The 71,644-nt window shown below is 44.7% G+C and overlaps 1 protein-coding gene across 4 annotated transcripts; it reads left to right on the forward strand.

The window, feature by feature from the left end:
- Positions 1-1,040: 1,040 nt before the first annotated feature.
- On the forward strand, positions 1,041-56,100 carry Sema6d (semaphorin 6D). 4 transcript variants are annotated; one of them, XM_042687700.1, is made up of 19 exons: positions 1,041-1,113; positions 41,769-41,932; positions 42,353-42,464; positions 43,104-43,164; positions 43,277-43,339; positions 43,425-43,526; positions 43,742-43,832; positions 44,265-44,384; positions 45,036-45,124; positions 45,852-46,069; positions 46,193-46,324; positions 46,654-46,809; positions 46,901-47,074; positions 47,996-48,136; positions 48,222-48,299; positions 48,693-48,754; positions 49,143-49,199; positions 50,528-50,695; positions 52,372-56,100. In XM_042687700.1, exons 2-19 carry the CDS (start codon positions 41,824-41,826, stop codon positions 53,658-53,660), a joined length of 3,222 nt encoding a protein of 1,073 aa, XP_042543634.1. In that variant the 5' UTR covers positions 1,041-1,113; positions 41,769-41,823; the 3' UTR covers positions 53,661-56,100. The 4 variants fall into 4 exon arrangements, with proteins under 4 accessions (XP_042543634.1, XP_042543633.1, XP_042543635.1 ...); XM_042687699.1 differs by lacking the exon at positions 1,041-1,113 and having other exon boundaries at positions 40,867-41,932; XM_042687701.1 differs by lacking the exons at positions 1,041-1,113; positions 50,528-50,695 and having other exon boundaries at positions 40,867-41,932.
- The last annotated feature ends 15,544 nt before the right edge of the window (positions 56,101-71,644 follow it).

Genomic DNA, 71,644 nt, shown 5'->3' on the forward strand with positions numbered 1-71,644 from the left:
GCGCGGGGCCCGCGGGGGCCGCGGCGGGGTCGGCGGGGCCGCGGCGCCGCGGGGGTGCGGGGCGGGGAGCGGCGCGGGGCGGCGCGCCGGGCGGGCCCCGCGTCGTGAGCGGCGGCGGCGGGCGCGGGAGCCGCGCGCTCCCCGCGGCCTGACGCGGAGATGGATCGGATTTCACCATTTGCCCGGCGCGCGTCAGTTTGTTTTGCTCGCGCTGCTGCGTCCCGCGGCTCCTCCCGCAGGACCGGCGGCGGCGGCGGCGGGCCGCGACTTTGGGGGTCTCTCCGGGAACCCCGGAGCTGAGGCGACCGGGGGCTGGCGTGCGCGCCGTCCGCACCCCCCCCCCCCCGATCGCGGGGACCCGCTGGTCCGGGCTCAGCCTCCGCCTCCCGGCCTCCCTCCATGAGGTAAGGTCGGGCTGGGGCTCTGCTGCTGCTGCTTCTTGACAGTTCGCTGCGGAGCTGGGGGTTCGGAGCCCGAGCCGGGGCGATGGCCGCGCGGACCCCCGCTCCCCGCCGCCCCCCCCCTCGGGCATCAGGTGAAAACCCCAGCCCCGGCCGGGCGAGGGGAGCCAGGAAAAGTTTGCTGCCAGCCTGCGCTCCCCGCGCGCGGCGGGGCGGCCGGGGTGGCGGCGGCGCCGCGCGCGCCCCGAAGCCGACAGAGCCCCGCGCGCGCGCGCGCGCTCCAGGCCGGGACTAGAACCCTAGGCGGCGGCGGCGGCGGCGGCGCTGTCACTGCTCGGGGCGGGGGGGGGGGGGGGGCAGGGGCGGGGCCGCGCCCGGGGCGGGGCGCGGAGGGGCGGGGCCGGGCCGCCCCCTTCCCGCCTCCCCCTGAGCCCCGGGGCCGGGCGACCGGCAGCCCCGCTGCCCACCGCCCCTTCCCACCCGCGCGCCGCCCCGCGCCCCGCTGCCCCTCCCGGGCCCCCTCTGCCCCGCAACTTTGCCCGCTTTGTTCTGCGGCTGGAGACGCGCGAGGGGAGGCCGGGGTCCCCGCCGCCGGGCGGCCGGGGCTGCGCGCGGGAGACGCTGGAGACCGGGAAGGACGAGTCGGCCCCGCACGAGCCCCGCGCCGGCCCGGAGCCGCGGGCCGCCCCGCAGGGCCACGCTGACGACCCAGGTAGGGAAACTTTTATCCCCCCCCCCCCCGTCCCCACCTCCGGCTGGCGGGGGGCGCTGGTGGTGCCCGGCCCCGGGTCTGCGCCCCGCAGGACGCGGGCGGTGGGGGACCCGAGACCCGGGGGCAGCGCCCGCCCCTGGGCCCCGCACCACCGGCGCCCGCCGCGGGTTGGAACCGCTGAACTTGATACTAAGTGTCATGGGGGGGGGGGCTGGGCAGCGATGACAGCCAGGGATGGGGAGCCCTCCCCCCCACGCCCCGCACCCCGCCGCCCCGGGCGCCCGCACCCCGCCGCCCCGGGCGCCCGCACCCCGCCGCGCCCCGGGCGGGCGCCCGCACCCCGCCGCTGACCCTGGGACGCCCCGCACCCCGCCGCGCCCAGCTCCCTCGCGAGGGAGCCCCGGCCGTCCCCGTCCCCGTCCCCGGCGCAGGCGGCCCTTGGACCTTGGCTTTCCGCCGCCACTGCGGCCCCTGCACCCCAAAAACAAGACGGAGCCGGGCATTTCCGGTTACTTGGGTGGGAAAATACAATACATCTGCGGGGTGATTGATTTCCCCCTCGCCCCGCAAAACTTTTGGCCACTCGGGATTGTCAGTGGAACGCAGTGCGGTCTATGGTGATGCCCCTCCGCCCCCCATCTGTCTGTCTGTCTGTCTGATAAAGTGGAATCTTTTCGGTTCCTTTCAAGGCTGGCTTTCCGTCCCTGTTCCTCAGAGTAGGAGAAAGACTGAAGGGAGAAAAAAAAATGCCAAGGTTTCTCTCTTGTGCTGTGGTGAAATCTGCTCCCAGCCAGGGGTGGGGAGGGAGGGTTCACTGTCCTTTTGGAGGTGTAAGACAGTCGGTGCTGATGGGGGATTATTCACACACACGCACACCCCTCTTCTGAGGTATCTAAGTTGGGACATGGAGTCGTGTGTAGTGTGTTCCAGGCAGTGAGCGAGCGGCAGGCCCCCAGGCTTCACACAAACATTTACTCTGACTTAGATAAATAGAAATTGCCAGATAAGCTCTAAGATTTGGGTCCAGCATCTCAAGGAACGTAAACATGTTACCATCAACAAATGATAGCTCAGCCTTAGCTGAGTGTTGGTTTTTGTTTTGCTAGTCAGTATCTGTGTTTTTGGTTGGGTGTCTAGAATCTGCTCCCAGAAAGACAAGTTGCATTGCTTGCCCACCCGAGTGTGTGGTGTAGCAGAGCCGCATCTTCCACGGGTGCATACGTGGTAAGAGCCTCCAGCGTGGTCTCACGTCTCGCAGGAATCACTACGTAAATAACTTTTGGGGGTTTTTGTTTTGTTTTGAGAAACACGTATGTGCCAGGAGTATTGTAAATTTTCTCATCACCAGACAGCTGGTTGACTTGAGTTTGATTTAGATCTATGGGCACTGTGCCCACTTTTTTTTTTTGGTACCCTCTAATAATACCATCTGGTGATATCACCCCTGGTTTGGTGGATTGGAACTATGGCTGTGACATGAGCCTGTCAGACCTTCCAGTGAAGGCAACTCAGAAACCCCAGAGGACTTCAGTTCATGCGCTCGGTTGTGCAAGAAGGCTCTCTCTAGTAAGTGGGGGAAGCCAGCCTCTTCCTCCTGTGTGGGGTTTCTTTGCATCCCTTGAAAAGACCACAGGCAAGCGACCAGGAATCAGAGCTTGGATTTGCAAAGCTGCCTGTCACTGTTCCGGACAGTTATGAATCCACAGAGTGCACAGAAGGATAAGTTTTCACTTCTGGCTGCTCCATCATAATGAACCATGGTAATTAGCTTAGTCATTGTTCTTGTGTTTGAGTTTCACCAAGATAGAAAGAGTGAAAAATGCATCTGAAACAGGGTCATTTTTCACCCATCTGATGCCGTTATGCAGCACTAAGAGCCTGGCTGAATGCCTAACCATTATTAGTATAACCGTAGGAGGTAAGCCCCTTCTGTAGCATATTGCTGGATAAAATATTGTCTTTTATCTCGATTAATAGACTTTAAGACTGTATATTCCACATTCATTTTTACAGGAAGCAAGAGGCAGTAGGGGTAAGGCCAAACAGTGTTTACTGAGTGTTTGTCATTTGCAAAAAGCTGATCTATCAGGAGACATGTTCCTGTTCATGCAACTTTAGCAAAAATAAAAAGAGCCTGGTTCTCGTGGCTCACGCCTGTAATCCTAGCTACTCTGGAGGCTGAGATCTAGACCTCCAGGTTCAAAAGCCATTGCAAGTCCTGTGAAGGAAGTCCCTTAGGACTCTTACAGTTTTAACCACCAAAAATCTGGAAGTGAAGGTGTGACTCAAGTGATAGAGCACTAGCCTTGAGGGGAAAAAAAATAAGGGACAGGACCCAGGGCTTGAGTTCAAGCCTCAGTACAGCACACACATATACAAGAAAAGAAAGGAAGGAAGGGAGAAAAGAGAGGGAAAAAAAGAGAAGAAGGAATGTAAATATGTGCCTTTCTTTTTGAGCATGTTCTTTTAGCCTAAAGATTTTAAAGCAAGATTGTCTACATCAAATACTGGCAGGGGTTGGGCCTTAACATAAATGAGCAATATAATGTTCTCTTACTATAGGCCACGTATGTATCAGATCTGTCAATACCGGGGGAGACGGCATCATCTGTGGCTTAGGTGAATAGAGACTTAGTGTTAAATGTTCTAGGACGCAGATTATTTTGTGAACATCATCTAGTTGGGAGGGGAAAAGGATGTTTTTGGTTTAGTCCTGAACCACATAGAGAAAATAAGATTGCATAACTATATTAAGTAGACCATGACACTTTTCATTTGAGGGGCTGTCAACTGAGTACAGCTTTCCTCGTTAGACGCTGGAGACAGTGACAGCCACGTGGATCATGAAAGCTGTTTCCATTTCTCCCACCAGGAAAACAACCAAAGTTTCTCACTTTGAAAAAACAGCTGTAAAGTTAACCAAGGCCATGGGTCCCGTCAGTCAGCACTCCGCAAAGATACCCCATGACACGTACTTACTTCAGAAACTTTTCCTTCAGGCCTTTGTTAACTCACCCAGATTAGCATTTTAACAACCCTGAAGTGAACTTCTGCCATTCTCTCCACTTGGACCTAGTATGTAGACCATCCATCATCCTGTCCTTGGCTACAACAGGCTGCTGGCTCCGTCACCATTTGGAGCTACACAGAATCCATCCGACTGTGAACAGCACAGCTGGCTACAGCAGTTTTTTCTTCCACACCACTGGCAGCATTGTCTGGCTGTGGTAACTAAAGTTAACACCCAGAACGGGAAGTTTCCATTGTTTTTCAACCGGTGCCAGGCCCCTTCCCTGTCCATCTCTAGAAGGGCACTGGCCTTCAAGCCCTGCTGGCTTATAAAGGCGTCTTCCACTTCACAGAGTTTGCCCCAACCATACATGATCACAGCAAAGGTTCTTTAGGCTTGAGAAGATGCAACTGCCAGAGTTACAGAATGAACCCGAGCCATTCACACCCCGCTCCTATCTATTGAGTTCATTGTTTGAAAAAGGAAGAAAGGAAGTAGCTTTTACTCTAGGCTCTCAAGTAAGGCAGAAGGTGACCAGTGTAGTTTATTGGTGAACTGATTGTGTTTCTGCTTCATCCGTTTTTCACAAAGAATGGACACACCTAAATCTTAAATAAGGATGGTTGTTTCCCGTTGCTTCCAAGCGAGATGCCCATTTGCAAAGAACCGTTGCTCGTGAAAAAGAGTTAGGTGGATGCCTTTCCCTTTTGTGTGTCTAACTTGAAATACTGACAAATTCTTTGACATGCAAAAGGGAGGAAACTGTGTCATGTCTGGGAGTTTCCTAACATTTGTGAATGCAGTCAGTTCCAAAACATGTGGGAGGAAGAGGGAAGAGCAGGGTGATGATGGTGGAGAAAGCCGAGGAGAGAGGAGGGAGAGGAAATACCACCAAGTGTACATCCTCACAGCAAGTATAGTGGGCTTCTGAAATTATACACGCCGTAATACAGTGTTTTTCATTATTTATATCATCAACCCCCAAACATCCACACGAAGTAGGCTCTGTTATTGTTACTATTGCCTTACCAAAAAAAGAAACAGAGGACCAAATCCTTGCCATTTTCTTCCAGTTCACGTAATGAGGAGGTAACGGAGTCAGATAATTTGAACTCAGATCCCCCAGCATCTCAGCCCACGTTTTGATCACTCGGGTGAATTGCTTCTGTGAACAAAGACCACGATGCAATCTTCTATGCCTGTGATATTCCTGACATTTCTTTTTCAATATAAGAGTCACATTTTTAGGGGAAATTTTTATACTGAAAGAAATATTGCCAGTGTGGATCTACTCTTCCATCAGAACCTTTCTTTCAACACGAAATCACACGGTCGTTTTTCTTGCATTTTTATTCCTATTGAGTGAATAATTATGACATGTCCTTCTTGTCAAATGTCTTTGCAAATGTATCTTCTCCCACTCTTTTTCTCCATGTTAAGCTTTCCTAAGAATATTCCAGCATAGGACAAATGGCAGTATCGGTCACTCGCCTCCAAAAAGTGCTCCTGTGTCTACGGGATTGATACTCGTTTCCCTGATGTTAGCCTGTGAGGATCCATTATGTTTCTGTCTCATTTCCCAGGAGTACTTAGGGTTACAAAGGCAAAGTTACAACGGTTGGAGCACTTAGCAGCCCCAGGGTGGAAGATGTATGCCCGAGGTGTATTTACCCACATGATTCCTGCAGATGGCTGCAGAAGAGTCATTTTACCTGTCTGATCCGTCATATTGTTGAGTAATTCTCACCCATGCATTAACTTATTGTGTGTGTGTGTTGTTATGCTTTTTATTTGTTTTTTTTTTAATTCAGGATTTCTATGGGAAGGAGGGGAAAAAAAGAAAACTAAATACACATCACCGCTACACATAATGCTGAAATTTTAGGTTTTCAACATATAGTTACAGGGAGGAAATATGGGTTTTAAAAGTTCAGTATGTCAGTGTGTGTATAATAAGACCTTAGGAAGGCCTGCAATTACTTAGCCTATTACTGGAGTCTGTACTTAAAATAGTCAAGACTTGGCCAAGCCCTACCGTATAGGAATACTAGTAGTCTGCAGCAAGCTGGGAACTCTGTGCTCTGACCTGGGTCTCATACCTCACTTGTTAGTAAAAGCAGCACTGGAAGCTGTTCTTGGTCTGTACAGCTGTCTTCATTGATCATCTATCATTCATACGTTCCCACACCTCCCCCTGGGAAAATTGGTGGATCAAGAAAAAGATAGCTTTGAAAGATATAGAAGGAAAAGAAGGAAGATGAGAGAATTGTCATTTCTGTTCTTACCATTGCTGGCACACACATTTATTCGGTCCACTGCTTCTGAGTAGCTCCTCTTACTGGCAGGAAGGGCTGAGAGAGGACCATGAGCCAGTGTCAGCGCTGGAGAGTCTCACTGAGTGATAAAGGGAAGATGAAATAAACAAAGAGCCACAATAACACTGCCCATGCTTTAAGTGCCAGAGGAGATACCACCCAGATTGTTGGAAACCGAGAGGAGTGAGAGGTTATTTCTGGCCAGGGTGGGCAGGGGGAGGCTTTGTGGAGCTGCTGACACTTGAGCTGGTCCTTGAACTAGGTAGGATTTGGACAGGTGGACAGAGAAGGGTGGTGGGGGGGGGGGGGCGGGGAGGCATTCCAGGCATAGAGAACAGCTTAGGCAAAGGCCCTGTGGCGTTGGGGGTGTGGGTAGATCAGTTATCTACGAGGAGTCTGTACCTACCACACAGAGTCGCATTTCAGGTAGGCCAAAGCAGTTTGCTATGCAATCTGCAGAGAAGGATGGAGCGTCTCGGCTGCCGTCCTTAGCCATTCAGCAGATGGCCCCACAGCTTAAGCCATCAGAATGAAGGGGATCAATCTTGTGGCAATTCAGTAGATTGCTCCGTGATCAGAGCTAAAACCTCCTACATCAGCTGCCGACCATGGTTTGCCTGAAATCACCCTGTCTGCAAGACCATTCTCCCACAGAATCCAGTAGCAGAGCCTCCCTGGGAGGTTGTGACGTCATTGGCTTCTTCTTTTCTTTCTTCTCTGACTGGAAAAGATTGCAGATAGAGACTGTGTCAAAACGCATAACTTAAGGGGGTGGTGGGCGTGGAGCTGGGAAGAGGGAAGGAGCGCGGTGGGGGATACTGCGACGGCAGCGGCCCTGAGCTGTCGCTCAGGTCCTTGAAAGTGGGCAGAGGAATTTGCCCATAGTACGTAAACGTGCAGCATATTATTGAATAAGCGTGTTAACCGAGTTACTTTTTATTATGCTGCAAGCGTACGTAGCCAATCATGGCTAGTGAGTTGCAATGGGTTGGGACTCTTTTCCTAACAGAGGGAAAACGACTTCGAAAACGCTCTTGGAAAACTCCATCCCTGAAGATCCTTCTTGTGGTCCTGAGATTTCAGGATAAACTCATCTATCATGATCAGCTTCCAATGTTTCTGATTTCCACAATGCTCTCCTCTTCCTCTCCCCTCCCCCTTCCCCCACTACCTATGCTCAGCTCCTGTAAAGGAAGTGTTTCCTAGCCAGCATTAACCCTTTGGTTAACTTAACAGTATAATCAACACACAGTTTAGTCATGGAGGGAGTAAACTTCTGAAAGTCCAGAAGTTCCACCATGGAGGTGTGCTTATTAGAAAACATAGTAAAGGGAAAAGTAAAACGAAAACAGTCGAATTAGGGAACGGTTAAGTCAGTTGCTTTGCCAAGACTTGCTTGGATGGTTCAGTTTTCCGTGGTGTATTGAATGAAGTCTTGTATAAGTTAATGGTTATCAGACAGGCCAGTCTTACAGAAGAATGTTCCGTCAGAAATATCACTTCCAATTAAAGATCAATCAGAAACTACAGGTCAATAGGGAAAAAGAACGAAGCATTAAACACATTCAATCCAGAGAACTTTTCAGGAATATTCCGGTGGCAGAAAACAGAGAACCTGTTTAGTCTAGTAATTGGTCTGGCTTCTACCCAGTGGCTTGTTGACGTGAAGGGCAAGCTGCCTTCCCCTGTGAAGAGAGTGCCGTGGCCTGCAGACGGGACCTAAAATAAACTGGCCTGGCTCAGCTAGACTAATAATAACAGCTAGCACTTACCGTGTGCTTACCGTGTGGCACTGTGCCTAGCACTTTAAATATGTCATCTAATTTAATCCTTATTCCACCCTGGAGAATGTTAAGACTACTCGCTGCTGAAAGCTAGCGCAATGAAGAGGCCTTACTGTGTGCCCGGACACTCTGTAAGTCAATGTATTAAATCCTTTGATCAGCATTCTTGGAGAAGGGTGCCGCTATTGAGTAATATATTCATTTTACACAGAAGGAAACTGAGGCACGAGAGAGGATAATTTTCCCAGGATCAACAAGCCTAGTGAGTAGTGGAACCCAGGGACTGGAATCCCTGAGAGGTGGTTAAGAACAGTGAACATAAAACCTGGGGCCGGTGGGCTCACATCTGTAATTTGAGCTACTCAGGAGGCTGAGATCTGAGTGTCATGGTTCGAAGCCAGCCCAGGCAGGGAAGTCTGTGACGTTCTTATCACCAATTAACCACCAAAAAAAAAAAAAAGCCAGAAGTGGATCTGTGGCTCAAGTGGTAGAGCGCCAGCCTTAAGTGAAAAAGCAAACAGATAGTGCCCAGGCCCTGAGTTCAAGCCCCAGTATCAACACAAACACAAAAGCAAGACCACAAACTGTGCAAACGCTTTTGAATCCTAGCCACCTGACTAGTAAGCGGCGTGATCTTCAGCAAATGATTTAACTTTTCTGAGCCTGTTTTACCTTGTAAACGGAGGACAGTGGCAGTCGTACCCCATCTCCAAGAGAGGTTGTGAGACATAAATGAATTAATATTTGAAGAGCACTTACAATATGCTTGGCATACGACGAGTGTTATAAATACATGGCTCACTGTCTGTTAAGTAAAAATAAATGCAGCTGGGCTCCAGAGCCCAGGCTTTCAGCCCTTCTTCCGTGCTGACCTTCCACGTGTGGTCTGATCACTTTACCTTCACTGATTTCATAGACCCCGCAGCCGGGTCCCTGGCAGCTGCCTCCTCGCTCAGCCGAGGCGTGGTGGCTGCAGGTTCCCCGTGCTGGAGAAGGGAATGCGGTGGGAGGTCTGGATGAGCCTGGGATTGGCAGCCCCGGCCTCAGGGCTCAGAGGAGGATTCCCACCAGCCCAGATATCAGCTGTTGGAGAATGATGTCAGATACCTGGCTCCCCGTTCTCTATTGGGTTCCAGGAGGCAACCTGGATTGGTAAAACTTAAAAGAGTGCCATGGGAAAGTCACTTCTAAACCCCCCATCTCCCACCTCTCTGGTCTCTACCAGCGGTCCCCAGAGAGTTCCAGTTCATCCCAGTCTGTTCAAGTGCAGATTCTCAGAACCCTACCACCAGGGGTCCAGGGAACACGCGTCCCTTGTCCATCCTGCCCTCTTCCCCCCCTTGGTGTGTAGCAGAGCACCAGGCACAGCAGTGAGCCCACAGGCTGCCGGCCTCACCCTGTCTAAACGCAGATTCCCATCAAGCACAGTGTCAGATGAGACACGAAGGCCGGCCGGCCGCCCGTGCGCACCTGAGACCCTCTTGCCTGCAGCTCAGAGAGAGGTATTCTGAGCCCAAGAGGCCTCAGCTAGCTCAGAGAAGAGCTAAAGAGGTCTTAACACCGTTTGCAGAAGCTCTCCCTAGTGAACAGAAATGACAAAGGAAAAGGGCGCTCGCGTATTTCTGCCGACTGGCCTGTATTCTTTCCTACATGGAGACCTAGGCCAGTATTCATATCAACAGTTATTATTATTTTTTTGATGTAATGATAAACTGAGATAAGGGGAATCAGACGTCACGCTTGAGGGCCTAAGGTGATTGCCTGCTTCTGGTCAGGATGGAATGCTCCCCCTATGCGTTGCACAACTGATCAGCCGTATTAGAGAGAGTATTGGGGCCACACGTGGAAGGGTGGGAGCTTGGGGGTCCAGGCAGCAAGTTCCCCGGCAGCTTCCACGTACCTTGCGTGCGCTTCCACGTACCGTGTGTGCGCTTCCACGTAGCACAGCGAGACCGGGAGCGGTCTCACTGTGGAAGCGGTCCAGCCACGGCCAGCCGACAGGGACCCAGGACCACCAACGGCCCCCACCTGCAGCTGCCCCGCTCCACCCGCGCAACCATCATGAGCAGCAAATAAGGCGATGAACGAAAGTGCTTCATAAACGCCAGCTAAGTGCGGCTCCAGCGTAAGGTATTATTATGGCATAATGAAGTATACTTTATGGAATCACTGTTTATTGTAATCAGCGGTATATAAATTTATGCTCTATGTGATGATAACCTGTGCGTAATGACTGAGCCTTTATTGAATTCTTAATCTGCGTCACGCAGCGAAGCAGTTTGCTTACATTCCCTTGTACAATGCTCCCTCCTGAATTGATCTTTGCTGGGGGGGGGGGGGCACATTTGGCTTTTTAATTCCCATTTTCTAGGAAAGGACACATAAGTAGGGGGTATGTGTTATAGCAAGATGACTATTACATTTAGTAACCCGAAACAGTTCAGCTGTATTACTTTGCAGTTCTAGAAGCCACAAGTCCAGAAATCTTTCTGGGGGTAATACCAGAGAATTCTCTACCCTCTCTCCTTTCCACCTTCTAGAAGCTGTCTTTGCTTCTCTCTCCCAAACCAGCCATCTCCTAACTCCAACCTGTGCTTTTTAAATTATGTCTTCTTTGACTCTTCTGCCTCCTGCTTCCATAGTGAAGGATCTTTGTGAGGACTCGAGGCTCACCTCATTCAAGGCTTTTTATTTCATGTCACAGGCATCTCCGATGTCATCATAGGTGATAGATCTATCCACAGGTTCCAGGGGTTTGGCATGAACGCCTTGGGTTTAGGCATGTCACTCTGCCTATCCCCGTACTTGCTAGAAGCATATGGTAACTGAGTCAGAGTTCATGCATGCCCACGCCTGACCTCAAGTCCCTGATCTCAACCACACAACATAACACCTATGCAATTTAATCTGCAAAGGAAACAATAAAACCATAGGAGGTAGTTGGAGAGGGGAATTCTGTTGCTTTTGGAATGATAAGCTGGGTGATTTTAGGAATAATCGAGGTAGCAGCAATACAGATATTACCCCTGTTGATCTTCATGTCTTGCTCTGTGCTAAGCACACTACACACACATCCATTCGGTTTCCCCACGGGTAGATCATATCTACCTGATTCCGCACGATTCCGTAAGCCCGTCTGGCTTTCTGTGGGGTCTCAATGAACAAGGAGCATTTTGAGAACCAGAGTGCCACTTCTAGAGTTCTGATACACTGTCAGTTCAGCAAAGAGGGACTAAACAAAGCTGGTACAGGATACTGTCCCTGCATTTGCTGCTTCTGGCACCGTCTCTTGACCAGTTGGAATAGGTTTCCTGAGCATGTGCTGCTGGCCCAGATGTCTGCAGCTAGCGAGGCTCCAATGTCCTCGGGGGTCAGGGACTATCTCAGGACCTTCATTCTGCTAGGTCTCCAAAAGAATGGTAGAAAGTTATCAGAGGCCTCTCCTTCCCCATTCCCCATTTCTCTGTCCCTCTCTGCTCTCCAGTACAGACTGGGCTAGTATCAGAGGTTAATAGGAGTTTGAAGTTCAAAATGTGTACTTGTCATCAAAAAGCCTGTCAAGGGAAATTTGTTGGGAGTGTGAAAATGTAGCCGTCCTCAGCATGCGTAGACAGACCAGGGCCTTGGTGGTTCTGGTATTATCTTTGGCATGAAGTGAGCTCAGCATGGGCTGCAGAGAGAATCCGCACTACCTCCAAGGTTCTTGTAATAAGATTATTTATGTATTTATTTTTACTTGTTGCCAGGCCTGGGGCTTGAACCCGGGGCCTGGGCACAGACTCTGAGCTTCTTTTGTTCAAGGCTAGTGCTCTATCACTTGAGTCACAGCACCACTTCTGTCTTTTTCTCAATGGTTTATTGGAGATAAGAGTCTCATGGACTTTCCTGCCCAGGCTGGCTTTGAACCAGCAAAAAAAAAAAAAGAGAATCTACACCACACATGTGGATGTAGCCATCTCCCGCCGTACAACGGAACAGACATGCAGATTTTCCAACGTCTCAAATGTATGATGACTACCACTTGCCTTTTACAATACTTTGCCCTTTTCTTTCGGGATCACTTAAACTTCATTGCTGCTAATATAGTTGTGAGACTCAATTTTCAGAAATACATAGATAATATTTTCACTTTGCAGTAATTGCACGTGGCACAGCTCTGAGGAGCTGATGTGTTCCTACTGCACAATCTCGGCGGCTTTCAGCCGTGTCCCTGCAGAGCCATCCCCCATTGAGCACGGAGCGCCGGAAGGACAGAGGAGTTTCAGAAGACAGAGCCAAATGGAACTTACTGGTCGTGGCTGTTGGAGCTTGTCTTGCAGAAATCTGTAGGCTTGCGTCCAAAGTCAGGAAGAAAAAAAGGATGCCTTTATCGACGTGCAAAATCTTCTCTGAAAAACGGAGGGTGTGTGGTAGGCCCCACAAAACAAATTTACCATCTTGCTTGAGTACAGTAGACCCTGGATAAGAATTTGCTCCAAACTCTGCAGTGGATATCTGATGTTTCAGAGAACAAAGAAGTCAATAGAAATTGTGTATTTGCTATGCGCAAATCTCTACAGTGATGCTTAATTTCCAAATTAGAACACAAGAGATTTAACAAAAGTGATAACGAAATAGAGCCATTATAACATATACTGTAAAAAGGGAATACAGATGTGGTCTTTCCCAAGTACCTTCTTGTATTGTACTTTTACCATTTCACTTAAAGATGGCACTTTTTGCTTTCGCTTTGGTATATCTGAATTGCTGACATTACTCTTCCTATACCTTGGGCCATTCTTCAGTAAAAGACAGAGCTTCTTACACACGAGCACCGTGATACTGCCTCAGTTGTCAGGAAATTGAGATGCCTACTAAGTGACGGATAGTGGGGGAAGTGGACAGCACGGGTCCTTGGACAAATAGATGATTCACAACCCAGAGACACGGGACGACACGGGTCAGAATGGCGTGAGATTTTACCATTCTACGAAGCACCGTGCTTGACTAGAACTTACAGGTCATTCGTTCTGAGAAACTTCCAGTTCATATTTTCAGACACATCTCTCTTATAACACCCTTAGTAGGCCTGGCTCCTGTACGTGTTGATAAGTATTTAATGCGCACGCCACCTGTAGTTACCAGCTAGCTATAGGAACTAAGCTGGACTATCACACTCATGATGAGTAAAGAGAACTACGCTCACAGCAGGAGCTAATGCTGATTGGTTGATTTGTTGATTGATTTGGTTGCAAAAAAAAAAAAAGATCAGTGCTTATACTACATAGATAGCACCTTCCCATCGGTCAGTGTGTACACTTGCAAAGCTCGTGAAAATATAGGACTCACACTCACATAGAGTCTTTGAAGTCAGACTTAGGTTAGAATCCTGTGCTTTCTTCTTAATGGATGTGAGAAGTGAGATACTCCACTGGTTTCTCTGAGACTTCGCCGCCTCTTCTGTAAAATGGAGAGTGTATTCTCAAAGAGATGTAAAATCAATTGGAGATAATGCATGGGAATTGGCCTCCTCAGTTCCCAGAACACTATGCGGTGCTCAGTCACATTGGGTTTTCTGTCGTTGGGAAGTTTTAGACTGAAAATAATGGAAAGACCCATTCAAAATTGTTAAGACAATTAAGACCCTGTTAAATCAGATACACTGTCTCCAAGGTTGATTGATTATTTGGCTCAACAAAGTCATCAAAGCCTTGAATATTTTCCATGGTCTTTTCTGCCTTTTGGTCTCGCCCTGAGGTAGTATATTTGAGGTAGTATATTCATGTTTCTAATAAAACTAATACTCAACCTGGTGATAATCTACCAGATCTTCAGACCAGCCCTCCCCTGCCCCCCTGAAAGACTTCCCTTCATCTTTTTCAATAGGATAATGTCATCTGATGTAGTCTGGAGTGTGACGTGGTGTTAGGCATGGAACAGAACCACTTGAGTTGTCCTAGATGGGAGTGGGAGGTGGGCAGTTGACTTATTTGTGGATGCATGAACAAAGTTAGCATTCTGTTCAAAGCATTTATATTTTTTTTTTTGGTCTAGTCCTGGGGCCTGAATTCTGGGCCCCTCAGCTCTTCAGCTCAAGACTAGCACTCTACCACTTGAGCCACAGCACCACTTCCAGTTTTTTTTTCTTTTTGCTTATGTGGTGCTGAGGAATCGAACCCAGGGCCTCATGCATGCAAGGCAGGCATTCTACCACTGAGCCACCTTCCCAGCCCCTCGTATTTTAAACATTGTTCTATGTGAATATAATATATATTACACAAACCTACTTGTAGATAGATACACACAAACTTTTAACAAATTATAAAAGTTTGATATCTGGCCAAACTTTGACATCAAAGGAAAATGCTACCACAAATTAGATACACTTCCATCTTTTATTTTGTCAATTCTTTAAAATAGGAAAGTAAGATACTCCTACCAGAACAACACTTGGAAACATCATAGTAAATAAACACAACCCATAATTATGAAGGTGATTTTATCTGTTGGGAGGCAGAGAGAGAAACAATAAGATTCTCTTTAAATCTGAGACATTTCCTAATTCTAAATCCACATTTTCTTGTGGTTCTTACTTAATGAAAGAAAACCATTAAAGTTCTGAATTTTAAGTTCCTTGTGTTTCAATTACGTATGATAAATCCTATATGATTGAAGAAAGTTACCACTTTTTAACTTTTTTCTTGTCCCTTAATGGAATATCTTCCAGGTTACCTAAGTAGAAATCTTAGCCTGGCTGAGTCTTGCTGCACATTGTACTGTTTAACCTCTTTTTCCTGGAACAGTAAAACAATAAATCAGGTCTAAGGCCCCATAAAGTGTGGGTGACGAGCTCCTCCTTTGCCGTTCTTTGTACAGCTGATCTGCCCTTGCATGAAGCTATAAAAATTAACTGCCTAGATTTTCAATATCTGACATTTCTACTCTTAATGTTTTATAGTTGCATTTTTTTCCACCAAGGTGAAACATCACATAGGCTTTATTAAATACGTCTTGTTTCTTAAAGGCCTATAATAGTTCTTCTTCCATTGTTCTTTTCCAACTGTTGTTCCTGATGAATTTAAATGATCCTGAGTTCAAGTTCTGGTTCTCATAGCAATCTTTTATCCCCTCTGGATAGTTAGCATCTTCTTTCTTTTTTTTTTTTTTATTGTGAAAATACCATACAGAGGGGTTACAATTACATGGGCAAGGTAATGAGTACATTTCTTATCAAGCATTGTTGCCTCCTCCTTTGTTTCCCCTTCCCATCCCCCCGCCAAAGTTGTAAAGTTCGTTTTTCGACATAATGTCTTGTAAATTTCATTGTTGCATTGAGTCCACCTGTATCCCTATTTAAACAATTTGTTTTTTCCCTTACCCTCCACAAATTATACCAACATCAATTACAGTGAAAACAGGGGTTATACCATGGGGGAGGGACATACAAAGCAACAAAGAAATCAAGTTATAAATATGTTAGAAACAATGGCAAGAAAGAAAAAAAACATTTGAATCCTTATCTTGGGGTTCATTTCGCCTAACATCAACTTATCTGACTGTTTCTGCTTGTCTCAGACATGCACTAGTTATTGTAAATAAGGGAAACATGGAACCTATGTTTCTTTGGGCTTGGCTTACTTCACTTAATATAATTTTTTCCAAGTCTTTCCATTTCCTAACAAATGGGGGCAATGCCATTCTTTCTGATGGAGGCATAGAACTCCATTGTGTATATATACCACATTTTCTTGATCCATTCATCTACTGAGGGTTGGTTCCGTATCTTAGCTATGGTAAATAATGCTTCAGTAAACATAGTTGTGCAGGTAGCTGTAGTATGTCTTGTTTGTGATCATTTGGGTAAATGCCCAAATGTGGGATTGCTTGGTCATAGGAGAGCTCTATTTGGACTCTTTTGAGGAACCTCCATACTGCTTTCCAAAGTGATTGAACAAGTTTACACTCCCACCAACAATGCAGTAAGGTTCCCTTCTGTCCACATCCCCTCCAGCATCTGTTGTTGTTAGAGTTCTTGATTTTTGCTGTTCTAACTGGAGTGAGGTGGTATCTCAATGTTGTTTTGATTTGCATTTCTTTTATGGCTAGGGAGGTTGAGCATTTCTTCATGTGTCTATTGGCCATCCTTCTTTCCTCTTCAGAGAAGTTTCTCTTTAAGTCTTTAGCCTTCTTATTTATTGGGCAGTTGTTCCTTTGAGGATTTGTTGTTGGGGGATTTAATTTTTTGAGTTCCAGGTATATTTTAGATATGAGACCCTTGTCCATTGTATGGCTAGTGAAGATCTTCTCCCAATCCGTGGGCTTTCTATTGATCTTGCTAGCTATGTCCTTTGCCATGCAGAAGCTCTGCAATTTCATACAATCCCATTTGTCCAACCTTTCTTTGATTTGTTGTTTCTGGGTCTCTTTTAAGAAAATTTCAGCCTGTGCCAAGGAGACCTAGTGTTCCTCCTATTCCATCCTGTAATGTTTTCAGAGTGTCTGCTTTGACTCCAAGGACTTTGATCCATTTGGAGTTGATTCTGGTGCAGGGTGATATATATAGCTTTAATTTTCTTTTTTTTTTCTTTTTTTATTGTGAAAATACTGTACAGAGGAGTAACAATTACATGGGCAAGATAATGAGTACATTTCTTATCAAACATAGTAGCCTCCTCCTTTGTTTCCCCTTCCCATCCCTTCCTATCCTCCCCCCCCCCCCATCTTCCCACCCAATACTCCCGCCCCTCTCCCCCCCCACAAAGTTGTGAAGTTCGTTTTCAACATAACAACTTGTACATCTCATTGTTGCAATGGGTCCACCTGTATCCCTATTTAAATGATTTGTTTTTCCCCTTCCCCTCCACAAATTATACCGACATCAAATACAGTGAAAGCAGGGGTTATACTGTGGGGGAGAGACATACAAAGCAACAAAGAAATAATCTTATAAATGTGTTAGAAACAATTGCATGAAAGAAAAAAAAAACATTTGAATACATATCTTAGGGTTCATTTCCCTAACATCACCTTATCTGACCTTTTCTGCTTGACTCAGACATATACTAGATATTGCAAATAAGGGAAACCATGGGACCTATGTTTCTTTGGGCCTGGCTTACTTCACTTAATATAATTTTTTCCAAGTCTTTCCATTTCCTAACAAATGGGGCAATGTCATTCTTTCTGATGGAGGCAGAGAATTCCATTGTGTATATATATATCACATTTTCTTGACCCATTCATCTACTGAGGGGCATCTGGGTTGGCTCCATATCTTAGCTATAGTAAATAATGCTGCAGTAAACATAGTGGTGCTGGTAGCTTTAGTGTGGTCTTGTTTGTAAACATTTGGGTAAATGCCCAAAAGTGGGATTGCTGGGTCATAGGCCAGCTCTATGTAGAGTCTTTTGAGGAACCTCCATACTGCTTTCCAAAGTGGTTGAACAAATTTACACTCCCACCAACAATGCAGTGAGGTTCCTTTCTGTCCACATCCCCTCCAGCATCTGTCGTTTTTAGAGTTTGCATGGCAAAGGACATAGCTAGCAAGATCAATAGAAAGCCCACGGATTGGGAGAAGATCTTCACTAGCCATACAACGGACAAGGGTCTCATATCTAAAATATACCTGGAACTCAAAAAATTAAATCCCCCAACAACAAATCCTCAAAGGAACAACTGCCCAATAAATAAGTGGGCTAAAGACTTAAAGAGAAACTTCTCTGAAGAGGAAAGAAGGATGGCCAATAGACATATGAAGAAATGCTCAACCTCCCTAGCCATAAAAGAAATGCAAATCAAAACAACATTGAGATACCACCTCACTCCAGTTAGAATGGCTAAAATCAAGAACTCTAATAGCTTTAGTTTTCTACAAGTGATTAATCAATTTTGCCTGCACCATTTACTGAAGAGGCTGTCTTTCTTCCATTCTATTTTTTTTTTTAGCTCCCTTATCGAAGATTAGATGGCTATAGGTCTGTAGCTTCATTTCTGGGTTTTCAAGTCTATTCCTTTAGTCCTGAGGTCTGTTCTTGTGCCAGTACCAAGCTGTTTTGACTACTATGGCTTTGTAGTAGTGTTTGAAATTTGGTATTGATATTCCTCCAGCACTGTTCTTTCTGTTAAGGATCATTTTTGCTATTTGGGGTCTTTTATTGTTCCATATGAATTTTTAGATTGCCTCTTCTCTTTCCTTGAAGAATGAGGTATCACATGGAATTTGTAGATAGCCTTGGGAAGTATTTAGCATCCTGTTTCTACCTCACAGAGACATCATAAGGTCTTTGGGAAGAGAGAAATGCAAAGTCCTTAGCCTGGAATCTGAGAGGATAAGACTCCATAAATTATCATAGGTTTGTTATTACTCTTGTTTTAAAATCAATTATGACTGGTGGGTGCCAGTGGCTCACGTCTGTAATCCTAGCTACTTAGGAGGCTGAGATCTGAGGATTGCATTTCAAAGCCAGCTGGGACAGGAAAGTCCATGAGACTCTCATTACCAATAAACCACTCAGAAATCCAGAAGTGGCCCTGTGGCTCAGACGGTAGAGCCCTGGCCTTGAGCTGAAAAGCTGAAGGACAGTGCACAGGCCCGGAAATCAAGCCCCACGACCGACAAAAAAAGAAAAAGAAATATCCATATATAAAAGACTTGTAGAGTTTGTGCATGGATCGGTTCCAAAAGAATATAATCGGATAGCCACCTTATGATGCATAGGATTAGACAAAGGCTGAGAGTGGTTCAGGTAAGAATTTAGCATTTCTTTCATCACGTTGAAGAACAGTTGGCATAGGCAATGGCTTATGGGACATGGTTCTGGACACCTTCTTGTGGTAAGGCTGGGAACCTTCATTAAGCCGTGAAATGTTTCTCGTTACAATCGTGACATTCAAAACATGGACCACATAGTCATGGTATTAGCTCATCCACCACTCCCTGCATCTTAGTAGTAATTTTCTAGATGCTTCTAAGACCCTTCACTCCTTCTTGCTGATTCGCTTAGTCACACCTGCAATAGATTGTTTTGAAACATTTTCAGTGTTCAAAGAGCCTTTCTTTCCTTTTGCCTTCAGAGGATCAGGATGGAATAACTTGCCCAGAGGGTCAGTTTCAAGGTCATGTGTGTGGCCCTCTGCTATCTTCTCACTGTCTTGAAACTCCTCATACTCTAGGGTCACACTTGCATATTGCATTGGCTGATCCTAGCCCAGCAGGAGGCTGATCCAAAGGCTTGTGTTCAGTGTTGATCTGAGTAGGCAGCCATGAATTGGAAGGAGTCCCTACCAGTGGTGGATCTGAGTGCCTACCGAGCCACAGACCCCCACACCCTCCTGAGTGCCCAGGTGCTAGCTAGTGACCTTCACACCTCAGAAGAGTAAGACTTCAGACTGAAGATTTAAGTCCAGTGGGGTGAGGCTAGAGTCTGGCTTATGATTGTGGAGTCCTTCTCTAGAAGTTAGACCCTGAGGCTGGCCAAAGGAAAAAGTAAAATAAAAGTTAAAGACTCCTCCAAAGCAAAGTGTAGAGCTATATAGCCAGAACTTTTGACTTCTAGCCTGGGCCTAGCTGACATTCGGTGGTTTTATAGTCCGAAATTGGAGCCCTGGCATCATTCTGCAAATTTCCTTCAGAGCTGTCCTTTGCTTCCCTTCGATTTTATGGTAAGTCACTTTTAAGTCACTGCTATACTTTCATCACACTCAAACCAGAAATCTATACCCAAGACCTTAAAACTCTTAATATATAAATACTGGCATCTCTGAGAAGCTTCTGATTTTTGGCCTGAGAACTTAGGTGTATTTTGAGATGATGACAAAACATTTTAGCCAGATGTCTGGCATGGGTATCAGCCAATTAAAGCATCCTTGAGGGGGCGGGGTTTGGCACCATGAGGATGCTAGTTCCGGGTGTAGTCCCCAAACTCGCCACACCTGAAGATGCAAAAGAGTAACACCATCACAGTGCCGGTCTCCAGTCAGTATGGGAACCAAGATCTTACTGGTTCTTTTGACTGAGCTCTATCAGCACAGTTACACGTCCTACATTAAAAGTGGGGAGCTGTTTAATGGCAGACCCAGACTTCAGACAACCTTATTTGATCATCAACTTGAGGTCAAGAGGAAAATTGCAATGATAAGAGGCATTTCAAGGAAAACAAGTCTGAAATTGCTGACATTCAGCAATCATTTTTGCGCACCCCTTCGGTTCTGCCCGAAGCCACCACTGACTTGGGCAAATTTGAGATGACGAGAGAATGTGTCACTCAAAGTGGCTCTGATCACCCTCCTAGATAGAGGCCTCAATAAGCAGGCCTCTCTGCTTCATGAGCAGGCTGCGACCCTGGCTTAGCAGAAAAGAGCTGAGGGAGCCCGTCGGTAACATGAAAAGCCACAGACGACTCCGGCGGAAGTCACAGTATCAGGAGCCAATTAGGATCAAAGCCACAACACTTACCGTGATGAGTTTCATCACTTAAATATTAAGCAGTTTTTCCTGCGACTCTGATGAAGAGGTGTTAATGTGGATTCTTCTCAACAACTCCAAAAGTTGAGGCTGAGAGAGGAAAAAAGAAGGAGAAGGAATGGTTCGCTTTCAAGCTACATCATGTCATTTGGGACTGAGCAGAAATGACTCGGTCTGGGAGGAGAAGGTTCTTTCTTCCGTTTTCATTTGTATGTATGCCAGTCCTGGACCTTGAACTCTGGTACTTGGCACTGTCCCTAAGCTCCTTTTGCTCAAGGGTAGCACTCTACCACGTTAGCCACAGCACCACTTCCGGCTTTTTCTGAGTAGTTTATTTGGGATAAAGAGCCTCATGAACTTCCCTGCGCATCTGGCCTTGAACTGCAATGCTCATCTCTCAGTCAGCATTACAGGTGTGAGTCACTGGTGCCTGACCTATTTTTTATTTTATTTTATTTTTGCACAGAATCCTATTCCGTAGCCCAGGCAGGCTTCCTGAGTAGCAAGTGTGTGCCACTATGCTTGACTTATTTACTGATTTATAAATTGAGCCTTATTTAACTTTATTTTGGTGGAGGACATCTTGACTTCTGCCTGTTTCTCTTGTCTGACAGCAGGATGCTTCTCTTGGAAGCTTTGGGACTAACCAGAAGCTTACATTTCTGCCCCCAAAGTATTTCTCCATCCTCTCCTGGTAGTTCAGGGAATGCGTTTACATTTGTATTAGCATCCCGTTAGGCTGACTTGAGAAGAACATGGAGATGGAGGAAGTCTGACTTCTTGCTCTCACCACAAAATGCAGAATTACAACATTGCCTTTATCTGCTGTAGTATTTATTTTATGACTAAGAAAAATGGCTGGATGTGACCAAATTCTGGAAATAGTTTCTGCCTTCCAGCAGCCATTTATCTTCGGACCAAAATAGAAACAGTTCAACTGGTTATCAATTGGCTTATGAAAACATGCCTTCAACGTTTTGTTACAGGCTCAAATAGAAGTTTACTTAATGGGTAGCTGGTTATTTACCTGGGTCATGGTAGATCTAGGGTGATCACACCAGGGAAAAGCAGGAAGGCTGGCAGAGAAGATGCCCTTTGTTCCTGTCAAGGTCTTCACGGGAAGTTTGGGTTTTCACAGAGCTGGTTCTTCATTCACTGTGTTCCTATGCATGTTTTCAGAGTAGAGAAAGAAGATCTTAATGCCAATATTTGAACAACTGGGGTACAAATGATTTTTGGCTTTTGGTAACCAAGTACACAGTGTGAATCAATTTTCCATTTGCTTTCTCTGGTGTCGATGTGACCACTGAGAAGTCTCAGCCAGGTTTTCTTCTCCAGTCTGACTTTGTAAGTCGTAATTTTTAATGCAAAAGACAATCATTGCCATTCTTGGCACCAAAAGAACAGCCGTGATTTTTAAATTGGCATAGATCTTCGAAAAATCAGATTCAAGTTCACTCTAAAAATAGAAGTTGTTGCTGGTTTTACTTTAGCAGTTTATATTTGGAAGCTTAGGAAGGAAGAAAAAAAAACATCAGAGGTAGCAAGGGAAGAGGAGCGAAGCCAAAATTACAATATGGTAATTGAGCGGAAGTCTCTGAATGACCTCCCTTCTCCCTTACTACATACCCACAGTGTAAACGTGCGATAGGCTGATAAAGAGCGTTTGTTTTGTAGGAAGTGGCCATCTAAAATAACTCAAATGGTTCAAGAAAAATAGCCCATAGGATACGAGTTTATTCAACAGATAAGCAATAACTAGCCTCACCAAGAAATTTTCAGCCTATAGGAGTAAGGGTAACTTTTATGTGTTTAATGGAACATCTATTTCTCCCTCTTTTGTTAGGTATTAAAAGAAAATGGCCAAGTATTGTTTGTAAAGGAAAACAAATCTTGAAAATAACTTCCATTTCTATTTCTTCCTGGTATTTGTCTATATCCAAACTTTCCATCAAGTTTGGATCAGAAAGCATACGTTGTATTCTTATTTTTTCCACTTAGAGGAGGATTATTATTATTGTTATTAGCTGTTGTTGTTGTTATGGTTACAATATTCCTGGAGGCTGGTATATTTTTATTTTGATATATTTTGATTTTAACCATCTCTCTGTATCCCTTCTCCATAGAAGTTGTCTCCATTTTTCACTATTATTAATAAATACCTTCCAATAGTATTTTCTTATTCCTACTTCCGATTATTTGCATAGGGCAAACTTGGCATAGGGGCGAAAAGTTGGCATAGGGGAGCAGTTATGGAAACAGGAATGTGTTTATTTCATGTTGTCAAATTGTTGTGCTGATTTGCCCCACCTTAAGCAAGCTATCAATTTCATCTGAACCTGCAGTAGTATACGAGTAGTATTATTGTTTTAAAGGTAATTTCACTAGTGAACAACTATTAAGGCTTAAGCAAGCTATCAATTTCATCTGAACCTGTAGTAGTATACAAGTAGTATTATTGTTTTAAAGGTAATTTCACTAGTGAACAACTATTAAGGAATTTTCCTTTCGTTTTCTCTTCCATGATTGCACACAAGCTTGATTTTTTTTTTCACTTATATTTCTACACATACATACACACACACCCAAAAACCTCATGTACATCAAAATTGGGTAAAATTCACAAAGGTATATGACTGTTTCAAAGAAAACACTTTTTTTTCCTAAAATACAGAATGTTCATTTGCCAAATAATAACAAATGAAAACACATCAAATAAAACCTGTTGGATACACAGGAAACGTGAGAATATAATAGTAGTGGGAATTAACAAATCTTTTAATGAATCAAGTTAATAAATATTAAAGGCTTACATTATTTCATGAGGTCAAAGTAATAGACATAGTTTGCTATTTATTCCTTTCAAAGAATGTACTTTCTCTAGGTTCTAGGGAATGTTTATGAAGCCTAAAATTACATTGGGGCCTTACCCCCCACCAATACACAGCTGTTTGGATTATAGCTTCTTTGATAATAAGACAATAAAATTAGAAGTTTGTAATATTACCTTTCAATGAAAGGAGACAATCCCTAAGTTTCTGGCCAAGGCAAGAAATAAGTTAGCAGAAATTGAGGAAATAAATTGACCATGGTCCTGGTGTCTTGCAAGAGAACTCAGGCAAGAAATGAACATTAGTAAAGGTGATTGGAAAGTTTATTAGAAAAGAAATAAGACAGAGAGAAAACAAATAAGACAAAGAGGCATAGACATGCCACAGGAAGACAACTCTTCATCCTGTCTCAGCCATCTCTTGCCTTCTTCAGAGTTACGGAGATTGATATTGGGTCAGAAAATAACAATTGGAGTCCTTAAAGAAGGCTTTCTGATTGGTAGGTCTCTTTCCTGTTTTCTATAAGGTCCTTGTAAGTCCAAAGATTTACTGCTGTCCAGTCCTTACGTCTCCATTCTTTTGTCCTCGCTTCTTTGTTCTTCCCATTTCATTGTCAGTTTGTTTTATCAGCTCAACCTACCACCTGCAGGCTGTATAGGCCCCAATTCCCTAACTCTCATCAGCAACAACAAAATCAAGCTTCCAAGAAATCTGAAAATATGTGGGGTTTTTTTAGTTTCTTTTTTGGCCAGTCCTGGGGCCTGAACTCAGGGCCTGAACTTCTTTTGCTCAAGGCTAGCATTCTACCACTTGAGTCACAGCACCACTTCCGGTCTTTCCTGTTTCTGTGGTACTGAGGAACCCAGGGCTTCATGCAGGCTAGGCAAGCACTCTACTACTAAGCCACATTCATAGCCCTGAAAATACCTTTTTTTTTTTTAACTGCAGAAGCCTGATATTTTTTAAGAGAATAGGGCAAGCCATTTTTAAGGGCAGGTTTTATGGTGGCCAACATAGAGGACCATGGGAGGAATGTGGCTGGAATTCTCATCATATCTGAGCCCTCAGACAATCCGTGGTCTGCAGTGTGTCCAGCTCTGACACAATTTCAGTCTTCACATGAACTCAGAGGAGAAGCAAAGGAAAAATATTTGGGGATTCTAGGAAGAAATTCTCCTCCTCCAACACACATGGACAGCAAACATGGAGTGTATCACATAGCCACATGCTTCAAAACCTAGTGTTTAAAACTACCACAATCATTTATTTAGCTCATGAGTCTACAATTTAGGCAAAATTTAGTAGAGATACTAAAGTATCTACCAGGGTGGTTCAACTGAGGCTGGAGGAGTAGATTTTAAGATGGTGACTTACTACATGGGAGATTACAACATGCTGCCTGTCAACCAGCAGCCCGCTAAGGCTGACAGCTGAGTCCTTAGTTTCTCTCCCTGAAGGCTTCCACACAGCAGCTTGGGCTTCCTTACAGTATGGTGGCTGTGTTCCAACCACATTGAAAGCAATGGGAAGTAAAAGCTCCCCACCTGTGAAGTTCTAGACCCAGAACTGGCATGGTAATCCAACCTCCATGTTCTGTTATTCAAGCAGTCACAGGCCAGGTTCCTAGTGTGTGAGTACAGACCCACTTCTAAACAGCAACAGCATTAAAACTTAAGATCCATGTTTCCTTTCTCCCTCCATGGGTTGTTGGGCACATCAGCTGATTTCATACCTTTGCTGTTGTGAACAGTGCTGTCATAAATGTGAGTGTGAAAGTGTGCATGGTGAAGCCGTTTCTCCAAGGTCTCACAGATACTGTTAAAATAAAGCCTGTTTCCTTGCAGGTAGATATATGTGGGAGTGTTTGCTCACGGTTGTGTCTAGAAGGTGAGCCACGGTCCAGCGCCATATTCTGCCTGTACAGTTTTTAAAACCCTTTCCACAGACATAGGCTGGGCAGAAGAAGGTTGACCTTTGCCGGGCCTTTTTTGGGAGTTTGGGAGTAGGCAAGCCTTTCGGCGGTGGAGACTTCCCACGTTCTCCTGCCCCCGTGACCTCTCTGCCAGGCTAATGTGTGCCTTTCTTTAACCTTTGAAGGAACTGGGAGGCAGAGGGATCTCTGTAAGCTTTTGAGCCTGGCTTGTGCCCAAGCGGGGACACCTGAACACGAAGGGACTCGGCCACTCGCTGTCTCCTCTGACCTCGAAGGTGGGTTCTGCTTTCCAGCTGCCCACGTGTCCCAGACACAGCTCATGGCTTTGCTGTTGCGCACAGGGGCAGCCGCGAGAGTCCTCGGCTCGCGCTGACCTTCACTAGCCAGAGCCCACATCTCAGAAAGATGGCTTCTTGGCTTCCTTCCTGTATGAGTATTTTTTTTTTCCATTTCCTTAAACTTTTATTTATTTAATACCTGTGAGACCATTAGACCAGAGAAAAAGAAAGCCGTGCTGTTCATCTCTTAAAATACAATCAAGCTAAAAGTGTGACAGTAGGAATCTTTTTTGAACTCAGGGCCTTGTGCTCAGCCTGCCTGTTTGGCTGACGCTCTACTGTACAGTGTCTCTAGCCTGGGTTTTTGCTCTTGATTTTGGAGCTGGAGTCTGGAGGACTTTCCTGCCCCAGGCTAGCTTCCAATGGCAAGCCTCTGGATCTGAGCATTCCAGAAGCTAGATTGAAGGACTAAAACCACCAGCAGATGGAAATATTACCTTTTGAAGACTGAAAACACCTTTCTCCTTCTGCATTAGCTTTTTATAAGACCTCAGACACGAGAGGCAAACATAGTAAACCTTGCTATTCGTTTTTGTTTGTTTGTTTGTTTGGAGGCAGGTAATTACCTTTCTACTCCCTCATCTGCAAATGAGTAAAGATATTGAGCGCTGCGCACAGTGACCGCTGCGGTCAGCAGCCTGTAGTGGTCGTTGCTGTTTCTACTCTCTGGTCTCCAGCATGGGCCTCCAGCACACAGGCCCAGGTGCGCCCTGGGAAAACGCAGTGAGAACGTCAGCAGGCAATTCTACTAATGCATGATAGCTCTTCCCTTCTAGAAACCACAGTCTTATCAGAAAGGCGGGCCAGTGGATGGTCATGACTACTCATAGTGCTGAATCCATTGGAAAACTAGAAGGAGGAGCGTGGCATGGGAGGGGATGATGCCTGTGATCCCCAACTGTCTGCCACATGCAGACAGCACAGACAGGAAAGCAGAGGAGATAGTCTGGGCAGGAGACACAGATGAGATCTGCCTCAATCTCTAGCTAAAACCTGAAGATACTTCCTGCCCCCCTCCCCACTAAAAAGAAAAAAAAGCAAGCTTGGGGAGATACTCACGTGGGAGAGTGCTTGCTAGGAAATGGAAGTCCTGGGTTCGAAACCCAGTACCAGCTAACAAACAAACCTAAAAGGCGGCCTGAGAGGAGGCCTGGGAGCAGAGCAGAAAGCTGTCAGCTGTCCCAGAGCGGGAAATGGGGACGACCTGAGAGGGAAGCTTTGCATCCTTCCAGATGCAGAGGGCCAGGCGAGAATCTGTAGGGGGGCAATGGGAATATGCCTGTTCACTCGCGCACGCGCAGAAGCGATGGGGGTGTGGGTCTCTACCCAGCAGATTCAGACTGTGACTAAATGAAGGATGGATGGGGGGTAGGGGGACGTACCACGTGCCTGTCCACCAGAAAGCCCAGCCTAGGGCCTGGAGGTGGTCGAAGGGGCAGAGAGCGACTCCTGGAGTTTGCTGCCAACAGCCAGAACACTCCAGCTAGTGAGCAGGGGGCCGCAGGGCAGCATGGGAGCAGCGGGGTTTGATGATGTAATTAGGTGACTCCACAAAGGTGTGGAGACCCCCCTCCCCCGCCCTCTGGTCCCTCCGGGGCGCCATCGTTTAGACCCCTGCTGAATGGCACCGTGTCCCCAGTGACGGTTTCTGTCCATGCAGATCTACTCAGAGCCACTCAGAGATTTGTTGTCCCGGTGTTAGAGCAGTGGACTTAGAGACAGATAATCAAGACGCATCTTCTGAGCTGGGTGACCGCAAGCAGTTCTTTAACCCCTGGTCTGTAAAGTGGTGAGTCAGTCGCTCAGCGCACATTTACTAAATAGACCCTGGGTATCAGCCTCTCCTGTGGGTTATAAAGATAAAGCAGAGAACAGCACAGCACACACCCGGCTTCCGGTACGAAGTTCAGGGGAGATCCTATTTTCTGCTTATGCCTTCAAAAGTAAGTCTAAGGAGCAAAGTAGTGAAGACATGCTTTGTCTTGAAGAGCCGAAGATGCTGGAGAACGAAACGCTGATTCCCCACAACCTCTGGCTGGTGCTGTTTGTGAGAGCCACCACCGTTCAGCAGCAGGTTGTTAATGAACTACAGCTACGAAGTACAGGCAGGGACGGAGTCCTGGGCATCCCACGGGGTGGGTCTCACACAATTAGAGAAGAAAGTTCTGCTGGGGAAGGCCTTGGGAGCCAAAGAAGCTAGAGGCCTATTCCCTGAGGCCATGTGGCTGTGGGGGACAAACACCCTCCAGTCTGCCCTCGGGGAAACTCCATCACCCCACAGGTGCATGGCTATAAGTGCCTGGGGAGTCTCGCTCGCCCCTCTGATCGCATCTGAGGTTTGGTCTCCCGGATGAGAGGCGGTGACTGGGGCTCCCGGTCAGGGCTCAGAGCAAGCGCATGCATTTTGTATCCTAGGCAACGCAGATGGGATGGAGAAAGGTAGAACTGGTAATCATTTCACTTTGGGCAAAGAGCCGTTTTCCACCCGGTCCCCAAACTCAGATTCCGAAAACCTCATGAACTGGAAAAGGTCCTAGAAATCCCAGACTACGTGTCCACCCAACAGATTATCTATTCAGGAAACTGACGCTGGAGGAGGTGAGTGGACTTTCTCTGGCCTCCTGGCTCCTTACAAGCAAAGCCAAGGCCTCTTTATTATCTCCAGGTGTGTTTGCTGTCTGGAGATGGCTAACCATCTCTGAGATGATTCACAAAAGGACGTGAGAATAAGTGCAGATAAAGGTGACAGAAAGTATGAGGCGGATTAGGACACACCTCCTTCAAGGGTTGTGACTTTAGCCCCGGTTGGGTAGCAGAGATGGGCTTCTACCTGGACGGTGGGACCCATTTGTCTAGTACTTGGGACAAGAAAGCAGGTGACAGTGGGAAAAGCCAAGCGCAGCTCATGCCTTCATCTGGTCATCTTGTATTGTCTTAGTGAAACACAAAAGGCAGTTGAGATTCTAAGGCTAGGTGTGGATTTATCCAAATTCTGTTAGTTTTCTTCTGTGGACCTGGAGGTTTCCAAAGCTCACTGCATCCAGATACACGACTGCAGATTCAGAGACACAAATCCAGGGGAAACCCCCCCCACACACACACACCGCCACCTCTGTTGGCCATTAAGCCCCAACCCCATCCTCATTCTTGGTTACAGCATCCTTCTTTGTCCAGAGGCTGTGTGGTTAAACCGACATCACCAGGAACTTCATCTCCATCAGTAAGACAAAATATATTTGTAAAACAGAAACTATTCTGGCCCAACAGGTAGTGGTTCCCACGCCTGTAATCCTAGCTCTTCGGGAGAGCTCTAAAGCTGGCAGTGTGAAGCCAGCCTGGGGCGGGAAAGCGCAGGAGATTCTTCTCTGCAAATTAACCAGCAAAAAGCCAGAAGCAGAGAGATGGTTCAAGTGCTAGAGGGAAGAGTGCCAGACTTGGGTGTAAGGTGCCCAACAAGAACCAGCGTCCCTGCCTGGAAGCCCCAGTGCCAGCACCAAAACAAAACAAACGAAAATTGTGGCATAACACACAGGACATTCCTACAGTCCCCCAGCAGCACAGCGCACCCGAACTAGGGGAGAGCAGTGTTAAAAATTCAGAACTGCCTTCAGGGATGCCGCTGATCGCTAATGCTCTAGAAGCTCAGAATCACCAGCCTCCCTTCCCTCCAACTACAGAGGGCAGATACAAAGGCCCTATTTTGGGGCAGCTGGAAAAAAACAAAATCAAAGGACTTGGACTAAGAATTGCTGGTGTTGGGGTAGTTTGGTTTGTTGGCTGGTTCTTCTTTGTCCGGGTTGTGAGCATTCTTAACCCTTCTGTGAATCCTTCATTCAAGCAAGCCCCTGGGAGTCTCTGGTGGGCTCCTCAGGTATCAGCAAGCTGGAAGATCTCCTCAGCACACAACCAGCTCCTGTTGGCGGGTGTTGGTGGCAGAAGTGACAAGCCGGAATGGCTGGGTTCTGTCGTGACATACGGGCTGAGGCTGGCTGGACCTCTGTTGGATCAGAAACCCCTTGCTTTAGCTGGTAGTCTCTTCCCTTGACAGAAGTAGCCCATGCTTTGCCCTTCTTTCCCTGCGTGTTATTCATGTTCTTTGCAAATCTGCAAAGGCCCCGTGGCCCACGCCGAAGGCTGTGTATCAACAACAGCTGCGCCAGCCAAGCCAGTGGAATCTGAACAAACATGCTCCACTCCTGTCATCCTAGCCCAGAGGGCAAAGCCAGGCAGCGACCCAGGCCCCATTATCCTGAACAGAATGTCACATGCAGGCCATATGGTAGCCCCAGCAGGTCATCTGGTAGAATTAAGCCAATGTTCCAAAGACAAGCTGAGTCCTCTGGCATGCCGGTCATCGCGTGGAGCCCGGAGCCCTGCCTTTGTCTAGAATGGCAACTTCTCCTGGAGACCCAGTGGAAGCTGGCTGGCGAGGGCCGTGTATGAAGAAGATAACAAAGGAAACACTTTGAATTTTTCTCTTCACTGGTTAGTCTGGAAAGCCCTTCCATCCTTCTTGTAAAAAGGAGACTCAGCGTTCACTTCGGTCCAAATGATGTCCTACTATGACACCCCCCCCCCCCCCGCCCTTTTTCATTTGCAGAAGGTTCACATGCTTTCTATTTTCGCAGAGCTAGTCCTCAGCTTGATCTCTTACCAAGTTGATTTAAGTTTTCCTCTTCTGAGGGGCGGGGAGCAGCTTCTTTTTGCTGAGACCCCAAGACTTCATCAATTTCTTTGTGTTATTTTCACCTTAAAGGAGGATTGTTTCTAGGACAATTTAGCTTTAAAAGTGTTATCTGATCTGCATGCCAGCCAATGGGAAAAGACTCGTAGGCAGATTGTCACTGGAATTATGTTGCCCAGAGCAGTAAGCTCTGATCAAAGGTCAAATCCTGTGATCCCTGCTTAGATTTGTTTAGAATTCACCCAAGACAAGTTAGATCCTGTTTTCTGTCCCTTCCTGCCCAGCTCTTTTTAAGTTGAATTCCTTTTTGAATTATTAATATGTGACCAGAAGCATTAGTGATTCAGACATTAATATACTTTAAGAAAGACTTACAGTATAAACCTTGCATAAGAGCTACTTTTCAGAAAACTTCTTGAAGTTGCCAGCTTCTTTGTGCACATAAAATATAACGAAAATATGGTTGGATCCCACTTTTAGGAAGACATTAATTTTAAAAGTGAGGCACTGATAATGAACTCACCCTGTTCTCCCATCCATACGATCTATTTCTACCTTTCTTTCTTTTCTCTCCTGTCAAAATGCAACTCTGAGAAAAGCTAGTGTGGACTACTTCTTCTGGTTTTTGGCTTCTGTTACGCTTTAACTCAACTTACGTCTTAAGGGGGGGGAAATGACCATACGTCAAAGGTGTTTCTCCTTTGTAGAATTTTAAGACACCCATTAGACAGGCCGACTTTCAGACTGCATGTGTTTGCTGGGTACTAAGGATTCAAGGGAACTCCCAGCAGTGTAACCCCCCCCCTCCCCGCGCTCTACTTGCAGGAATGGCTCAGTTTCCTCCCATTTGTTCTGGGAAAGTTGCCAGATGAGTAGAAATTGCAGCTACGTGTGTGTGTGCGTGTGCGCGCGCGTGTGTGCGTATACACCAGTTACCATTCATGCACAACATCCTGGTTTTATAGCGCCTGCAACTGGTGGTCTGGGGCTCCTGCTGATTGTGTGACTAAGGCTAAGGGAATGACGGAGACAGAAGGAACTAGTGGTTGGGGTGACAGAGCTCATGCACGATGTCACGCATGCCGCAGCCAAGCGCAGTCATGTGTGCTAGATGCGCTCCGTGTATTTCTTCACTGACAGCCTCTTCAGGGACCAGGTGCTGCACCTCACACCAGGAATAAAGAAGAGACTGTTCCTTCTCCGGGTGAGACTAGGTTCCAGGAGCTGTGCGCTAAACGTTGTCTTTCACATTTAAAGAAGAATGTGGCCATCTGTACCGTGACCGTGACCGTGAGCCGGGGGGAAGCGTTTGTATGGTACGGTGATCCTATGGGAGGCTCTCCTGTGATAGGTCATCCTGAGTGAGCCCCCAGATGGAGCTGGGGAGGGATGGGGAAGGGGAAGGAGTCGGGGAGCTCCAGCGAGAGGTCACTTAAGGGAGAGGAGCCTGTGGACAGACATTGCTTTGGGAGCCATAGCGGGGAGGGATGAGTAGGTGAAGGTGGAAAACCTGCCAAGAATCAGCTTGTTAAAGGATTTTGTCAACCTTAGAAATGAATTCAGACTATATATAAAGGTCTTTGAGAACCATCAGACTACTTTCAGGCAAGAAATTAATGCCATAGCGTTTGTATTTTGGAGAGGTCCTATTTGCTTTTGTGAAGAATAAACTAGAAGTCTAGAAGAGGAAAAAAAAAAAGCAGCTAAGATGGGATTCTAGAACAGTGAAGAGGAGACTTGCAGGACATATTGATGAGATCTGAAGAGGATGACCAGAGGATAATTCCCAAGTTTAAGCTCAAGTGACTGAGATATAAAATGTATCCATAATAATAGTTGTAATCATGGGATTCTTACCAAGCACAAAAACTTGGGCTAATGATTTACAGACATCGGATCACTATATTAACATTCATGTTATTATCCTCCTTTAAGAAGGGAAAATTGACATGAAAAGATTAAATACCACATCCATGGGCCATATGGTCAGTAAGTGATACTGCCTAGAATTGAACCCAAGTGCTCTTGAGCTCTAGGCTTGTGTGTGTTGTGTAGGAGATTTCTCAGGGTGAGAAATGAAGACCAAGCTGCTTAGGTTCTACTTGAGGCCTGCTAAATGCAAAGAGCCTCAAGCAGAGAGTTGGATGGCTAGGTCTGGAGCTGAGGAACGTGGTCTGTGTTGAACATGTGGACTTGGGATTCCGGTGGTTGGTGGTAGTGGCTGTGCGGGCCGGAATGGTGAAGAATCACATCTAAGAGGTTAGCATGAGCTGGGGAAAAGAGTAGAGTGGGGTAGAGACACAGGGCAGCCAGAGATGGAGTGTCCAGGTCTCAGGCTATGTTCCCTTGCTTCAGAGAGATGAGCCCTTGCAGAGGAAGACTGTCTTGGATTTGGTCATCAGGCTGCTGATGGGCAGAAGAGAAACTGAAATGAGTTTGAAATACCAAGAAAAGTGGGAACTTGGAGACAATGCACTGAGACTGCTCTGGGGAGAAGCCTGACCCCGGATGGGGGGTAAGAGCTGAGAGAGAAGGATCCGGCAGAGCCAGGCAGCCTGAGGTCAGCTAGCTAGCTGTGCTTGTGATGAGAGCCACCGAAAAGCTCTGAAATTGAGGTTCAGTAACGGCTGTGGCAGGGGAGTATTGATCACAATAGGTAGGGGAATTAGGAGCCAGCTCCACGGGTCCTGGATCCTTTGAGGACCCCTGAGCTTTTCACTTAACCCTTATCCCGCTGTCGTTTGGTGTATGAAGAACCTCACTTTGCCTAGCTGGCCTGAGTTTCTTCATACACCAAAGGGACTTGTCCAAGCCTGGGCCTGGGAGCCTGGTATCTCCTCTCACTGGCTATGGGGAGCAGCAGCATCCTAGACTTGCTACCGCGTCCCCCTGTCCTCCAGAGCCTCAGCCCGGCTCCCGGACGATGCACCCCACTTCTGTATCTCAGTCAGGATGCAGCCTCGGGAAGATGAGTCAGAGAGCTGCTTTGTCATCTCCCCACTGAACCATTAGTGGGAAATTAACTCCTAAAGTTGTAGGGAGTTCTTTATAAAATGTCTTCGTTTTTCTCCCCGTCGGTTGTGGGGTTTGAACTCTGGGCCTGGGCGCTGTCCCTCAGCTCTTCAGCTTAAGGCTAGCACTCTACCACTTGAGTCACAGCACCACTTCCGGTTTTCTGGTGGTTCATCGGAGATAAGAGTCTCACAGACTTTCCTGCCCCGGCTGGCTTTGAACCCCAATCCTCAGATCTCAGCCTCCTGAGCAGCTAGGATTACAGGTGTGATCTACCAGCACCTGGCTTTAAAAATCCTATCTAATAGTGCTGGCAGGCTCTTCCTCTAACTTGGGTACCCAGCTTCCCAGAGGGAGGAGAGGCCATCTCAGAGTGGAAGGTCCTGGCTACCCAGCCTGCTAAGGGAAGAGGTGTGTCTGTTCTGATGTCGCGGGGCCTGCTTCCAAGCCTGTGTGCGGGAGAGGGAGGACTGGGTGAGGATGGGAAGGGCAGCAGAGATTCTTTCAACGAAAGGGTAAATGCCCCTCCCCCCCAAGACACCTCATCAGCCAAGAGTTGCTTAGTGAGGCTGGATGGTTCGGAAGACCCAGCTCTACTTAAGAGGTCTTCTGGCATCTGTACATAGCAGACAGGTTTTCTTAGCATGCATGGAAGGTCATACAGTTGAAGGTATACTGCTTTTGTGTGGTCTAAAGGTCATTCTGTCCATCTATGGTCATACTGTTCTTATCCAATAGTGATGTTGTTGATGATTGGTTAAAATCCAGATTCCCCTCCCCCCCCACACACAGCACTGTGCTTGGAATCCAGACTAGAGAATCGTGTATACACTTAGGTCTCTCTTTCATAATGAACTTGCAGTTACAATCGTGTGTCCTACTAGGCCCCAAGGAACGGCTCTTACCTTGCTTCTCTTTGCGGTCTTTCAATCTTCCTAACCCCACTGCTCCTTTTCCATTCCATGCAAGGCTGTCAGGTGGTAAATCTATACAAGTTGTGTATGCTCCGGGTTGTCATTTCATTCCCCCTGGAATTTCTAGACTCCAGAATGCATTGGTGCCCCTTCTGCTGCAGTTCTAGGTTCAACCCTGCAGCCGGGATGGCGGTCCTCCCAGGGTCTACTACCCTCTGTGCTTTGATAGTTTTATAGAAACCTCAATCAGACAAGAATCCAAAATGCTAAACATGCCCTCAGCAATTCTGCAGGGCTGTGGTGGTTCACAACACATGATTAGTTTGTTTATCCTCTTACCCATGGTTCATTGACCATCGTCTCGGGCACTGACAACTTTGAGACATACTTGTCCCGAGGGACTGGAAAGCTGCTCCAGGCTTTGAAAACTTTAGAGGACTTAACAGTCACCAAGCTAGGGAGAGGAGTCAAGCAGGCCAGGGGAGGAGACGCATGGCTTGGTGATAAAGTCAGTGGCATGACACATCTCAGGGCTAAAACCAGAGCCAGCATAGCAGAGTACAAGTCAAGAGGGACCAGGGCTGAGGATGGTAGAGAAACAGGATGGTGGGCTCTGTTTCGTAAACAAGCCAAAGACCTCTCTAGTCCCGGAGATGTGGAGACAGAGACAAGATGCAGAACATTTCGAAAAGTCTTCAAGGTCATATTCCAAAAGGTGGGGGCTGTATGTGAAGAGAAAGGATTCCTTTCTGCTAAGTTGCTCCTGAGCGTGGTGACTTCAGGGCTCAGCATTCTGCATCGACTACGGAAGTGAGTTCATCCCCTGCAAGGGTTGTGCAAGGAAACCAGAGGCAGGTAGAAAGCACTGGACGAAATTCCTGACCATTGCCAATTCTGTCTGAGAGGGACAAAAAGGAATGTCAAAACAAAGCAGGGCAATTTGCGGGCTCCAGACCCTGATGAAAGGCCTTGGCGAAAGTAGTCAGATAAACCAGTTTGGAAGGACAGGCGATTGGGATCAGAGCATGCAAAGCTTGACTTCATGACTTTCCAGGGTGGGACGTTGGGCTGGGTCTACTGACATCTTTGAAAAGCTGGAGAAACTGGGAAGTTATCAGATTAAAGGGGAGAAGGAGCCGAGCATCGAGTTAACTAAGACTTTCTGTGAGACCACAGGAGGCAGAGGTCTGCAAATGTCACTGGCAGAGTAGAAGGGGTCAGCTCCACTTTCAGATCTCGAGGTGGGCGGGAAATGAGGCTCTGAGCACCTCCTCTTAGAGAAGTGGCATCTCCAGAAGAGACCAAGGGAGGGCTTTCAAACTAGTGGGCGTTCCTAGTTCCCCTGGGCTGGAGATAAAGTCAAATCTACTTCATTCCTCCATACTCACTTCCTTTGAACCAAGGAAACAGTCAAAGAAGGCCAAAGACTATATACCAGTTCATTATCTGGGAATGATTCATTTCAGATTTGGCCAGTATACTTAATAGCATTAGTATCTTGTGTAAATATTCCTACATAAGGAGTTCCTTTCCAGTTTGAGTCTGCTGATAACACATCTCAATGTTTTATTTGACTGAAACATCTTTATTTTTTTTTAATTCTACTTAAAAGGTATCTTCACTGGTTACAGAATTCTAGGCTGGAAATTTATTTTCTTTCAGCACTTTAAAAATCTCATTCCATGGTCTACTGCTTTCCATCGTGTCTGTGGTAAGTCAGCTGTCCGGATTATTCTTGTTCCTTTGAAAGTAATATATCTTTTAGGGTTTTTTTACCCTATTGTCTTTATTTTCCACTGAAAATAGATTATTTAGATTATTACTAAGTATGATTTTCCATTGTGTGTAGTCCTTGAAAGGTTTTTAATGTAGAGTGATAGTCTTTTGTTAATTTTGAAAAAGAGTGCTGTTAAGTGTTGCTTCTGTCCATTTTTCTCTCCATTCTCAGGACTCCAATAGGTTACATCTTTTCACAAGATGATAGGTATCTCAGACTGCCCAATTTCTTTTTTTCCAATCTCTCACCGCTCCATATTTCTGTCTGGTAATTTTTTTCATCTACTTTCCAGTTCACAAATCTTCTCTTTATCTAAGAGCAATATGCTACTAAAGAATATGTATAGTTACTAAACCATATGTTACATCTATTAAGAAATTCTGGTGTTGTATAGTTACCATTTAATTCTATCTTAGGAGTTACAGTTCTCTGGTGAAACTCTACATTCCCATGTTTTCTTTTTTCCCTTAGATAAAATAAGCAGAGTTGTTTTTTAAACATGTCTGATTACTCTAATGTCTGAATTATCTCTGAGTCTATTTCAGTTTTATTGCTTTTCTCTTAGCATGGGAATGTAATTACTGTTCCTATGTTTTAAGGGGGGAAAAAACCTGCTTGTAAAAAAAAAACACTCCTATAGTCTCTGGATGATCTCTCTAGAGAGATTTCATCTTATCTTTTCTGGCAAGCAGCTAGAATACAAGGTTATATATCCTTATACCCGTCCAATCTGGGTCTTAAGTTTGTCAGGAATCAGGAGCTTGGACTCCCTCATGTTTTATGTTAAATTTTTACTTTCCTGGTGCAGTTTTTCAATAGTGAAAACAGTATTTAGATATTTCCTACCAACACCAATTCTTGGTGTATGCTACATGAAACTCCCAAAAGTATATTCTTTCTTCATAGCTGCACCCTTATCTCTAGAGAACTTAAGAATGAGCACATCTTATAGGTGAAAAGTGTCAGCGTAGAGCTCAGTGCTTGCAATTCAACATGTTTCTTTTTTAAGCAGTGCTGGGAGTTGAACCCAGGGTGTTAAGCTCACCAGGCAGCTCCTGAAACTCCCTTTTCTCAACCACCTACGGCTCCATCCCTGGCTGTCTTGGCAGCTCAGTACTCCTGTTAAGAGCTTTCTTCATTGTGTTTTTAACTCAGTGTCAGTAATGAGGGGGAATGGGATACCACCAAAGTCCACATATGCTCCCCGGGGCGCCCCTGAGGTCGGATTTGGAGGAATAGGCCCTTTCTCCCAGGAATACCCTTTTTTGTAAGCTTATACCTGAGGAAAGCATTCTCCTCCTTTCTGGGGGCATCTACATTCTGAAGCTGTGACTTATTCTATGTCATTGTTGTGATGAGAAACCTAAAGTTTGAAAGTAGCTGGGCACGATGAAAGGGTGAAAAATCACTCCTTGTTGCCCAATTAAATATATTTACTAAAAAAAAAAAAAAAATGACTAGACATTTTCTTTGAACCCAGCTCTCTGTGTGAGATGCTCTCTCCACAGATTATCTCAGACCTAAAAAGAAACCATGAACGTAGTCAAGGTCATGACTCTTATAGAAAGCGAATCTTAAAAAAGATTAAGTCAACCTGAAGTCCAGATCCAGGAAGTAAATGTCACACGCAAAGTTGAACTCAGATTTTTCTAACACGTTTTCTTCACACCCTCTTGCCTCGCCCTCTTCCAACATAATGAGTTCCCTGATTTCAGTGAGTGCTGGAATCCTCAGGCTTTTCCTTAAATCCAGTGAGAACTAAGTAGTCTGAGGTGTTCCACACAAATATTTCCCCTTATTATAATAGTTCTCTGGGCTATTTCCAGATTCTTCCTATTCCTCCCCAGCCCTGTTTAGATTATCTGTAGAATATTAAACACTTCCATTTTTCCCTTCTATGGCAAATCAGTAATTTTCGTTTGAAACAAAGCCTTGTGTAGGTGCAGGAAGCAGTTAGTGGTAGGGCTTTTATTTTCAGAGGATTAAGTTGGCAAGAGGCCGGGCGTTCGGAGGAGTGCTTGCTGCACCGTCCCGATAATGAGTTGTGGGAAGTGATGGCTCAGCCTACAGCTGGATGCTCAATGCTCCCAGCGAGTCAGCCAGCGAGTTCTCCCCAGCCTGGGGTTGTAGCAGAGACTAGCTACGCCAGGTGAAGCCCCTCTCTGCCCCGCTCTGTGAGACAAAGAGGCCCTGCCTGCTCCATGTGAGTCATTAGCTTACTATCGTGGAGGAGCTTTGGTCATCATGCATGTGTATGACTTTCCCCCAGTGCTTAGGAGAAAGATCTACTAACTCTCCAGGTAGTCTGGATGACGACTTTGCAAAATCTACCTCTGAAGCAACGTGTTGCCCTTTGACGCTGCTTCAATGTTACTAGGACTTTGAAAACAGTATGGAAAAGCACGAGAGAGGGACAGTGCTTCAGAAAAATGGGCAGATGTATGAAAAGGGTCATCTTTTCTTGGTTGAAAATGTGCACGTGGCAAAAGATGACAACAAATGATCATGCTGTTGGATTAGGATGATGGATCCCTGAGAGAAGGGAACTAGGTGATTATTTTTTTTTTAAGTCAGTCATGGAGCTTGAACCCTTGGCCTGGGCGCTGTCCCTCAGCTCTTCAGCTCAAGGCTAGTGCTCTACCACTTGAGCCATAGCGCCACGTCCGGTTTTCTGGGTGGTTTATTTGGGATTAGAGTCTCACGGACTTTTCCTGCCCAGGCTGGCTTTGAACCTCGATGCTCAGGTCTCATCCTCCTGAATAGCTAGGATTACAGGTGTGAGCCACCAGTGCCCAGCTGATTACTTTTTTTAAAAACTACATTTTTCCAAGTTTGATAAATATGTGCAGATTCTAACACTTATTCTCAATGTGATCCTTGAGTATTTTAAACAGCTATTCACTGGGGAAAACTGGCTTTTTTTCCCCCCAACCTTGTTTTGGACTCTTATGGTCTGCACCTGGTCATGTATTAGGCATTTAGTTCCTTGTGAGCGTGAAAAAAGATGGTGTCACATCTTCTCCATAGGAAACTGCTGCTCACGGAGTTGGAACAGGAAGTGTTTTGGTTGCACAATTGGACTGCCATTACCACCTGGAATTTGGTATTAAGTGGAGAGCACTGAGGATAAAGCCAAATGTTTTGCAAAGCAGAGTATGGAAAAGTTCCCCCACTTAAGCAGTAGGGCTCTCGTTTCTGCTTTGCAATGCATTGATAATGTTGAAAGGTCTTCTATATTTCTGACTCTGGTTATTTTCCCGGGATTATTATATAATTTAATGCTGTTTTCATGGATTTATTAAGGTATTGATCTAGAACAAGTTGTACATATCTCTAATGTATGATTTAACATGTAACGCATCTCAGTAAGGATGATGACTAGAGCCCCTCTAGATTTTATGGTATTTCATTTTCTAAAGTGACAAAACAAGCAGTTGTAGAGAAAGTACACCCTAAGGCAGGCCCTAGCAAGGGATAGCAGTGGAGAGACCAAAGAGAAGGGGGAGAGAGGGAGGGTAGTATGAGAGAGAGGTCACAGAGGGAAGAGGAAGAGGTGAGTGAGTGGTGTATTTAAGAGAGGGCATCCGGTTAGCAAGGAGCAGAGAAGAGGAAGATGAGAGGCGAGAGACAGGAAAGAGAGGCCCTCTCATCCGTCCCCCCCTCCTCTGGACCACGCAGCTCTCCCCCGCCCCCGATTTCTCACCACACTCTGGTAGGGACCTCACATCTCTCTCACGCGCTCTGGACCTCTTTCTTTCTGACCTCTCATCTCAAAAACGCTCCTCTTTCTCTCTTTCTCTACTGACCTCTCCCTGGACAACTCATCGCTTTCTGTGTCTCTGCTGCACCTCTCTCAAAAAGAGAGAGAGGAGAGCTCGAGAGAGAAATGTGGAGAGAGAGAGGTCCACACATATATACGTGTGTGCATATATGTATATGTGTATATATACTTAGATACACACACACATAGGTAGACATATATAGGTAAGATCTGGAGAGAAAGGTGAAAAGTCCAGAGAGAGACAGACAGAAAGATATGTGAGATCCAGAGAGAGAGAGAGAGAGGGACAGAGAGAGGGGAAAAGAAGACTGTGATAGAGGCCAGAGAGAGAGGAGAGAGACAGACAGGAGCAAAGAGGCGAGAGACAGGTGAGAGTGTGTCGAGGGCTAGGTCGGGAAGGACCCAGAAATGTCCAAGAGAGGAAGAGCACAGAGTCCTTTGTGAACCATGGCGAGGCCTGGGAGGAAGGGAGGGGTGGGAAGGGGTACAAGGAGGACAAATGGGTTGGAAAGAGAGAGGAAGGGGAGTGGTGAGTGTGGGGAGAGGGAAAGAGGGGGGAAGGCACGAAGCAGGCTAGCGAGGGAAGAGAGGAGGGAAAGCAGAGAAGAGAGGCAGCAGGGGAGAGGGAGATACCGGAGAGAAAGAGGGGAAGAGGGGAAGAGGGGTGAGAGGAAAGAGAGAGCAGAGACAGGAGACAGAGAGGGAGAGAGGGGAGAGAGGGGAGAAAGGAGGAGGAGGAGGGAGAGGACATAGAGGATGGAGAAAGGCGGGAATAGGAGAGGGTGGTAGGAGTGGAGGAGGGTAGACATGGAGAGGGGTGAGGGAGAGGAGCCCGAGAGGTGGAGGGAGGGATAGAACCGAGAGAGGGAGGGAGAGAGAGGTGAGAGAGTTTAAGGCAAGCATTCTTCCTTACGTCCAGTTTGGAGAATGGAACCTGGGCAGGGACTCAGCTGATGGGTGGCCTCCAGTCGCTCCCAAATTGACTCAATGCAATTCCCTGAGCAAATTCATTTTCCCAGCGCTGAAAGCTCAGAGGCTTGGATTTGATGGTCCCTCAGGTGCCCCGGGAGTACGGAAGTTCAATAACTCGAAGAGGTCGGGGGTACTTAAGGTATTATTGGTTTGTGTCCAAATGGTTTTATGTAAAAAAGTGAGCGTCTCGAGGGGCTGGGTGTCAGCTGTGGCCCTCGCCCTAACCTGCTTTGCTCGATTGGTTATCAGGAAATCATTTGCTTTTCAGTCGCTTTCCCCCTGATTCAAAGTCACTTGTCATGGATTCCGTGTGGGTCTGGCGAAGCTGTAGGAAGCGCTCTACTTAAGAATTTAGAGCTGGGAACTTGGCAGGCCTTAAGCAAAGACTGATGAGAGATGCCAGGGTGGTCAGCTCTCCAGATAACTTTGAGGCAGCTTGGGCAATTTATGGGGGGGCGGAGGGGGTGGACAGAGCACACACTGTATTGGATAGCTTTCAGGCCTGGGGGAAGGGCTGCAGAATGGAGTTTAATTAAAATTCGGGTCCCAACGTGGCCCGTCTTCCTTGCCAAGTCAGCAGCTAGCATTTCTGTTTGTAGTGCTGGTGATCTCGCTGCGATGACAAACTTAGTTACCTCGAAAATTCTGGCCAGTCTGCCTAAAACGTCAATACGCCAACCAGATGTTCTACCAAGGTCTGGCACACTGCTGTCCTTTGCCTGTGATTTCAGAGATACCTGATCGACCACCGCTGGGAGGGAGGAGGCTGGGAAAGGATCTGGGAAAAGAGCTGGTGACAAATGAGAAAACCATCGCATTACACAGCTTCACACCTTTCCAAATGGCTTCTGTGTTCCAGGTAGCTGAGTCGGATTTCTGAGGAGGGGCTGCTCTGCCTTCGTCTTGGTCCAGCCATGAAGCTCTTCCTGCTTTGTGTCTGCACGCTGCTCCTGATGGCTTCACAGCTGAGGGCAGTCAGCTTTCCCGAAGATGAGGAGCCCCTCAATACCGTTGACTACCACTGTAAGTGATCCGAAGCAGTGTTCTCTCCTAAGAAGGAAGCATATTCATTTTCAGAACCGGAGAGAGATTTTTGCCTGTTAATTTATTCGGTCATCATTTCACTGTATTTGAAAACAACAGAACAGTTTGATCGCTTTTCTGGCAACCCACATAGAGGTACAGATATAGCTTCTATATATCCCATATACTTTTTGAGTATAAACAAAAGGACCCATTATGTTATCTATTTTCCGTAAAAAAAAGAAAAAAAAAAGACCGTTTGCTGACATTTGCTGCCTTTTATTCATTTATATTCAAGACCTTACGAGAGGAATTTAGTTAAAACCTTTCTACAACTAGTATATACAGCTAATCAATGCTGTCTATTGATTCTTCAGCTCCATAATCCTGACTGATGGTTTAGCCCATTTTCACTTGCAGATTCAAGGCAATATCCGGTTTTTAGAGGGCGCCCTTCGGGCAATGAATCACAGCACAGGCTGGACTTTCAGCTGATGTTGAAAATTCGAGACACACTTTATATTGCTGGCAGGTAATTTTCCTCTCATTGGTTTATTAGATTAAAATTCTTTTCTCTTGTGGTGCTTGCATTAATGTGTCTAGTTCATGAAAAACTAATATGTGATTGTGATCGAGAATTGCAAGTAGCCAAAAATATTCATGGAGAAGAGTCAGTGTTGTATACCAAAAACAAAATACAGAGCTAAAAAGCCTTCAGCACTGCTATTTTATTACTGCCATCAAAAAACCATATACCATTCTTTTTTTTTTTCCCCTAAAGCAACGGGGAAAAAAAATCGTTCCTTATTCTCTTTTAACTCAGAATTGTTGGAGCAAATACTAGAAATATACCTATGCTAATACCAATTGGCAGTTTGACTCAGGCTTGGAGAACTTGCTTTTGATTATACATATATATATATATATATATATATATAAAACATATATACATATATATGTATGTGTGTGTGTGTGTGTGTGTATATATATATATATATATATATATATGCACCTCAGTAATGAAAAAGAACTCTGTTAATCTTGTTTGGGACAGAGACGATCCAGAGGCTCTCCAAAACATGATAAAGGCAGATATGTAAAACTAAATAAGCAGCAACTTCACATTTTTACGCATTCAACATGATTTGACTTCCTCCCTTATCTCCACCAGGGATCAAGTTTATACAGTCAACTTAAATGAAAACCCCAAATCAGAAGTCATTCCAAGCAAGGTGAGCCATTACAATTAGGAAATTGCTTCGCGCTTACTTAGGACTTAAGTTATTATTCCCCCCCCCCCACCTCCAAATATGTCCCTACTAAACCCTGATTTGCTTAACGCAGAAGCTGACATGGAGGTCAAGACAACAGGATCGAGAAAACTGTGCTATGAAAGGCAAGCATAAAGTGAGTGGAGCAGACCCCTAGACTCAGAACATTCCAGAACATCCGCCTATGCAATGAGTAACATCAATGTACTTACTCTCTTTAGGATGAATGCCACAACTTCATCAAAGTATTTGTTCCCAGAAACGATGAGATGGTTTTTGTTTGTGGTACCAATGCATTCAATCCCATGTGCAGATATTACAGGGTAAGCGTGCTTTTTGATCCTGTTTGGTCCTCACTGGACTACTATTCACGTGGAGTCCTTTTCTCTACGTTCCAGAAATTTCTTTGATCGCTAATGCACTAAAAATAAGCAAAGAAGACTTCTTCAAGTACAATTTCAATCTAAATAAAGCGGTATTGCATTCAGACAGGTACCTTGAACAGATGTGACAAGATCTATTTGTTTTTCTTTTATAGTTGAATGCCTTAGAGTATGATGGGGAAGAAATCAGTGGCCTGGCAAGGTGCCCATTTGATGCCAGACAAACCAACGTTGCCCTGTTCGCTGGTAAGAACCGGCAGCACCCTGACCACGAATGATCAATGACACTGCAGCTACAAAACGAATTTAAATGGGGGAGGAGTTAAAAAGCTCCTAACTTTGGCAGACACGGGTATCTCAAAGGCTCAAATGCAAACTATTTTTATAAAGAAAACTTAAAAAGCCCACGTATCTCAGTGCATGTTATACATCTCCTGACATGTGGCTGGCTCTGTTGTTAACTAAGCTAGTGACCCCTGAGTAAGTTCCTTAATTGTGGATGTTTATACCCCTAATCTATAAAATGAGGTAATATGGTGGGACATCTGGGTAAGAGGCTGAGCATCAGGTATGTACTTATCTGACTAGATAATGGAAGCAGGTGGAAACGCTGTAAGGGGTCTAAACACACTGCTACATAATTATGGTTATTTTACCCAATTATCATTTTGGTTTCAGATGGGAAACTATATTCTGCCACAGTAGCTGACTTCTTGGCCAGTGATGCTGTGATTTATCGAAGCATGGGAGACGGATCTGCTCTTCGCACCATAAAATATGATTCCAAATGGATAAAAGGTACCTTTGAAGAGCAGTGGACGTGGGCGGGGCGGCTTGGGAGGGAGCAGCAGCCAGGGCCGGCCAGAAGTTGAGTGCAGGACTCTGGTAGTTCACCTGGAACAAAACCATCCCGCTTTGGTGGTGGACAGGAGCACTGGTCGAAAAGGGGAGCCTAGTGGGCATGCCAGGAAGAAGTTCATCAAGGAGCGCCAAAACAAAAACCTAGGGAGCACTCCTGTCTGGTGTACCAATTTGTCTAACTGCAAATGCAGATAGAATACTTGCCCACCCCCGTCTGCCCACCTTGTAAGTTACACTGAGAATCCATGAGGAGAATCCTTGAGCCCACAGCTTCAGTCATTTGGTTCTTGAGATTCTAGCAACTGAATTTTTTTTTTATCCTCAGGGTAATAAGTTTTCTTCCCTAGTTAAGTAGGTTAATGAAGAAATCTGTTGAAACAAAGATCTTTGCTGCAGTATAGTTCCCTGTAGGACTTTTTACAGTCCATTAGCTGATTCCAAAGACATTCACAGGCTCCCTGAAGCTTGAACCCCCACCCATATTGGGGCTCCTGGAAATCACTACCTTGGTGTGACTCTCCAACATCTGTCTGTCATACCTGGCAGTGGAGAGCTTAGGCTAATTACTTTTTTTGCTTCTTCTTTCAGAGCCACACTTTCTTCATGCCATAGAATATGGAAACTATGTCTATTTCTTCTTCCGAGAAATTGCCGTGGAACACAACAACTTAGGCAAGGTGAGTTCTGCAGGGTTGATTGGTATTGGGAGTTGAGGCTAGTTTTGCAGAGGGACAGATGATGTTTTGGCATGCAAACGTTTCCAGCATTCAGTTCAGGGCCTGGAAGGCTGAAGTCAGAGATCTAGGTGCTTTTTGGGGAGAATAATTTGCTGGAAACCCATGAATGATGACCAGAATGGGACAGCAACCTTAGGCCTTCAGAAGGTTGCATTGTTTAATATCGCCACAAGCAGTACTCGCTACATGCCTCTGACCTTCCTCTTTAGAAATCCATTGATAGTCTAGTCTCTTACCTAGTCAAAAGGCAAGATTGAAAAAGTAGGGGATCTCGTTTAATTCAGGAAGTGATGGTAAATTATTTACATTTCTCCTATGCCAAGTTTAAAGACCACATATTTTTTTTCCCGTGAGGTACAGGTTAGGTGGTTACTATCTCCCAAATGCTGGGATTATAGGCATACGCCATTACATGGTCCTGAGATTGTACATCTCCTTAGCAATGTAAGAAGAGTCAACTACCTCCCCTCCCCCCATTCTTTTGCTTTTCTCACAGGTAAATCTAGTTTGCCTTCTACCTGTATAAATCCCTCAGGAGAGGGTGGCTACATATTTTTGAGCCAAGTATCTTAAGCACGTCTAGTCTCTCATGGCGTTCCTATCGGCATTTGGTTCACAGTCCCGACCCATCCTCATAACCCATTGCTTTGTCTCTGTACCTGGACAGGCTGTGTATTCCCGTGTGGCTCGTATATGTAAAAATGACATGGGTGGCTCCCAGCGGGTCCTGGAGAAACACTGGACTTCGTTTCTGAAGGCTCGGCTGAACTGTTCAGTCCCTGGCGATTCCTTTTTCTACTTTGACGTTCTGCAGTCTATCACAGACATAATCCAAATCAACGGCGTCCCCACTGTGGTTGGGGTGTTTACCACGCAGCTCAACAGGTAAGAACCTGTCCCGGAGGCTTCTGGAGATGCTCCATGCTCCCGTGCAGGGCCCGGGGGCCACGTGCCTGTTGTACCCCCCCCCCTTCTTCCTCATTGTTTTCTGCTTCTCATTGTTCTCAGCATTCCTGGTTCTGCAGTGTGTGCATTCAGCATGGAAGACATCGAAAAGGTGTTCAAAGGACGGTTTAAAGAACAGAAAACTCCAGATTCCGTTTGGACAGCAGTCCCCGAAGACAAAGTACCCAAGCCAAGGTAAAGACAACCCACTGAAAAGGATTTTTTTTTTCTTGCACAAAAATCCCCTGTGGTCACTGGTTGCGTCCATCCATCTTCAGAGAGCAGCTGGGCCAACCTCCCAGCCCAGGACTGGAGGTGGGGGGGGGCCTGGGCAGCATCTCAGACAAAGCCAGTAAGCAGCCCCCCCTGCAGACTGCAAGCACCCTGTGCTTGCCAATGTGGATGTAGAGAAATAGCATCGCTTCCGGGTCACCGTTGACTCTCCTGACCTCTCAGACTGGGCACTTCCTCCTTAGATACAGTTGCAGGGTAGGGGCAGGAAAAGAATCCCGTTTTTCTTTCAGGCCTGGCTGTTGTGCGAAACATGGCCTTGCGGAAGCGTATAAAACCTCCATCGACTTCCCCGATGAGACCTTGTCATTCATCAAGTCCCACCCCCTGATGGACTCCGCCGTCCCGCCCATTGCCGATGAGCCCTGGTTCACAAAGACCCGAGTCAGGTGAGGTGTTGTGGCATTGGGCGGCCGGCTCCTGTCCTGTGTTCTCTGGTGGTTGCCTTTCCCATCTGACTTACCCCACCTCCTCTGGCAGGTACAGACTGACAGCCATCGCCGTGGACCATTTGGCAGGGCCTCACCAGAACTACACAGTCATCTTCGTTGGCTCCGAAGCTGGCATTGTACTTAAAGTTTTGGCAAAGACCAGTCCTTTCTCGTTGAATGACAGCGTATTACTGGAAGAAATTGAAGCTTACAACCAAGCAAAGTAGGTCTATTTTATGAGAAAGCTCTTCAGCGCTGCTCAGAAAATTCTGGTGTATATTCCAACTCTTCTGCTCACTTCCTCTCAGCCTTTTAAATTAGTGGTCTTGGTTTGTTTGGTTTGGTTTTCTGGAGCCCGCTAGTGCACAGAGAGAGGGTGAATAGTTGATGAATGTGCATATAATTCAGTCATCGTTTTCCACTTGTGGGAATGAGAATATTTTAGCACTACCCCTTGTATCTTCCAGATATAGTTCAGGATGCTACATAGGCACATATATTTAGAGCATTGATAGTTTACTGGTTTCTTCAAACCAGAACGTAAGAAATTATTTGAGCAATTAAGAAAAACAAGATATAGGTAACAGAATTAGAGCCAAGGAAACATCTGGAAACACTTCAAACATATGATGATTCCAATTATATTTAAAAAAAAAAAGTCACTAGAGCCGGGCGCCGGTGGCTCACACCTGTAATCCTAGCTACTCAGGAGACTGAGATGTGAGAATCATGGTTCAAAGCCAGCCCAGGCAAAAGCCTCTTATCTCCAGTTAACCACCAGAAAATGAAAGTGGCCCTGGGGCTCAAGTGGTAGAGCACTCACCTTGAGCTGAAGAGCTCAGGGACAGTGCCCAGGCCCATGACTGCCCTCCCCCTCTCCCCCCCGCCCCCTCAAAAGAAAGCCACTAAAAGCTCCCAAGTCCTTTACAAATGTAATCTTCGAAAACCCTCTGTCCCACCAGAAGTTTAACCATCAATGCAAATCACATGATTATCAGTCCCCAAACAATGCACCTGCTTGGCTTGCTACCAAGAACACTAAGATTTCCCCAGTCACTGCAAAGCCAAGCCATACATGCCTTGCACATGTAGATTCTGACCCACTAAAAAGTATGTCTTCAAAAAAATCTCTCCCATAAAACAGGTGCAGCGCAGAGAGTGAGGAAGAGAAGAAGGTCATCTCATTACAGCTGGATAAAGACCGCCACGCTCTGTTTGTGGCATTCTCCAGCTGTGTGATCCGCATTCCCCTCAGCCGCTGTGAGCGGTACGGATCATGTAAAAAGTAAGCTCACGTTTCTGTACTTACCCCGGTCTTGGACCTTGATGGACGAGAAAATTCCAACCATGCTCTGTTTACTTGTCTACAGGTCTTGCATTGCATCTCGTGACCCGTATTGTGGCTGGTTAAGCCAGGGTACTTGTGGAAGAGTAGCAGTAGGGATGGCGTAAGTAGGCTTTGTCATGTTAGTGACCAACTGTCTTCTCCAGGATCTCTAAAGCTGTAACTTTTAGAAACTTCCCTTCTTCCTTCCTTCCTCACATTTTTGTTTGAGAAATAAGTCAAAAGAAAAGAAAACCTGAAATGTGAAGAAAGGAAGGGATCTTACTGACATCAGAGAAATTGATATGGGGGGGGGGGGGAGAGACAAAATTCCTTCTATCTCTACAACCAGCCTAGTTAAATTGTTAACACCGTTCAGCCAGTCAGGTTGAAATGTCAATGTGTGCTTTCTGCCCATCCTCACTAATCAGTCTGTCTTCTTGGTTCTGCGCTGGTTGCCCCTTGGGTCCCTATGAAGGCTCCTAACTGAAGACTTCTTTGCTTTCCATAACCACAGTGCTGGAGGGTATGAACAAGACACAGAATACGGCAACACGGCCCATCTAGGGGACTGCCACGGTAAGACAAAATCTTCCCTTCTCCTTACCCATGTCTTTTGGACCACATTTGCACGTGAACATTATTTTACACTCAGCCTTTGGAAGGACCTGGGACACACACCACCTAGCATTTAACTTAAAACTTCGCAAAAGCTGAGCTGTTTGGTCATGGGGGATATAAAAGAAAAATAACCTTTACTTTTTCTTTTCTTTTTTTTCTTTTCCTCACCGTTTACAATTTCATAGGAAAGAACAAAAATCTGGAGAAAAGTAGTCTAACCAGTAGGTTAATCTTTTTTAATTTGTAGGCTTTTCTTTTAACTTTTTTAAGTTACGTGGAATTCATAAACTTTTTTGCTTTCTTTTTGGTTGCTTTTCACTGATTCCTGTTCCTTTAATTCCTTTAGAAATTTTGCCTACTTCAACTACACCAGATTACAAAATATTTGGCGGTCCAACATCTGGTTAGTTTTGTTTCATTTTTTTGAATTAACCACCTTTGCTTTCCTTGAGTTCAACATTTTCAACCCCTTCTCCCCTCCTCCCTTTTGCGCAGTTTGGCAGCCCTTCATTTTTCTGCTTTGACTCATAACCCCACTTATGATGGTACCCAAAGACTTCTTCTAATTCTACACTCCACCCCCTGTGTAGCATGTTAACAGTTCATCATTGAGCAAGGCACATCGTTTCAGAAAACTCCAACAGGTTCACGTGAACTGCATTCCAGCTGCACGCACGCCCACCCACCCAAGCTTTCTTTCTCTCTCACCCCTTTGCATCGTGAATGTTTCCTCTGGTCATCTATATGGAATGGATGGCAAAACTTCATACTTTTCCCCTTCTCCCCTCACCTTCCCTAAGACCTAATCAACAAAATACACATTTCCCTGAAAATGTGTATTCGTGAGTTTTAAGGATTGTTTCGCGGTGATTCTGGGACTCTCTCTGAATGTCATAGTATCAGGAGCTCGGCCGGATGAAGCAGAGTTTTGATGTGTTAAGACATCCAGTGGTTCTCTATGCTTCTCAATCTGTATTTGCTTGGGAGCGTTCATCTGTGACTGCTGCCCCAGTAAAGAACTTGGAGCTAAGGTTTTAGCCTAAAGGCTTAATGTACTTACGTTTGAAGGGAAAGAAATTGCCTTGGTGGAAGTCAGTAATAGCCGTATAAAAAAAGTTAAGTAACTCTCAAATCCTGTTGCTGCTTCTGGGATTCAGAGTAGTTCTATTCCTTGAGGTGAGGGAGAAGGATGGAAGATCTTACGTATCTAAACATCTTTGCTTTTGCTTATATTACTACTTCCTCTTTGGAAGAAACTCTGTAGGCATTTCAGAACATAAAGCTAGGTGCCTTCTCGGCTATAGAAAGAGGCCCTTAGTGGACAGGGTCAGGCAGAACAGGTTTATCAATATCAAGTGTTTACTAAGACATAACTAGGGTGGAATCAGATGGTAGCTTCCCCAGTGACGGAAATAAAGGTCCAATCATCTATAAAAGCGCTTTCTTTGTCAAATCTACATAAAAAGAAATTACAGGAGATGAGCAGCATAATCACCCAGTATCCCTGGGAATGTCTTCAATTTTGCAGTCTGTTTACTATGTCTTCAGTGAGTTCTCATTCGTCTCTTGCGAGAAAAGGATGTGGTGTAGGCTCCTCCGATGTATTTTTATGAAATAGTAGATAGAACAGGCTCTCTTATCATTTGGATTGAAACTTAAAAAATGCAACAGACCAATCAGAAAAGCTTTCTGATGCTACCCATGTTAATGAACATCTGTTTGCCACCACAGACATGGAGGTATCTTCATCTTCTATTACCACAGTGGCAAGTATCCCAGAAATTACACCTAAAGTGATTGATACCTGGAGACCTAAACTGACGAGCTCCCGGAAATTTGTAGTTCAAGATGACCCAAACACTTCTGATTTTACTGATTCTTTATCGGGTATCCCAAAGGGTAAGGCTTTACCAGGGAACTCATCTCTTAACTGTGTGGAAACCTGATTCCCAATCTCTCAGAGGAGTGTGCAGTTTGAAGAGGTGAATCTAAATGGAGCTGCCACCACCACACCTCTGCCACACTGGCCATAGTGCCTTTGGTTTTCTATGGTTAAATCTGAGCACATTCCTTAAAGGAGGAAAGGCCTGGAATGCTGTTAAAGACAGCCACTCAGACAATCTAATCTGTGTTGCTTTCTCTCTGAAGAATCTGAGAACCTGTTGGTATCAAGGAATGTTGAGGATCACCTCAACATCAAAAAAGTACACTCATGAATGGCAAACACTCCGATATCAAATATTTTATCTAAGAGCCTTTCCTGGCCTCATGGTTAGCTTTAATCCAAAATGCAATTAGCAAGGAGCAAATAAGGTAAAAAGTTGTGTGGATGCCACAAGCAGTAACACATAACAGAGATTGCTTCTATGATGGACCAAAAGTGATGGTTATGGAGCGTTATAAAACAGTTGCACGTTGAGTTAGCTGATTAGATACAGTACTCTACAAACAAACATCTATTCCTCAGTGCCTACCAAACTGTGGTATCCGGTTTCCAATCAGTTTTTTTTTGTCAATCAATGCCTTGTCATTTATGATTTACATCTGTTGATTTTTTGCTTTTACATATTTTCACTATATAAAGTTTTATAATCATTCTTCATTCCTCTTTCTGATTTTCTTCAATAACATCATTTCTAGTTTTCTTTCTTGGTCTTTCACAATGCCACTGAATTCCATAACCATGAACATTTATTTAAAACAACTAATATTCCAAGGCCTTAGTACTGACCTAAAGCTATGTAGAATTGTCAAAACCACCTAGCTCACTTATTCTGGGATAGCTGTGTGTATTAGCATGTAATAGACTTAGATACCTCTTAAACTAACATTTCTTTGAATGACTGTTAGGTGTCTGTGGTTGCATTAAAAATTCCAGTATTTACAAACTAATTCACTCGTCTCCTCCAGGTCTAATTTAAATAGTTCTCAACTACCTCCAGATAATGTTATGGTATTACTTACCTAATACATAAAAAATATTTCCTTACATTGTTTCCTTATACTGGGTTTCTTCTATAGCAGGTAATTCAAGAATGCTTTGCCCTGAAATGGAATGGAAAACAATACAAGCATGAAACTTTGTACTTGTGCCTCACAATGACCAAGCAGATGCTTTTAGTTTATGAGCAAATCCTGTGTTCTTACCCTAGTTAAGTTAGAATAATTCTACTAGCATAATATATGTTTATGCTAATTTATGCATCTTCCTAATCCCAGCAGCTGCTCTTTAATCCTTATTTATGAATGAAGAGAAAATCATGAGATGAAACATTTCAAGGGATTAAAACTGGCTATTTGGAAAGTACAGACCTTCTAACTATTTTTTTTAGGTGAAAGCACTATCTAACAACTACTTAAGAGAGATGAGGGGGTAAAGGACAGAAACAAATGTATAGCTCAATGGGAAATAGAGTTTTGCAGCAATCATACGTCTCTGGAGAACCTACTGTGATGAAAGAAAAAATCTCAGTAGCGTATGCTGGACCCTCCAAGCTAGGCAGGTGGGCTGTGTGAGGGGAGGGTCAGCTCCATGGATGCATCTCGTTCAGACACTCCTCGTGTGTCTATTACAGGTGTCCGATGGGAAGTCCAGTCTGGAGAATCCAACCAGATGGTCCACATGAATGTCCTCATCACTTGTGTCTTTGCCGCTTTCGTGCTGGGTGCGTTCATTGCTGGTGTGGCAGTCTACTGCTACCGTGATATGTTTGTCCGGAAGAACAGAAAGATACATAAAGATGCAGAATCTGCGCAGTCATGCACAGACTCGAGTGGAAGTTTCGCCAAACTGAATGGTCTCTTTGACAGTCCGGTCAAGGAATACCAACAGAATATTGATTCTCCTAAACTCTACAGCAACCTCCTGACCAGTCGGAAAGAGCTGCCACCCAGTGGGGATACAAAATCCATGGTAATGGACCATCGAGGCCAACCTCCAGAGCTGGCTGCTCTCCCTACGCCAGAGTCCACACCTGTGCTGCACCAGAAGCCACTACAGTCCATGAAGAGCCACTCAGACAAGCCCCATGGCCATGGAGCTTCCAGGAAGGAAACCCCTCAGTTCTTTCCTTCTAGTCCTCCACCTCATTCTCCATTAAGTCATGGGCATATCCCTAGTGCCATTGTTCTTCCAAATGCTACTCATGACTACAATACATCTTTCTCAAACTCCAATGCACACAAAGCTGAAAAGAAGCTTCAAAACCTTGATCACCCTCTTACTAAGTCGGCCAGTAAGAGAGATCACCGGCGTTCTGTGGATTCCAGAAATACCCTCAATGACCTCCTGAAGCATCTAAATGACCCAAACAGTAACCCCAAAGCCATCATGGGAGACATCCAAATGGCTCACCAGGCCCTAATGCTGGATCCCGTGGGACCAGTGTCAGAGGTCCCGCCGAAGGTCCCTAACCGGGAGGCATCACTGTACTCCCCTCCTTCAACACTGCCCAGAAATAGTCCAACCAAGAGAGTAGATGTCCCCACTACTCCTGGGGTCCCAATGACTTCCCTGGAAAGACAACGGGGTTATCACAAAAGCTCCTCACAGCGGCACTCTATATCTGCTATGCCTAAAAACTTAAACTCACCAAACGGTGTTTTGTTATCCAGACAACCTAGTGTGAACCATGGGGGATACATGCCCACCCCCACTGGGGCGAAGGTAGACTATATCCAGGGGACACCAGTGAGCGTCCACCTGCAGCCTTCCCTCTCCAGACAGAGCAGCTATACCAGTAATGGCACCCTTCCCAGGACGGGACTAAAGAGGACACCGTCCTTAAAACCTGATGTGCCACCAAAGCCTTCCTTTGTTCCTCAAACCCCATCAGTCAGACCACTGAACAAATACACCTACTAGGTCTCAAGTGTGCTATTCCCGCGTGGCTTTATCCTATCCTGTTGCTGAGAGGATGATGTTGTAAGGGGCACCTTAACACAAGAGGCTTGCTCGTATTTTAAGAGAACCAAGTGGCCAAAGAGACTCTCTTTAACTTTGGCAACATCAGAACTTGCCACATGTAGCTACTGCAGCAAAACTTCTGTGTGCTTAACTACACACAAAGGAAGGTGCTGGTAATTCCATTTCTGTGGTTGAAAGCTAAAGTGATGCGTAGCTCCCCAGGGGCTACCTTAACCAGGATAAAAGAGCTGAGAACAGTACTCAGAAGAATCTGTGAACAAATACTTGAAAATGGGTTCCATTTGAGGCTGCCATTCTGTGTGGTCTTCCCATTAAATGTGAACATTTTAATATGTATGCATTCACCTTGCCTCTTGCACAAATGTCAAAAAGAACAAAAACAAAACAAAAAAAAAGATGGTAATGTCCCGAAAAAAAAAGAGAACTTGTATATTACCCAGCAGTTTGCTAAAAAAAAAAATTCAGTCTTTGACCCCAAACTGTAGCATTTTTTTTCATGCCACTGACAAACGTTGGAAGTGTGTGTGTGTGTGTGTGTGCGTGCGTGCGTGCGTGCGTGTGTGTGCATGTGTGCAGGCATTTGGGAGAAAATGAGAAAGATGTGTACCCACTAGGATTTGTTTAGGTGCTCACTGCATCTTTTTGTGCTACGGAGTTGTTTACATTTGAGCATGACCGAACAAAAAACTAAACTTCATCCTACATCAGTCATTGGGTTCAGCTCTGAGAGAATACAATCAAAGCTCCCTGGACACTCAAAATGATACACTCACCTGGTGTGGTACCCAATGCCAGAATGTAAGAGTTCCAAGTAAATTTTGTGCTGCTATTCATTTCAGACTTTGATTCCAGTCTTGCCCCAGCTTTCAGAGCTAGAGATAGAGCTGGTAAGAGGTATCCTTGATTCACCCATCAGTATTCAGTAGTGATACGTTCACGTCCACTGTGAATCAAAGCCTGAATTACACTACTTAACCTTGGACACACTAATAAAGAGTTGATTTAGACTGTGTTGAGTTCTTATCCCCTCCCCAATATGTAAAAGTTTTCCTCCTGTAACTCCTCCTATTCTCCAAAGCAAAAGTAAAAGCAAACGTGGAAAGAAAGACATGGGAAAGGATTTACAATTGAGTGACTTAGCAGGAGCTGTCTGTGCAGACCTCTCAGTGGTACAGTCATGTTGTCTATGTTGTGTTCATGTGAGAATTTCCTCCTGAGTCATGCAGGTAATGACAGTATACTGTAAATACCACATGTGAGTTTACCTGAATCTGTGCATTTTGTGCCTTATTCATGAGAATTATAGAATCACTACGATATGTCAAGTGTGTTGAGTATAGCACATCATTTACTGAGTGCCAGTTGTCAATGTTTTTTCAACCAGCACCTGGAAAGACTTTTAAAAAAAGAAATCATAAAAGCAACCTACAACAGTGAATTGTTAAACAATCCACTTGAATAGCAGCATTACATCTTTTGCCATGATAAAAACAAAACAAAACATTCCACTCCCACTTTCCTAAGGAGGAAATGGTATCAATGTGAAGTCAAATGGGGTTTCCCAGAGAATACATACCACCTGTGGAGACCACGGAGAGTCAGTGATAGAGTTTGGCAGGACCCTCATACAGTAGTTAAAATGCTGCACATAGCCCAACTGTCTGTTGAACCTAAGCTAAAAGTACCACGGCAAAGGAAGGCTCCTGATTTGTCACACAAATAAGTTCAGCTGATTTCTTGTGATAATGCTGATGAGGTTATCTTACTTGGGGGAGTATGGGATGTGAAAGACCAGATCCTTTTTATACAGAATCTAGGCTATTGATAAGAGTTGTTCTTTTCCTTTGAGAACATTATTTGACAAAGAATATGCTTTCCTGTGATCTCTGGAAGCTCATCTGTTTTCGAAACACTTCAGCTTTGCAACTAAAATATTACAGATTAATCATAAATTAAACCAACCAATGATAAACACTACTCAGTCCACCACCAACAGATGTGTTTGAATTTACCTTACCAATATTAATCCCAGCGTGGTAACTCTGTGTGACCCCAGATAACATTGTGCTGCCTTGTAGTTTGTAATGTGAGTTCTATCAGTATTTATGTTGAGATTTCTAACATTGACTCTAGTCTCTATTCTGTTCATTTAATTTTTTAAATGCTTTATCCATTTGTGCAAAGGTAAACACAGATTGTATCTTTTTTAATGGTACGGCATTAAAAAGTAACCCTCAGTGAAGTGGCTCTATACTGTTTTATAGAGTACTTTAACATGTATAGAGATCTTGTAAACTTGTATTGTGGATGTGTAAATAGTATGTACTTTGGGTTTTTAACACCGCATGTAAAGTCAAAATAAAATATACAATCATTATATCTTGCCTCTTGATATTAAAGAGGTTTACAGTGCATCGTATTTTAAAGTCAGTCAACACCAGCAAAAATTTCTTTTAAAAAAAAAAAACCTAAATATTCTTACCTGGACTATTTGCCTTCTGGTTATGGTCACACTACCATTTTCTGGTTGGAAGGCCGATACTGAAGGTCGGAACCTCTAAAAATAAACGATTTTGAAAGTCAGCTGAGCTAAGCGGCTCTCGTGTATCAGGCTACAACAAATACTTTGAAAGTTCGTGCCTAGTATTCCCACATGAAATTTTAAACCATTTTACTTCAAAATGACAACTGGCATACAGGATTTGGGCTATTGCAGGTGCTTGGAATTCCTCAAATCTGTCGTTTTAATTCAATGGGTTCCATTGTCTTTCCCTTGGTTTGTACTTAACGGTGATGGCTCTCATGGCACAATGCCATTTCTTAGGGAAATACCAGTGGGTGGTAGTAATTCCTGCCTTCTTGGTTCTCCACGCTTCTGCCCAGAGCCAGCTGCATGCAGTCTCTCAGTCCCCACAGGGTCTCCAGGGACCTCAGTGGCATCTCTACAGAAAAGCACACTCTGCCATATTCCTGTCTCGGATCTTATTCTCGCTCTCAGTGTCATCTAATGAGGGTTGCTGCATTTCACTACCACTTCAGCTGGGAGGTCCCTTTGTAGGCCCGTTATGGCATGTTCCAGATGAGGACAAATTTGCAAGAACCCTTAGGCAAGAGAACTGGTCTGGTGGAAAATCTGTCTCTCTTCATAGTAGCCAGCACCAGAGCTGTACATGCTACAAGGCTAATACCCCACTGTCCTGCTGCTGGCTGAAGGCGTCTCCTGCCTCACCGCGTAACTCTTACAGCTTTGGTCAAATTGATGAAGAAATAAGACAAATACATGTGCAGTCTCTTTCTTCCCGGGCATTTCCCCCCCCTCCACATTGTATTTCATTTACATTGCATTTGTCTATTCAGTTAGTATTTCTTATAGCTACAGCCCCCAGAGCAGTTTTTCTGGTTTCAGTAACACATTTTTTTTTCCTTCTAAACACATGACTTTCCTCCTTTTTAGAAACATTTTAGCTTCCCCCTCCCCCCCACCATGGACATCTTGACTAGTTTAATGGAGGCTGAATTCACTGTTCTTTTCAGGGAATTTGTAGTCTCCTAGCACTACATCTATGGATTCTCAAGGTAAATGCTCAGATCCCATTTGAAGGAAGTAGGGTAACAAAACTTGGAGCTTCTCATTGGGAATACATTATAAAGCACCAGTAAAACAAATCCACCAGGGCAGAACATTCATGATCTGGTTCTAGAAATCCTACTGACTGGACATTTAGGTTACTCTAGAAGTGGGGCCTGGCGCAGGTGGCTTATGCCTGTAATCCTAGCTACTCAGGAGGCTGAGATTGGAGGATTGCTGTTCAAAGCCAGCCCGGGCAGGAAAGGCAGTGAGATTTTTACCTCCAATTAACTACCAGAAAACCGGAAGTGGCGCTGTAGCTCAAGTGGTAGAGCACTGGTCTTGAGCTGAAGAGCTGAGGGACAGCGCCCAGGCCCAGAGTTCAAGCCCCACAACCCCCGCCCCCTCCAAAAAAAAAGGCTGACACAGGCTAAGAAGGAAGAGGATGACCTATGCTCAACCATGACAGCCAAGATGCCGGGCTGCCACCACCCACCCTCTGAGAGAAGCCAACGTCCTTCCCTCCAGTATCACCTCAGCCATCCTCCTTGCCAGTCTGGGGCAGAGAACACAGCGAGAGCAGCCCTCCCTCCCCGCAGGTCCAATCCTCCCTCCGTCACTCTACTTCTCTCCACTTGAGTTATCCCATTTGTTAGAAGAGATGGTTTGACATCCATTTCTTTGACAGTTCTATGGTCTCTGTCAACTTGGTAATTCTATTACTTATTTTATGAATGCTATGCTTAACTGTTCGAGCCATGCCTAGCTATTCAATAGCTTGGTTTTTAGGCTATTTATGGAGGTGTGAGGTCTGTTCCCTCTTAGACATGCAATGTATGTGAGACTAGCAATAAAATAAAGCATGATACACAATGTACCTCAAGCTATTTAGCTCAGATCTATATTGGAAGTTTACCCTTTTTGCATATATAACATGTTAAACACTTGGATCTCTACCAGGGTTGTATTCTTCATTAAATAGAGGTTATAACAAAGAGGAATGGACCTGTAATAAAATTAATGTAATTCTTAGGGGTATAGGGGAGAAGTAGGTAATGTCTTGGACGGTCACACCATGAATCAAAATTCACATATAAAGGAAAATAACATTTCTAGTCTCTATCCCATGATATAATTCTCTAAAATTAGGTATTGATTACAAGCTGATAAATTTCTACAGCATGCAATTGAATGCACTTTAAACTCAAGCTAGGTTTGGATGAAAGAAAAGATAAAAATACAAGATCTCTGTGTGTGTGTGTGTGTGTGTGTGTGTGTGTGTGTGTGTGTATACCATTTTTATGAATGCTCTTTATTTTGTGAGATGAACCTTTTTAATGTTACATTTGTAGAGAGACACAGTTCAAGGCAATTAGAGTAGTGAGAAGAAGAAATATCGGTCACTATCAAGAGGCCCACGACATTGGAACTTTCTGGGAATGGAACTGTCCCATATCTAGCATGGTAGACTTGCATGGATGAGTACTGAGCACTTAGGGTGGAGCTAGTGCCTCTAATGTACTTAGTACGTGACAGACTACAGCACAGGGGCATCTGTCACAGCCCCACAGCTCTATGGAGTGATTTAACTCAGATTAAAAGATAAAATGCACCTTATATATTGTTTTTGTATAGCTACCCTTGCACCTAGCAATAGTATTTTCCCTAGAGACCCTCTGACAACCCTACCCTTGGGAGCCTTGGGCTCACTCTTCATCACTCTGCCAGAGCTCTAGCCTGAGGTTTCTTCTCTTATTTGGAAACTATAGTAGGTGCACCTAGCAGCCTCTATTGGCCCCTCAGGCTTCTGTGAATTGCCTTCTCAGAAGTTTCCTACTGCTTTGAGACCTATTCAGTCAATCTCAACACACACTTACTTTTATTTTGATTTTTTTGGAAAAGGGTAAGATTGGTCTTTCCCATTTGCAGGGTGCAGGTATTATGGTTAGTGTGGATGTGACAACTAGGGAAATTTAAATGGGAGGCAATGCCCGAATAAAGGCTGATTACATACTCCCATGCTCAAAGCCCCATGCACAAACACTCTCCATGAAGGGTTGGAAAGGGTGGATCACTGTTCAATCAGGATGGATGGCCCCTTTCCAGCACTTTTATGTACAATGAGGAGAAATTACAACCATTAAAAAGTAGAACAATTACAGTTATATGTCAAGGTTATATGTCAAACCTCTGATGAAAAATAAAACATTCAGTGAAAGTGGTCACTTGCTGGGCCATTGTAACTAATATGCAAATCAATTATTTGAGGGGGAAAATGCATAGCTAAACACAGCATAGACTAGAAGTAAGCTTAGAGGATGTATTCGGAGATGTTACAAAAATCTGATGTATCTAAATTGTACCTAAGTAAATTTAGGACATCCTTCCAGATTAGATTTATATCTATGGACTGTCAGACGGTCGCTGGGGAAAATTCTTAATCTGCAGTTGCTCTCTACTCAGATAGGGTTGTATAATGGAAGTTAAATGTGGTTATATTTTTCTCCCTATGACTGGGGAAGTCACATAGACTATCAATAGAGTATTTTCTGATCATAGAGGCTGTCTTGCTTTCTGTGGGGCACTAGGGTCTGCACTAGGGTCTCACTCTGACTACCTGTCTTAGCATAAGACTCTTTAATGCTAATGAGCATTTCCAGATGCTCATTAGAATATGACCTGTTGATGTTAATGAGCATTCTACAAGTATGAATCGCTGATTTGCTAATCAGGATCACAAAAACGATTACAGCATTCTGTAACTGTTCTCAAAGAGCATTTTCTGGTTGTGGAGAACTGCTTTGTAAAGTAGAAAAAGGGACAGGAATCCCTGGAAACTTTTGCAAATTAGAAATCTCAAGTTATAGCATTTGGCATATTATTAGGCCATAAAGTATGATGTTAGATCAAGTTGACAGCTGTTCACTGGTCCAGCAATCTAGACTTCGGATGGTCAATATGGATACCTGGGGTGATTCATAAAGATTAAAACTTAAGATTCCAGCCAAGCACCAATGGCTCACACCTATAATCCTAGATACTCAGGAGGCTGAGATCTGAGGGTCCTGGTCCAAAGCCAGACAAATCTAAAACACTCTTCAGTTAAAGAGCAAAAATCTAGACTGGAGGTGTGGCTCAAATGGTAGTGCTCTAGCCTTAAGTGAAAAAGTCAAGTGAGAGAGGCCCAGAGTTCAGGCCCCAATCAGTATAAAAGTAAAACAAGAAGAAAAACAAGATTCCTGTTCAGGCTTCTTTCTAAAGGAAAGCTGAGTAATCCCATCACATTTCCAGAACTTTACTAAGGTATTATTTCCAATTACCTTGTGATAATCCTTTTCCACAGAGGTGAAGTAATATTTACTTAATTTACTTAAGCATCACAGATGACTATGAATAGCAAAAAAACTAAAATTATTTTAGATAGTTACAAATATGAATATAAAAATAACAGAAAAACTAAAAACAGATTTCATTCTAATAGTTTTTCAATTCTCTATTATTTTTTTCTAAGTATAAAAGAAAAAGAAGAGAAATCCTGGTGACAACGCTTTACCTTGTTTACCTTAACTATTCTCATTAAAAGATGAAGTCTCTGGTTATCATTGTAAAGCTCTAGAGCAAGGACACATCAATGATTATTTTCAATTAACTTGATGTTCTTAGGTTTCCTGGTTTCCTTCCTTCCTTCCTTCCTTTCTTCCTTTTCTTTCTTTCTGCCAGTCCTGAACTCAAGGCCTAGACACTGTCCCTGAGTTTCTTTTGTTCAAGGCTAGCGCTCTACCACTTGAGCCACAGCACCACTTCTGGCTTTTTCTGTTTATGTGGTGCTGAGGAATCAAACCCAGGGCTTCATGCATGTTAGGCAAGCGCTCTACCACTGAACCACCTTCCCAGCCCTGTCTTTAGGTTGCTAAAGTATCTGAACAAGAATTTCCTTTTGCTGAGGCACTGAAGTATGGGAACTGTGAAGACACCAGAAGGCAGAAACGAAGCTTCATAAGGAGAAACAAACCACCAGGGCAGAGTAGCTGGGGCAGCGGCGGGGCAGGCATAAGCAGAGGCTGGGAATATACAAGAAGAAGGCTGGGGGAAAGCATGTATGGGCTTCAACTTCTTCCTGCCTCAAAGGGCAAGGACTGAGAAAATGGGAAAGCTCCATTTTCCTCCTTTGTCTTTCTTTTTCTCCCTTGGATTCAAGAACACAAAGAGCAAAGCAGCACCACAAAGACAGCGCAAGTCGCTTTGAGGACAATGAAATGATTGCGGTAATGACATCTTGTGAAAATACCAAGCAATTAGGAGAGCAAAGGCTTCTCCTCGGTGACAGCCTGGCATTGAGGTGTCAGGTAAGCCACACCTCTTGCAAAGTTCCCCGTCCTTCCTTCCTTCCCCCCACTTTTAATAAGTAAATTTTCTCAGTGTAAGAATCACTTTTCTCCCCCATCATGAGGGAGCTTGTGGGCTGCCTTAAAGAGATGAAGATGTTTCAGGATGATTCTAATCGGCACAACCAGCCCAAAGGGAATTGGACTGTAAGAGTAGGCCTGGGGTCTTACTTTTCCATTGGTATTTCTGCTCTTCTGATCCATGGCAATTCATCAGGAAGGTCTTTCTCCCTAAAAACAAGCCTGTAAAAGGGAGAAAGCCACCACAAGGGAAATAAACTCCCAATGGTGAAAAGTTTTAGTTATTCCATAGCCGGGCATGGACTGCTCGGGTCTGGATTGATAGATTACTGCCTGAGAATGAAGACAAATCTTTGGGGGAACAGTATTTTTCTCAGCTTTTCATATGCAATCCATTCCAATGAGTAATGGTAATTTCTAAATGTGCAGTACCTAGAGCTCTGAAAACATACTGGTTATGACTTTTTGAGACTCCTGAGGCCGGGCTAGGCCTTCTACACATTGAGTAACTGGTCTACCCTAGTCAAACATAGTTAATACCCCAGGCTTTCTTTCCTCCCTTATGGGAGTACTTTTAGGACACTATTTAGAAAGACTGCAAAAAGGACTCAAGATAACTATGTTTGACAAGTTGACTATGTTTTACAGCTCTGTGTCAATCTAACAATTTGGTTTCACATCTCATTAAACATAAGAGAAAAATGTCAGAATTCCTAAACACACATGACAATGCAGTATCGTGCAACAACAACAACAAATCCTTGGCAGATAGGTGAGCTATACAACTTTGTACAAAAACTCCCTTTGGGGTTCAGAGAAAATGTCTTGAGGGAGGGCTCAGACAGGCAAAACGTCATTTCCCTCAGAGGTCAATGCAGCTTTTAGACACTTAGGAGGACAGAATTAATCACAGGCTTTTACTAGGAAGGTAGAAAAAAGAAGGAAAGGTCTTAAAAAACTAAGTGGGTATCTCTCAATACAAACAAGTCATAGAAAAGTCCTTCTGCTTCATAACTATGTTACTGCAGTATCTCAAACAACACTCTATGAACAAGGCTAAGAAACACCACATGCAAGTTTCAACTGGATTCTTTGATACAAGTTAAAGGAAGTAGAAAGGAGAGTTGAATGAGAGGGAAAATGGAGAAGTTAGGCGGTGATGGATAGGAATTTGACCTTTATGTACTTGACTTTAAAAAGCTGCTGTAATAGACTGCGGATTGCTATTTTGGTCAAGATTATTGGCATATGAATATTGTATGACTTACAAAAACATTGAGAAAAATTACTGAAGGATAAACACCAGGTATTAAAATGTTACTAAAGTGCAACAAATCTAAACCATAACAACAACAGGAGAAGGAAAGAGGAGAAATGACCACCACGAGGAACACGGATGGTACATTCCACCCAGGTGCTTGTTCATCCATCTCTACCTTTATATGAGGATGAGAGATGCGTGAAAGAAGAGTACTGCTGGTAGCTGACCAGAGCTCCCCCCTTGAACATATTGATAGAGCCTGCCACCCCTTCACAATCTGAAAATTCACTGGGTGCTGATGGCTCATGCCTGTTAACCTACTTACTCAGAAGCTGAGATCTGAAGATCATAGTTTCAAGCTCCAGTGAATGAGCAAAACTCCAGAAGTAGAGGTGTGGCTCAAGGATTGAGTGCCAGCTTTGAGCAGAAAAAGCCAATGGAGAATAATATGAGGCCCCATACTCAAGTCCCAATAATACACAATACACAAACACACACACACACACACACACACACAGAGAGAGAGAGAGAGAAAGAGAGAGAACCTGGGAAAAAAATCTTTTTCTAGGGGAGACATGGAAGTATGACCCAACTGTAATCAGCAGTATCTAAACAAAAGTGTTTGGGGAAGATTTTCTTCCCTTACAGAAAAAGGAGTGTGGGGCATGTGATCTCTGGACAGACAGTCACTCTGTTGTACTGTGGCAGTTGGAGCACAGATGCTAATACCTCAAGTCCGTGATGGACTAGTACAGCTTCCAATCTAACCAACTTTAGAGCTGCTACACTTCTTCCTTGTCCTGCTGCTGCTAAGATACTATTTCTTCCAGCTGAAAGAACCCCAAATGGTAGAGTCACCAACACATCATGTCACAGTGGATGGAGCTAATGAGAACCGATGAGGTGGAAATCTGCCACTGTCATCTATCTATCTGCCTACATATAACTTGTTTTATATTAGTGAATTTCAATCCTGGCTAGATATTAGAATCACCCTGGGAGCTTTTTAAAAAATACCAATGTCTGGGCCACATCCCAGAACAATTAAATCAATTAAATCAGTATCTCTAAGGTGGGCCCAAGCGCTGGTATTTTTAAAGAGTCTGGTATGCAGCCAGAGTTGAAATTCTCTACTCCACACTCTTCCCTAGGTATTGTGAAAATTAGCATATGTTTTACTCAGGATGTTATAAAATAGTCTTCATTTTAGTTTGCTGCATCAAACAGTTCCAAGTTGCAAGATTAGAGCAATTCTCATTTATTAGCCTACTGTTCTGGGGTTGAGAAACATAGACAAGCTGGTATGGGTTCATTACTCAGACGCTCACAACACTGAAATGAGAGTATCAGTAAGGTTGGGCGTGGTGGCTCAGGCCTCGTAATCTTAGCTAAGTGGGAGGTAAAGATGTAAAGAACTGCAGTTCAAGACTAATACGGGCAAAATGTTAGCAAGACCCTCAGTCTCACCCAACAAACAAGGATGCTGTCACATGCCTTATTTTCAGATGCAGAATAGACACAGGCAGGAAGGTAATAATGTAAGGCCAAAAAAAATAAGCCCCTGCCTGAAAAATAACTGAGAGGTTCAAGTAGCTGTGTGTCTGCCTACCTAGCAAGTGCCAATTCCTAAGTGAAAGCCTTATTCTCCATGGAGAACTGCAACCCAGAGGAAACTAGTTTGTGACCAGACTGGGCAGATTCCATCTCCAAAGTAACTAGCAGAAAGCCAGGCTAGAGATGTGGCGGAGCAAGGGTAAGAACCTGGGCTCAAACCCCAAAAGCAAAGCACGCAAGCAACCACTACCACCAGCCACAACGAGCTCAGTGCTGCAATGAAACAAACAACAATAAAAGATCGTTAGGTGGAGTAAGCTCCTGTTTCCAACTGTGGGGGAAAGGTCCACCTGGCTGTAGGACCGCGGTCCCAGGTCTCCCAATGCTTATCATCTGGGACTAACTCTTAACTTCTAGAATGTGCCCACAGCCCTGGTCATGAGGCTGCTCCCTCTTTTAGCCAGTGAGAGTACATTAATCCTTCTGATTATTTCAATCTCCATGACATTTATCTTTGCCAGCCAGAGAACACTTGCTACTGTGAACCTCTTCATGGGGCTTTTTAGGTGATGGCATAAAGTATGGTAAAGCCAGAGAGCCTGGGGCTTTAGCTATATTTGAAATTTTTCTTCCCAGCAGCACTTCTAAAAGGCCCAAAGCAGAATAGGTTGGCACCCCTGTCTACCTTCTTTATTGAGTGTCTCTTCTGCCACCACCTTGAATTCTAGGAAGAACAAGACTGATTTGTACCGTCTTTCTGATGAGGATGCAGCATAACCTCCATGAAAAGGAACAGCAAAGCATGGATGACTTCCCTGTACACAGAGGACAGTCACACGCAATGACAACCTCTACCTGGAATGGGGTGCTCATCTCATGAGGACCAGATTACTCACCTCAAGTGACAACAGCAACAACTTCTTCTCCAGAACCTCCTAGAGAACCAGAACTATATCCATGACCAGCCAGGCTACATGGCACCTAGCAGTGCTTCATTAGGCATACGATGTTCTTCCTGCCCCAGTTCTTCATCTCTTTAAACCTAAACTTCACGTCTGAACACCAAAGATGAACTGAAGTTCTTTCTTGGCCCTGGGCGAAGCAATAAACGCGTCTCTGCCCTTCACCACTGCTGGCCTTTCATTTGGCGTAGGGGGGAAATGGACTAGACCCGACGTGTTGGAAACTCCAGAGTTGGGCTTTATGCCCAGGAATCCAGTTACACTAAATTCACATTTGATAGAATAATCAGGAGTTGGGTTTCTTAGCCAGGCCACATCTAGGATTCTATCCATCACAACATGCTCAAATGTAATGGCGAACAATACCATATTGTTTGCTTACAATTATGAAAGCTAGGGCCTCCATTGGGACTGAAAGCATTCATGCATCTGTAGTCAGGCCTCTGATATAGCTGTCTTTAAAGATGGCTGGTCGCTATGCTATGCCCTGGGCCTGCGCTAGGATGTCTGGGAAGACTAGACATGGTCTCTGTAAGGTCTCTCATACTCAACATGGCTACCCAGGCTTCTTTCCAAGTGGAGCATTGCAACCCAGTGAGAATGGAACTAAGATCTGTTTAAGCAGAGGCTTGGAGACCACATCAAAATCACACCTGCCACTTTCTTTGGGTCAAAACTAGTCCAGATCCAAGGACTAGAGTTGTTGGGGTCATGGTAAAAAAAAAGAGGTGTTTAGATGGTCTCAGAAGTGCAAAAAGCATCAGAAGATGAAATCAAGTCACTGACAGCTACAGGCTAACATCTTTCCGTCGGTTCTGAGAAAATTCTAAGTGTAGAAATACAATCTTCCACAGGTGAAACTTTCTGAATCTTAATGAAGTGGCTACAAAAATCACCCGCTTTGACAGCTAACATGGTAAGGGCTGCTAAAATCAAAGAATTCTCTTTCCTAGAGGCAAGACGTTAAAAATGAAAGTGTAAACATCTCTCTTTGAGGATAGTGTTGTTTTTCATTAAGGATCTGAGAGTTCCTGGTGACACTGTACGCTACTGAAATGATTAATTGAGCGTACTTGGCTTGTGCTTGCCTCCTGAGGATACACTGTCTTCTAAAACTGTACAACACACTTAAGACTATGTAAGGTGGGTAAAATGTTTATTTCTATTAATAAACAATGAAATGGAGACGGTTGTGCCTGTGTTTGAATTTCAAAGCCTTTGTTCAATTATGTTTCTTTCCACTGTCACTCTTAGAAGACAACAAAAGCTTAGGCATATATCAAATTTATTACCACGGCCATCTGTCTTCTACGCAATCATCAGAATGATCTTTCTAAAACAGCCTTGATCACTAACTCACGCCCTGATTATTTAAAATGCTCCACTCCTTCTTAGTGGCAAAAACAGAATAAATAATGATAAAAACCCAACCTCCTTAAGTCTTGTAACCGAAGGCCCTTCCCACCATAAGGAGGGAACTTCGTCTCTCCTATCATTTCTCTAGGTTCACAAGGCAGGATTGCTTATTTCGTCATTTAACTCTTTAATTATTCAGATAAGGATGTAGTGAGTGACTTTTGTGGAGAAGCAGAAGACTTTGAATAGCTGGAGATTCAAGAATGATCAAAGTAAGTCTCTTGCGGTAACAAAAATGGGTGATCTGGGCCCAGAGAACCAAGCCATGGGTTATTTAAGGAAATGGCCAAGCTGAAGAAAACAGAGGCTCATGAGAACACCCTGACAAGCAGAGAGACCTCTGAACTGGAGAGCTAAGTGGGCCCAGGTGTATCCCACTGCCCCCTCCCTCTGAGGGACCTGTGGTGACCTGGAGGAAGAATCATCTGCATGATGGACTTGAGGCACGGGCTGTGAGCCCCAGTAATCCTCACTGACTCCAGGAGACTTGGGGGGGGGGTCTCTTGATGGACTCCTAAATAGATGGTCATGTTTTCTGGTTTGCCACAAATAAAATGTAAGTTCAAGGAATCTGGGTACCGGGAGCTCACGCCTGTAATCCTAGCTACTCAGAAGGCCAAGGTTTGAGGAGCACAGTTCGAAGCCATCCTGGGCAGCAAAGTCTGTGAGACTCATCTCCAATGAATCATAGAACAAGCCAGAGTGGTAGATTGGGCAAAAGGAGCTTAGGGACAGCACCCAGGACCAGAGTTCAAGGCCCAGGACTATCAAAAAAAATCAAAGAAAGGAGCAAGTGGTGATCAGAGCTTCTGAGCTTGGGGTGGAGAGGGGAACAGAGCTGACATAAGCCTGGGCAGGTTCAGGACTGCTTGTGCATCAACAAATGTGCATCAACAAACAAATGTTGTCTTAGGCAACATTTCCTGGTAGCAGGACTCAGAAGACCACCTGTAGTAACCTCTGGTTGAGTCTCATTCACCCATCTTTTCTCCTTCCAGTTAAAGAACGTTCTGCTCAGGAAGTTTTATTCTTTGGTAGTTGTTTTATTCTTTTTAGATAACACCACATAGTTGAGATCAAAATGCACAGGACTGGTTAGACATGCCTGTAACCCCAGCATTAGGGAGGCTGAAGCAAAAAAGATCTAGAATTCCTTACTTATGTAACTGGAACCTTTCTGTATATCATCTTTACAATAAAACAAAAGATCTGGAATTCAAGGCTAACCCAGACTGCATATCCAAGCCCAGTCTCAACACAGAAACAAAGCCCGGGCCTGGAACATTACGTCCTGTTTTTTGCTGTGTACCCCGTTTTTGAAGACTCGGTATGGGTAGTAACAAGAATTTGTATCAATGGGACACTTAATGTTCTTTCAAATATTTGCTTCAAGTCTACCCCTGGGTGACAAACTCTAGAGCCAGGACCTTGTGATTACATCATGATCTCGACCATTTATGAACTTATTAGTTATCTGAATTTGGGCTCCTCCAAAAAAATAAACTATATCAAGTTCCCAAAGCCATTAAATGAGGACAATACTATATGCCCATGTCAGGAAGTTTGTGAAGACTAGTTAATAGTAAATATCCTATACATATTAACGACAGGTATTTCAATTACTTTAGGTTTTTTTTTTCCCCTCACAGAAAGAGAGCTAAGCAAAAGTTTGCTCTGTGAGGGGAGAGAGCAGGTGGAATGTTGGCGTGAGTACACACCGGTATGGATGAGTAGCAAGGTCATGTGGACAGGTTTCTGCTTTGTGATATAGAGATGATAGAGTCACTCATGAATGCCCAGGATGTCCAGGGGGGTGGAGTGGGGGGGTGCTCTCCTAAAGTTCCTTCTTTATGGATAAACAAGTCAGGCGCCATTCATTCTGGGGGAGCTCTCCGAGTGAAGCCTCTTTCTTGGTGTGGTACGAGTTTGAAATAAGCATTTCAATTAGATTCATTAAGACAGTTATTACTTGGTAATTGAATAGCAACAGATTGCAAAGAAACCCTTATTGAGGGCTAATAAGTATGGAGGAGAGAGATCTTCTCCTGTAATTCCATCAGCTATAAACCAGTGTAATTAGATTCTTACTAACACATTCAAATTGAAGGGAATGTTGAGGCATATAATTGGCACTTAGGAAGATACCTGTATTACGTTAGGGCGCTTCCATTTACATACTTATTAAGTGTCAGTTTAAGCTGTTAAATAATTGAGACTAGTGGACAGTGGTAGGTCAAATGGTTAAGCAAGAATTAAATTCTTAAACATCTTAATAAATGTAGGGGAAGATGTATTTTAAAATACAAAAATGCAACTTCATTGTGTCTCTAACTTGACAACTTGACCTCAGTACATGCACAAAACATTTCAAAGCTTCTCAGGAACAAACTCGGGTGCCTGGAATGAATTTCTCAAGGCTAATAGATTGATTCACTCCTTCCTTCCTTCATTTCTTCCTTCCTTCCTTCTTTCCTTCCCAAACATCATTTTTTGCACTGTTTGCCTTCAATTGGAAACTGAGATACAATATTTATACAAGAGAAGCCACTACTGACACTCTAGGCTGCATTTATAAGGTAGACTGCATTTATAATTTCATTCATGTACAGTGTTTAAAATGTACTAAAACCATACTTTTTGGCCTGAGGTCCAAACTCAAGGAGTTCTACACATCGGGTCCAGCCACTTACCCCAACAAACATATCAGGAAACTATAATGGTAGATGGCAGCAGAAGGAGGTCTATTACAAAGCCCAAGCAGCCCCATAGGAAGAAGTAACATGGGGTGGGGGGCAGTCTTCTGACCAAAGAATTTGGGCTGGGAGCCAATATGGCCCGTATGGCCTGGTAGTCCTTTATCTCAGTTCTTCTTTGGGGAGGAGTTTCAGAGAAACTGTTATCCCTGTCTGGATAAGCAAGCTGAGATTTGCCTAGAAGGGAATCTACTAAAGCCTGGAGGTGGGTGGTTCAGTTGTTCCTTCCTCGGGGGCAATTTCCTCACCTTCCCCTGGTTTATATGTTCCGGGTAAGTCCTGCCCTTGCTGGATTCCAGACTGACTGACCGCAGCGAGGGGAGCTCAGAGCAAAGGACACGTAGACTCAGGGGTGCCTGATTTCTCTCAGGCTTGTAGTTAATTCCTAGGTGCCAGGAAGGAGTCAGTGCTTTCCAGCAAAGGTCGCTTTGCAGCGTCTGGGATAGAACGGCTTTTGTTACACAAACCCCTGGAAGCAAAGAAAGCCAACCAGTACTACCGCCCCCTCTCCCACACGCCCGCCCAAAAGTAATATGCAAACCTCAGCACAATGGATGCACGTTGCTGAACATGATTATTGCTTGTAATATTATTCTCTCCTCTCTTTTTTAGCTTCTGACTTATCTAGTTGAAGGCAGACAGGAAGAGAGAATGTCTTCTTTACTATTCTGGCACCATTTTGATTTTCCCCTCAAAGCCCTACTAATGCCACCTCATATTTATAAATCCAACTCCTTATCGAAGGACCAACCTCTTTCTTCTCTCTCTCTGTCACAGATACCATTGTCTCCCTCGTCTTTCATGCGCACTATCTCAGACCTACATCTGACACTACCCTTTTCTCCCGTCACGCAGAAATGGATGTCACTAAGCCCTGTCACTTTTCCTCTGCAGTATCTCTAAAGCTCCATCTCAGCTTTCCATGTCTCGAAAACCTTTGCACATGTTTTACCCTGCAGGAGGATATAAAATGGGCTTGGGTGACAACCCAGGGATTTATCTCGGATATAAGGGAGAATTTCTTGACCGTGAGACATTGGGGAAACTCTGCTAAGTTAGACTGTGGTGATGTTTAAGAAGGACAGACACTGTGGATGGAAACAGTCTGAACTTTTCTGGAAAGACAACTTTACTCATCTGCTTGTTCTCTATCATCCTCTCCCACTGCGACTTTCCCCTGGGTCTTCCTCTCACGCCATCCATACTGCCTTCATTATTTCCTCACTAACCAAAAAAAGCCCTGAATTTCTGTACTGCTGATAATATAAATCAGCTTGGTGTTTCTCCTTTATTGTCATACCACAAGCAAACATGAGTCTTCTGGGACATCAAAATCTATGGGAATTTCTCCCTTCTCACAAGCCATCCTCCAGTGGGTACTAGGTAGATGCCCTCTAATTTAAGCCCGATCTGATTCCTTCTGTCTGTATCTTATATCAGAATATCTATATCAGAATGAGGAATCTATCTTACAGAACGTGGCCTAAACCGCCTCCACATCAGACTCCGTTTCAAGTCTGGGCTTTTGGATCTTTTGACAAACCAGTTACAAATCAGGATTCCCACAATCCGCTCCTTCTGTTCTAGTAATTGCTGAAACTATTCACAGATTCAGAAAAAAAACACTGTAGTGTATAAAAGACACTTATCTTTAAAGACATGTTAAAGGATTAAAGTTAAATAGCCAGCTGGGTATCGGTGGCTCATGCCTGTAATTCTAGCTACTCAGGAGGATGAGATCTGAAGATTGTGGTTTGAAGCCCAGTCTGGGAAGACAAATCCACAAACCCTTATGTCTAATTAGCCAGCAAAATGCCAGAAGTGGAACTGTGGTTCAAGAGGTAGAGCACCAGCCTTAAGTGAAAAAGCTAGAGGCCAGCACCCAGGAGTTCACACGGAACTTTCCTATGATCCAGCCATACCAGTTTTGGCCATCTAATCAGAATACAATAAAGACACCTGCACACCCATGGGCATTGCTGCACTATTCCCAATAGCCAC

This window comes from Dipodomys spectabilis, unplaced genomic scaffold, assembly GCF_019054845.1.
Source record: "Dipodomys spectabilis isolate Male_0828 unplaced genomic scaffold, ASM1905484v1 ptg000108l, whole genome shotgun sequence".
In the NCBI taxonomy this organism is placed as follows: domain Eukaryota; kingdom Metazoa; phylum Chordata; class Mammalia; order Rodentia; family Heteromyidae; genus Dipodomys; species Dipodomys spectabilis.

Coding starts and splice junctions, on each gene's coding strand:
- Sema6d (XM_042687700.1), top strand. CDS start 41,824: ATGAAGCTCTTCCTGCTTTGTGTCTGCACGCTGCTCCTGATGGCTTCA. Junction 43,527..43,741: donor CCATGTGCAGATATTACAGG/GTAAGCGTGCTT, acceptor TTTCTTTTATAG/TTGAATGCCTTAGAGTATGA. Junction 47,075..47,995: donor GAAGCTTACAACCAAGCAAA/GTAGGTCTATTT, acceptor CCCATAAAACAG/GTGCAGCGCAGAGAGTGAGG.